General features: G+C 43.4%; 6 protein-coding genes and 1 long non-coding RNA gene across 9 annotated transcripts; 4 read left to right on the top strand and 3 right to left on the bottom strand.

The window, feature by feature from the left end:
* Positions 1-9,165: 9,165 nt before the first annotated feature.
* On the bottom strand, positions 9,166-14,356 carry LOC143517766 (uncharacterized). The gene is made up of 2 exons (XM_077010565.1): positions 12,941-14,356; positions 9,166-9,694 (listed from the first exon to the last, which is right to left on the bottom strand). The coding sequence occupies exons 1-2, from the start codon at positions 14,030-14,032 to the stop codon at positions 9,455-9,457; spliced, it is 1,332 nt and encodes a 443-aa protein (XP_076866680.1). The 5' UTR covers positions 14,033-14,356; the 3' UTR covers positions 9,166-9,454.
* Positions 14,357-26,692: 12,336 nt separating this feature from the next.
* Positions 26,693-28,774, top strand: LOC143516335 (uncharacterized). Its single transcript, XM_077007886.1, has one exon. It carries the CDS (start codon positions 26,693-26,695, stop codon positions 28,760-28,762), a length of 2,070 nt encoding a protein of 689 aa, XP_076864001.1. The 3' UTR covers positions 28,763-28,774.
* A 7,647-nt stretch (positions 28,775-36,421) lies between these two features.
* LOC143517765 (uncharacterized) lies at positions 36,422-38,224 on the top strand. The gene is made up of 4 exons (XM_077010564.1): positions 36,422-36,475; positions 36,755-36,783; positions 36,884-37,368; positions 37,485-38,224. The coding sequence occupies exons 2-4, from the start codon at positions 36,761-36,763 to the stop codon at positions 37,988-37,990; spliced, it is 1,014 nt and encodes a 337-aa protein (XP_076866679.1). The 5' UTR covers positions 36,422-36,475; positions 36,755-36,760; the 3' UTR covers positions 37,991-38,224.
* Positions 38,225-39,605: 1,381 nt separating this feature from the next.
* Positions 39,606-40,943, bottom strand: LOC143517764 (uncharacterized). The gene is made up of 3 exons (XR_013132044.1): positions 40,768-40,943; positions 40,126-40,233; positions 39,606-39,978 (listed from the first exon to the last, which is right to left on the bottom strand). It is a non-coding gene; the product is annotated as an uncharacterized LOC143517764 (long non-coding RNA).
* Positions 40,944-44,936: 3,993 nt separating this feature from the next.
* LOC143517762 (uncharacterized) lies at positions 44,937-66,850 on the bottom strand. Of its 2 annotated transcripts, XM_077010560.1 has the most exons (3): positions 66,713-66,850; positions 66,555-66,620; positions 44,937-55,814 (listed from the first exon to the last, which is right to left on the bottom strand). In XM_077010560.1, exon 3 carries the CDS (start codon positions 55,283-55,285, stop codon positions 53,825-53,827), a length of 1,461 nt encoding a protein of 486 aa, XP_076866675.1. In that variant the 5' UTR covers positions 55,286-55,814; positions 66,555-66,620; positions 66,713-66,850; the 3' UTR covers positions 44,937-53,824. The 2 variants fall into 2 exon arrangements, with proteins under 2 accessions (XP_076866675.1, XP_076866676.1); XM_077010561.1 differs by lacking the exons at positions 66,555-66,620; positions 66,713-66,850 and adding an exon at positions 56,950-59,163.
* LOC143517759 (uncharacterized) lies at positions 61,649-63,951 on the top strand. Of its 2 annotated transcripts, XM_077010556.1 has the most exons (2): positions 61,649-63,344; positions 63,484-63,681. In XM_077010556.1, exons 1-2 carry the CDS (start codon positions 61,737-61,739, stop codon positions 63,535-63,537), a joined length of 1,662 nt encoding a protein of 553 aa, XP_076866671.1. In that variant the 5' UTR covers positions 61,649-61,736; the 3' UTR covers positions 63,538-63,681. The 2 variants fall into 2 exon arrangements, with proteins under 2 accessions (XP_076866671.1, XP_076866670.1); XM_077010555.1 differs by having other exon boundaries at positions 61,649-63,951.
* LOC143517763 (uncharacterized) lies at positions 65,223-67,081 on the top strand. The gene is made up of 4 exons (XM_077010563.1): positions 65,223-65,490; positions 65,830-65,858; positions 65,961-66,445; positions 66,570-67,081. Exons 1-4 carry the CDS (start codon positions 65,458-65,460, stop codon positions 67,079-67,081), a joined length of 1,059 nt encoding a protein of 352 aa, XP_076866678.1. The 5' UTR covers positions 65,223-65,457.
* The last annotated feature ends 4,178 nt before the right edge of the window (positions 67,082-71,259 follow it).

Below are 71,259 nucleotides of genomic sequence, written 5' to 3'. Positions count from 1 at the left end.
GGAAACATAACTTCTCATTGATTTGAAGATTTTACCTCTGTTTTTCAAGTATATTCCTGTTAGACACCTGAATCATAGCAATTTTGATGAAAATAAACATTTCTCTATGTCTGTGTTTGAGGAAGAAGAGGACTGAAACAAAGCAATTGTTGACAGACTGGGTAGTCTCTTTCTTAAATTGGAGAGCATTTCCAATGTCTCTAACATGTGCATGTAGTGGAGCTTCATTTCATTACATCATCAGCGTCTGTCCTAGTTAATAAAGAAATTATCTTGAGCACTTCGCAAAAGCCTAACTGTAGTATCCTTCCATGATGGCTCACATTTCAGAGAAATTGTTTATCTGGGGAACAGTTAAAACTGTCACAAACTCTATATTGGTGATTTCGAAACATGCAACCCTCTTGGAACATCACGCAAGAAACATAAAATCACTTCGGTTTATTGGGTGTTGGCGGACATTCCTGTTACATTACAAACTTCACCGACATCTATTTATCTAGCTATACTTTGTAAGGTAGGTGATGTAAAGGAATATGGATACCTTAAAGTGCTAGGAGCCCCTACTCATAGCTCATACTCATGTATGCTTCTCCACAGTGTTGTGGTGTAGGACTCAGCTGAGGCTTTTATCATTCCTCTGAAGAACGGCATCATCTCCATCACCAGAGTCTATGAGTCCCTCATAGATACAGATGTAGATCCCATTAGTGGACAGTGCTCCAACTACACCTGCATCAGACAGCAGATAGTGGAGACCCAGCAGAGTCTGGAGGAGTCAGAACAGGCAGCCAGTACAGGACTGAGGGGTCTGGATCAACACATTGAGGAACTTACAGCATATGAGGGAAAACATGAACAGGAAATAAGTGATAGAAAATGTACCTTAGATAACTTGAAAACAGAGCAGAAGTCTAATGAAAAGTTACTGAAAACAGCCCAACAACATTTGAAACACACCACATTATGTTTGAATTAATCAAATAAATCACTCCAGACACATGAAGGGGAGAAGAATAAAGCAGATACTGAAATACGAACTGGACTGAAAGTGACTAATTAAGTAAGTAAGTAAACTTTATTTATATAGCACCTTTCACAGATATAGTCACAAAGTGCTTTACATACATGAAAACAATACAAAATGAGTAATAAAAGATTCATTAAAAGCCTGACTGAATAAAAACATTTTAAGATGCTTCTTAAAAGAGTCAATAGAGTCTGAGCAGCGCAAGGATAATGGGAGGGCGTTCCAGAGCCTCGGGGCCAGCACCTGAAATGATCGGTCCCCCCTGGTTTTAAAATGGGTATGCGGAACCACCAACAGCATTTTAGTTGACGACCTCAAACACCTGGATGGGCAAAGAGGATTCAGAAGGTCCCGAATATATTTGGGAGCCTGACCATGAAGTGCTCTATAGGTTAAAACCAAAATTTTAAAGTGACTCCTCAAATGCACAGGGAACCAGTGTAGGGAGGCCAGAACTGGAGTTATATGTGCTCTTCTGTGTGTCTTAGTTATCAGCCTCGCAGCAGCGTTTTGCACAGACTGTAACCGTGTCAAACAAGATTTGTTAACACAACTAAAAAGACTGTTACAGTAATCCAAACGGGATGAAATAAAAGCATGAACAATCATCTCAAGTTCCATCAGAGACACCACAGATCTCAACTTAGAAATGTTTCTTAAATGATAAAAACAGTTTTTTACTAGTGTTTTACAGTGACTGTCAAAAGATAAGGAACTGTCAAAACAACACCTAGATTTCTAAGACTATTTTTAACTGAAGGAGTTAAAAATCCGGCGCAAGAATAAGAGTCTCAGTCTTATTTGCATTTAACTGTAGGTAATTATTGTTTAGCCACATTTTGATTTCTGACAGGCAGCTACTAAGTTCAGACAGTTTGTAAAACTCTGAGACTTTAAAACAACAGTACAACTGGATGTCATCAGCATAGAGATGATAAGACACATTACTGTAACGTTTTAAAATATTCCCTAATGGGTATAAATACAATAAAAAAAGGATTGGGCCCAAAACTGAGCCTTAGGGCACCCCACATGAAAGTTTAGCCTCATCAGAATAAGCATGATTCATAAAAACTGTAAAAGACCTATCAGATAGATATGATGTAAACCAGTTTAACACAGATCCAGAAATGCCAAACAAATCTCTTAACCGATTTATCAAAACAGTGTGATCTACAGTGTCAAAAGCAGAAGTCAAATCCAATGGAACCAATACAGTATAGCACCCAGTCAGCAGCCATCAGCACATCACTGGAAACTTTTAATAATGCTGTTTCTGTGGAGTGTAATTTGCGAAAGCCAGACTGAAAGTTATCAATCAGATCATTTTCTTCTAAAAAACAATTTAGTTGTTTTGATACAACTTTCTCAATAATTTTGGATAAAAATTGTAGCTTTGAGATAGGCCTGTAACTTTCCGGTAGAGAAGGATCCATATTAGGCTCTTTAATCATTGGGCATACACAGTGCCGCCGTTCGGCATACGCAGACCACGCAGCCTGCGTAGGGCCCCAACCATACTGCGGGGCCTCCAATTTACTGAAAAATGTGTTGAAATTATGACACGGTTTTTGTCTTTAAACATTGTATGTGCCCCTACCCCATTACTTAATCGGGGTAAATAAATTAATCGTTTTTTGCCTAATATAAAGCCCCCATGATCCACCCCCGCCCGATTCCCTGAAATGGCACGGTCCTGTCTTTCTCTGTTTCTCCTCCAATAGTATACGGCGCGAGACTGGGAGACTCTCTCACCATGGCTCTCTCATCCTGGCTGCACCGCGCTGGTGAAGTTCCGTTATAGTCTCGCGTAATAGGAATTTCTAAATAAAAGAAATAAATGCAAATTTACCGTTTCTACATAAATAACTACATATACTAGTTATACCTTCACTCTTTGTATTTACGAAACATCCCATATGGCATTATAAGGATGTTTGCAAAGGATTTGAAAACTTCAATGCACATTAAACTTAATGTTTTGCAGATAAAATTCAGGTAGAAATACATGAAAACACAAACAAAATATTTCCATTTAAAACTTTATTTTTGCAAAAGCCGCATGGCTTCCCCTCTTTAAACACTGTTCAATTTACAGTTGATTGGTATTCCCAATTTGTCAAGCATTGTTCATTGTTCCCATGCGAAGTTTACAATGCAGAGAACTTAACGGGCTATTCTTAAATGTTTTCCTCTCCATAAAGTAACTTTATGAACATATACACTGCCAATACAAGACTAGAATGTAAGATTCGTTTGTCTACAAAAACGAGGTATTTTAACTTACACTAAACGCTGGCGTCGGCCATCGTTTTGCACACGAACGAGCATGCGCGAGATCAGGAACGCGTTTGTGCCATGGCCAGGCAGCCACGCACACGCAGCCACGGGGAGGTGGTCTCTTTTCTCGAGCCGTACCCTCCTCGTTCGCTGTGTCATCTAACGCCAAGATTGCCAGATGTGACGATTTCAAGTCCAATAAATGCTCAATTAATGCCTCCAATAAATACATAGAGGTGCTAAATCCAACACAATTTTAACAGATTTTTAAAATATGTGTGGCAATTCTATACAAAAAACTCGCCCAGTGCCAGGGGCGGACTGGCATACATTGCTACCGGGGATTTCCCCGGTGGGCCGATGGGTTAGTGGGCCGGTGGGCCGCCGGTAGTTTAACTCAGCCCGTGGAGGAGCCACTGCCGCGCACTGCGGCCCCGGCCCGTAGTCACGCTGCTGTTTAACGGTGTTATTACCTCCCCCGCTCCAGTCACACTAACCTGCTCAGCGCGGCCGCGGACTGATCCTGTAAACACATGAACGAGTTGGACCGGGCCGCGGACTGAGCCATCTGGTGCGCGCTGACAGTATGCAGCGGAGATCAGAAAAAAACCAACTTGTCCCAGAAAATACGGTCCGAACTACGAAAACATACAGCAGTTTAAATTGTAGATAACATGTTATTTTAAATGTACTGCTGTCGCCTCTGCATCGTCTAAGGCAAATTACCTTAACCTTATACTGCAGATTCGCACGCCCGGTGGCCATTTTTAACATTTTTGACATAGTTCACATTAAAACTAGATATCTCAAGTTGTACATATAGGAAAATTATCATTCATGGCTCAAACTGAAGTAGGCAGTTGGGGGAACATATTAATACACTTCAGTATCATATTCACATAATTTGGTTTATTTTAGAGCCTCTATTGCAGATGCTAATATGCCAGGAATGTCACAAATGCTGACTTGAACTTGAACATGACTGGAATGTATATTCACATAGTTATTCAAATTAGGTATCAGAAATTACAATAAATTTCGCTAGGGTCTTTTCTAACAACACAGAAAAAATGGAGCAAATCCATGCAAGCATTGAAAAGTTATTCAGCTTTATCCAAGGTATGTCAAGTGCACCACACCCATGTCTAAATATGCCACACCCGACACACACCATTAGCCAACTAAGCTAACATGCCAACAAATTCCTTACACGAAACCGAGGAGCTACGACAAACAACAATGCTGCACATATTACAGCAAGACCAGAAAATTCCAATGACTAAATTTCATGTCCAAATATGAACGTTATGATATCATATTTATGTCCAATATAGTCCGACAGCATAAGCTAGGTTACCGTAGCCAACTCCGGTAGCATCCGACACGATACAGAGTGCTGCAGCACTCAAACGCTCTAAAACTGTTTATAATCTAACGCTTAGTTAATGTTTAGTATTAGAATATATATTTTGTACAATATCGCTTATGAAAAATTATCCATTGTTACTCACAGTACGTAGAATCGCGTCGTAGCCGGTGTACCGTCTCACTTCCGGGTTGGCGAAAATTCCGAAAATTGCTCATATATTCCACACAAAGTAATCCGTTTATGTTCAAAAGTATCCACAATCCGCATAAAAACGAACAAAATAATCCATGGCTGCTTCAGTTTCGCCGAACAGTGTGTTCTGGGGAGCTTAGCTTAGGTTAGCAAAGGGTTAGCTTATGTTGCTATGCTAGCGGCCGAAATTGGAAATGAAGCGCCAGTTTCCGAGGGCTCAATTTAAAAATATACTTGACCAATCATGTCATATGAGGGCTGGTTAGCTTCGGAAGGATGTACACTATTGGTTAGAACAGCTTTCAATCACTTCTGAGGCGCCAGCTTGTCTCTGTGGGCTTATTGGTTCACCCTCCCCCCCTCCCCTTCGCACCTCGCCGTGGGAGAGGTTGTAAAACCTGTCACTCAAAGTCACTACCCCACTTTAGACCAATAAAAACCACTCAAATCAAAGCAGAACCGCTGCAGCTTTGTAATGAGGGGTCAAATCAGCGTTAAGAATGCTTCTGTGACGCTTAGGGGGCAGATTTGTCGGAGTGTCTCATTCAGGAAGCGGATTTTGGAAAATTTTGCAGTGAGGTGAGCAAGCTTTTTAACACTAGAAGTCCCAGAGAAGGGTCTTTCAACACTTCTACCATCGGAACCCAGAGAAGGGTCGAGAGAACTGAAGGATTTTAGATAACACCCTATTATCAGCTGCGAGCAGGCACTTTTGTTCTGTAAATAAGGCCATTACTGGCGCACCACAGGAGGGGGCATGCTTCAGCTCACAACTAATTGTTGTTTTTCATTGAGTTTAGCCATTTAGTTAGTTCTATTCAGTTTATTGTATTTTATAATATAAAGGTTATATATATTGTATATAGTTTAGTTTTATCTGAGCAACAAAGCACAAACAATAAATTATTTTTTAATATTTTAAATAGAAAATTAGAAATTTTATAGCCAGGTACATGTGAGTAATGACCAGAAGCATTTGTGTCTAAGTCAGGAGGACTGAAATTTCAGCATGAGAAACATACAAAAGAACAACTGTTATGTTTCCATGCTTTTTTATGTTCCATGCTTTTTATTATTGCCATAAAATTATACAAAAAATACAAGGAATAAAACAATTCCACACATATTTACAATAGGCTGCAGTGCAGGGCTGTGTGTGTGTGTGTGTGTGTGTGTGTGTGTGTGTGTGTGTGTGTGTGTGTGTGTGTGTGTGTGTGTGTGTGTGTGTGTGTGTGTGTGAGTGGTATGTCCTTCTTGTGTGACTAGCACTTCAGCAGTCTGTCAGAACATGCCTGGCACTGCCAGGGTATCTCCCTGGTACATTTGCCACACGTGTATCTGTAGCAGTCGACACATCTCACATTTGCACAATTGTTCATGAGTGTTCTCATCAGAGCATTCACATACAACTATCTACCCAGTCTGCCAGTCCCTCATTTGGGGAGAAAGCTACAGTACTGTGGCTATTCCCACTTTAGTGACCCCATTTTGTTTCTCTTTCACTCAGACAATAAAATATTCCAATACAGTGAGGACATGCACCTAAGACAAAAATTTCAGACCCCTCCATGATTAAAAAATTGTCTGGGGCATAGCCACAATAGTGTAGCTTTCTCCCCAAATGAGGGAGTGGCAGACTGAGTGGATAATTGTATGTGAGTGCTCTGTTGAGAACATTTCAACTTTATTGTATATATTTCTAAACTTACATCATGTCCTCTGTAGCTGCTGCTCACAGCCAGGCCCTCTGACTGCCTCTCTCACCTTATGCATGTCCCCTGCACAACAATGCAGCTGGGGGATGGGCAGACACACTCAGGACCAGCTTACACACTTTTGCATGACCTTTTTTGAGGTGGATCAACACAATTAATTTGGTAATTTTTTTCAAAAATTGTTATTTTGAACCCACTTATCTTTTTTAGAAGAAAAACATTACTAACATTACTACATTTCTACCTGAGCCTGCCAAAAGCCAGTGCTGAGGTATTTTGGATCATGAGGCCATCCTTTGTCATGCAGCCACTTCTAGGTAGACGGGGGGATGGGTGATAGTGTGAGCTATGTTGATCCATTGACTCAGACGGAGAAGAAAATACCCTTTCAGAGAAATCTGAACTTTAGCTATTTTGACCAATAATCATGTCACCTTTTGCAGTGAGAAAAAAATCCAAAATTAGTACAAAGGAGGCAGACTTGAGATGTTTTGGAATTATAGTTCAAATAATGTCTGTGTCAGTTTTATAATAAAGAGAAAGATGACTGTAGCCACCTACATGTGGATGAAAATTCATGTCACCACACATTTCACTTACTCTGTTGACTGAGAAGCAAGGATAGCAAAGGTTTCCAGTACACAGCAGGCTTTGGACATGATCCTGGAGGGGCCGTGGGCGGGTGGGGTTCCCTGGTCTTTCTCTGCCTGCCTCTGGCCTCTGGGGCCTTGCTAATAAGTACATTCTGTACATTTATCCTATGTTGCACTTACATAAACACACACACTCACACACACATACATCAGTCATTTGTGCTGTATGTCTTACTTTCTGCTCTTCATTTAGTAGCAGCAGTTGGTGAATCATTTGAGCTGTTTTTTCTGCTCTTCTGTCTTTTCCCTTTTTACTTTCTCTCCCCCTCTTTTCTCTCCTGTCCTGTATGGTTCACCTAACCCCAATTGTTTTTATCACTATTGTACTGTATTATACAGAATTGTTTTCTTTTGATCCTTACATGAAAACAAAGTTGTCCTCCAAAGGTGAAAGGTTGGAGGTGGGCCAAAAAAAAAGTTTGAAAAGCCCATATGAAGCAATTTTCAAGCCTAGGGTCACAAACGTCACACACAACACATTGTTAGTTTTCAGAGAGTAGTGAAAATCTGTAGTAATGATATCTCTTTTGGTAAGATTTCCTAAATTTCCTATTTTTGTTTGCTGGTTATAGCTGTATTTGGAAGAGACACACTGCAAAATCTTGATCTTGATAAGTTAAAATTGCTCAATAATATTATTCTATTTCAAGTAGCTGAGGGTTTTTTTGTATACATTTATGTAAAAACATTTTTACCTATTAGCAGTTTTTCAAAAGACAAAACTACTTAAAATAAGGTTAAAAATATCAGAGCCATTTTGACTAATCAATATGCCACCTATATGCCATTATAATTCAAATATTATGTTTGTGTCAATTTCACATTATTTCAACCTTTCACAAATCAAATCTCAAACATATGGTTCTGTAGATGAGGAGACTTCTTGCAAGAGATCTTGCACAGTCTCATATGGCAGCCAAGGAGGTGCAAGCTTTCAGCAGGAACCACCCATACCTGACACACGCCTCATTTACATAACACTGGAGGCAAGTTCAGCTCTTCTCCCCCCTGCTGATTCCTCAGGCAATGGGCACTTTTGCAAATGAATGGATGTTAATTGGAGCCACCAGAGGTGTCAGTTTGGACTAAGGTTCTTTGGACCCTCTTTTGGGACTTCAGGGGGGTGGTTGAAATTTCAGGGACTTCTAGTGTTAAGGTACTTAACCACAACGGATCTACGCTGTTAAGGTCTTAAATTAAAGCCTTATTAGTAAACGATTTTTAGGTGACAAAACATTAAGACATTTCACAACATAAATATGTTTTGTAAACGGATATGTCGGGAGACCCCCTCGCGGGGTGCACTTTTGTGGTCAACTTCAAAGCCGGATATCTCGCGATCGGCTGCACGTAGACGGCTGAAACTCGGTAGGCATGTAGATGGGATAGGAAATTTTGATTTAAGCGCTGTTGTTCGGAGATTCATTAATGTTTAATATGTTTTATATCGCCGTAAAGGAGCTGGGCCCGCCGGCGGGCCCACTAGGGGGCGCTTCTGGTTAACACGGACGCAAGTGGCGGTTTTCAAGATTCCAGAGCACTGTGCACTGTTTTTTTTAAAGCTATTGAAATAAATAGGTAAGAGGAAGAAATACCCACGTTAGAGTTGTAGGTTGTTCTTTAGGATGCACTTTGCGTAAAACAACTTTTTTGGTGGTCTTATGATGGACTATTTATGTGGCTTTGTAATCATATTATTGCTGGAATTAATATTGTCCATATGACAATAAACGCCGTCATATACACTAGGTGCCATGTATAGATTCATATACAGTATACACACACACACACACACACACACACACACACACACACACACACATATATTGTGGCGCCGGTGAAGAAGGAGACTCACTCAAGAAGCTCATCTTTGCAAGAAATACTCTTTATTGAACATCAAGAGTAATAACTGCTTTTTCACTTCCTCTCCCTCAGGTGCTTTGGTGGCAGTCATGTCATATCACTGCACACATTTAACCTTGATGGTGATTTTTACTTTCCCCAACAAAACGTCCCCAAAGCATTCCCACATTTCCATAAATGAACTAACACAAAGATGCACAAAGAATTGCCATGTTAAGGAACATTAACAAACATAAATCTCCCACCCTGTACATTTCCCAGCATCCTCCACTAGTCGGTGGCGGAGCTCATAGGTCCATATTCCCAGCGCCGTCACATAGCCCCCCCCTCATAGTCCGCCGTCCCGGCGACCCTAAATAGGAAATCCGGTGACAAAGTCACCCAAGTGACGGGGTGGTCCACGGGTCCTCTGTGGCCTGGAGTGCCGTGCGTGAGACGGGGAAGGTACCTGTAGCGTGGCGGGAGAACCGGGAGGCAGGGGCGCCTCAGCGTCCATTCGTCCATAATCCACAGCGTCGTCCACTCCCGCCACGTCGACGTCACAAGCAGCAGGGACCTCAGTGTCAGATCTGTACATGTCCCGTGGAGCAGGCTGAACAGAGTGCGACATGTCAACATCAGCGTCCCGCCGGCCGACCGGAGCCTTGGGCCTGTACGGTGTCAGCCGGTCTCTGTGTACGACAACATTCTTTCTCCCCCATTTAACCCTATACACAACCTCACTGAGCTGCTTTATCACAGAACACGGCCCCACCCAACTGGACTGTAGCTTCGGGCATAGGCCCCTCGACCGTTTAGGGTTATACAACCACACCTGCTGACCCAGGGACAACGACCCCCCACTACACCGTGCATCATACGCCCTCTTCTGTTTGAGGCTCGCGGCTCCCTGGGCATCCCTCGCGACCTGGTGCGCGTCATGTAACCTATTTAGTAGGTCTTTAACAAACAACGGACCGGGCTCATACGGCGGGCCTGCGTCTGGGGCCGCTCCAAAGGCAAGGTCTATGGGCGTGCGGAGCTCCCTTCCAAACATAAGGCATGCAGGGGTGAAACCAGTCGATTCCTGCACCGCCGATCGACACGCGAGCAGGACTGCGGGCAATCTCACGTCCCAGTCTCTCTGATGCCTGCTAGTGACCATAGCGAGCTGGGTCGCCAGCGTGCGGTTGAATCTCTCCACTAACCCATCCCCCTGCGGGTGCAGTGGTGTAGTCCTAGTTTTGCTGATCCCTAGCAATTTGCAGACTTCACCCATAACCTCAGACTCAAAATTTCGCCCTTGGTCACTGTGCAAAGTCTCTGGGACCCCAAATCGACAGAAAAATTCGTTGACCAATGCGGTCGCCGTCGTGCTCGCGCTCTGGTCCGGCACGGCGTACGCCTCGGGCCACTTTGTAAAGTAGTCCATCGCGACGAGGACGTATTAGTTACCTGCTTCAGTAACGGGGAAGGGACCCATGACGTCCACGGCGACCCTTTCCATTGGCGAACCCGAACGCATAGGGATCAGCGGCGCCCTGGGTCTCGTCGCTGGTCCCTTTTTGGCGGCGCACGTGTCGCAGCAATGGACATATAGTTCGACGTCACGTCTACAGCCTGGCCACCAAAACCTTTGCCTTAGGCGACGCAGCGTCTTAGATACCCCGAAGTGCCCACTACCGAGCGCACCATGCACCGAGCTAAGAACTCTCTCCCTTAATTGTACCGGGACCACGTTTTGCAGTATGCTCTTGTCCGAATTAGGCTCCACCCACTCACGGCACAGCATTCCCTGTTTCACGCGCAGGTTATCCCAATTGGACCTAATCGCCTTTGCCACGGGGCCTAGCGGGCATACATCGTCCCACACCGGTGATGAGGAAGCCTCCAGGTGCCTCAAACCCCACCCGATCTCAGGGTCAGCCAACTGGGCTTCCCTAAATTGTTCAATCGGTACAGCCTCGAGTTCCAGCTGGGGCATCTCATCTACCGGTCTGAGCGCCGCACAGTGTACGAAATCAGGGTCGCTCACCTCAACCTTCACACAGTGTTTGCAGCTCTCACTTTGACACGGTCTGCGCGACAAAGCGTCCGCGTTTCCGTGGATTCTACCCGGTCGGTGCACAATGTCAAACTTGAACTCCTGCAGCCTGGCCAGCCATCTGGCCAGCTGCCCCTCAGGATCACGGAGGTTTAGGAGCCACTGCAGCGATGCGTGATCCGTACGCAGGCGAAAAGGCACGCCATACACGTACGGCCTGAAGTGTTCCAGGCATGCTATCATTGCAAGCAGCTCGCGTCTGGTGACGCAGTAATTGCGTTCCGCCTTGCTCAGGGAGCGACTAAAGTACCCGATCACGCGCTCCGTGCCCTCGTGCACCTGTGAGAGTATGCCACCAACACCATGGTCGCTCGCGTCTGTATCAAGAATAAACTCTGTGTCAAATTTGGGATAGGCCAGTACAGGCGCGCTGCACAGTCTATCCTTTAACTCCCTGAACGCATTCTCACACTCGGGAGACCACACGAATCTCGCCCTGCTGCCAGTAAGGCCATGAAGCGGTGCTGCGACTTCTGCAAACCCCTGAACGAACTTCCTATAATAGGACGCCAGGCCTAGAAAGCTCCTGACCTGCTTAGTGTTCGTCGGGCGAGGCCATCCCCTCACCGCCTCCGTCTTTGCTGGGTCTGTGCTAATCCCCTCGCTGCTAACGACATGGCCCAAGAAATTTAAACGCTGTTGTAGCAGATTGCACTTCGCGGGGTTGAGTTTCAAGTTAGCGCGACGTATCCTATTCAGGACCGTGTCCAGGTTCATTAACGCCGCCTCGAACGAGCATGCGTGCACCAGTACATCGTCAAGGTAAACAAGGCATTTAGAGTTCGGGACCCCTCTCAGGACCTTCTCCATGAGTCGTTCAAACGTCGCAGGAGCGTTACAGAGGCCAAAAGGTAGCACATTGAACTGCCACAGTTCTTTACCTATGGTGAATGCAGAGCGTTCCTTGGCTGACTCGGTGAGGGGAACCTGCCAATAACCGCTGCGCAAATCGAGGGAGCTAAACCATGCAAGCAGCTCGAGAGACTCGTCGATCTTCGGCAGTGGGTATGCATCAAGTTTCGTGACAGCGTTAAGCCGCCTGTAGTCCACACAAAACCTCCAATTCCCGTCCTTCTTTTGTGACAGTACGACCGGTGAGACCCACGGGCTGTTCGAGGGTTCAATTATGCCTGCCTCAGCCATGATATTGATCTGCTCCTCAGCTATTTTGCGTCTCATAAACGGTAGGCGGTGGGGTCTCGAACGGATCGGCCTTGCGTCGCCTGTCACGATGTCGTGCGTAGCTAGACTGGTTCTAGTGCAGTCATTTTCCGACAGCGCGAAAATGTCCATGTAACCCTCTAAAAGTGACCAAACTTTGCCCTTCTGCTCCGCAGTGAGATTGCCCACGCAGCGAGTCCATAGCTCGCGGACGGCCTCAGCGATGTCCGGGCGCCCGTGCCCACCTCGGCCTGCGTCCCCGCGGTCCGAGTCGCCCTCTAGACGTACCACCGACGGCCCACCACTAAATGAAACTCCCCCGGTCTCGCAATTTATAACTGCCTCTGCACGTCTCAAAAAGTCCAGCCCTAATATGCATTCGTCGCAGGTATCGCCGAGCCAAAACTTATGTACGAAGGGCCCCCGCCCGAAGTCTACCCTCGCCAAAGTGTGTTCACCGAGCACAAGCCTCTCACCCGTTACTGTGGTGAGGCTAATTTTTTCACCACCCAATATCCTAGCATTAGACCTAATTGCCCTAGTGTTGTAGTATAACACAGAAACGGCTGACCCGGTGTCGATTAAGGCACTCACCGGCTTGTCATTGACCATCAGGGGGGTGTATAGTCCATTTATGCCCAGTCGGCGTGAAGGTAGCGAGGACCCGAGTGTGCATTCGGATGCCTTGTGATCCGGTAGCCCACATCTCCAGCACGTCATCGTTCGACGTCCCGCTGTGTCTCGCCCCGGTCTCGCAGCAGCCGTCGGACGCGTTGTGGGCCCTCTGGAAAGCACCAGCTCCGCCCTCTCCGCCTCTTCGATCGCCAAATCCAGCGACGCCGGGTCCTTCAGCAGGACGTGTGTTTGTAACTCAAAAGGTTCCAGTGCCTCCACGAACCTGTCTAAGGCCAGCCTCTGTCTGACTTCCTCTGGGAACGTCGGATACGCCTGCCGCACCAGCAGTGTGATGTCAGCTGCCAATAGCGCGAGGCGTTCGCCACGTGCGCGCCGTCTTAGTGACAGTCTCTGCCTCGCCGCGGCGCTCAGCGGCTGCCTGCCAAAGCGCGCCCTCAGAGCGTTGCGCAGCGCGGTTAGATCGTCGTGTTCCTCCTCTCTCAGTTCAATGAGCGTACGCTTAGCGTGGCCTTGCAGTGATAGGCACAAATGTGCCGCCGTTTCGTAGTCCGACCATCCCATTCTGTTCGCTGTGATCTTCAGCTGGGCATCATATTCAGCCCAGTCGGAAAGTCCATCATACCTGGGCAGTTGGAGCGGCGTAATGAGTTTGTTCCGGCCCGAGGCGCATGCCGCTATTTCGCTGCAAGCCGGTGTAGCACGCTCCGCACGTACGCTGTTCTGGCCCGCGTTGTGTCTCCACTCCTCGGCGGCCCCCATCGCCGTCATTGGTTGGGCGTCGTCCGTGCAGGTGGCGCCGCTCCACGTCTCCGGCCAGTACGCTCGGCGCTCTTCCTGCCGATCAGCTTGTAGCCGCTCCGTGGTTTTCGTCTTCGCCACGCTCCGTCCATCTGCATCTCTCCGTAGCTTCATTAGTGCTCTTTCCTCCCGTTGCACCAGTTCGCCCACCTCGTCAATCTCGTCCAACAGTTGACGCAGATTGCCCAGAGGCCCACTTCTTGACACCACTTGTGGCGCCGGTGAAGAAGGAGACTCACTCAAGAAGCTCATCTTTGCAAGAAATACTCTTTATTGAACATCAAGAGTAATAACTGCTTTTTCACTTCCTCTCCCTCAGGTGCTTTGGTGGCAGTCATGTCATATCACTGCACACATTTAACCTTGATGGTGATTTTTACTTTCCCCAACAAAACGTCCCCAAAGCATTCCCACATTTCCATAAATGAACTAACACAAAGATGCACAAAGAATTGCCATGTTAAGGAACATTAACAAACATAAATCTCCCACCCTGTACATTTCCCAGCATCCTCCACTAGTCGGTGGCGGAGCTCATAGGTCCATATTCCCAGCGCCGTCACAATATATATATATATATATATATATATATATATAGTGGGCCAGTCTGTCAGGAAATCCCGGGCCACTTTTTCTCCCCAGTCCGCCCCTGCCCAGTGCCATATTTTTACCTTAAACAAACTAATTGGATGGAAAATGTCCCCAATCTGGCAACCCTGGTCCTAAGTGTAGCAATGCGAGCTCACTTTCGAATTAAATGCCTAAATGACTATGAAGTAAATGACAGTGAAGCGACAGCACGACTCCGGAGCTGAAGAGCGGAGGAAAAAAACATAAAGATGATGCCCGTGACGGTCACAGTTGCATCTGCTGAGCGTAGTTTCTGAAACTGAAATAACTGAAAACTTATTAAAACATATCTACAGGGTTGCCAACTTTTGACGTTCGCTTGGAGTGAGATTTTAACCTGGAGCCGGTGGTTGAGCGGGGGGGGGGGGGGGGGGGTAAAATGGACACAGATTCAGTGTTATATCGCCGGTGGATGGCGCCAGAGCTAGCGAACTAGTAACGTCTATTGCTGCCGTTCAGTTGCAGTTTTTGTACGTCCACTGACATCCAATAAAGGTCCTAGTCAGACGTTCAGATAGAAAACTCGTCATGCACGTCCATAGAGGTCTAGCTGAGGTCCTAGTCAGACTGTCAGATTTTGAACCAGTTTTGAACATCCACCAGACGTGCAAAAATGGGCCTGGACTGACCGACGTGATACAGACATGATTTTAACGTCTGACGTCGCATGTTTGCTGGGCTTCTTTATTTATGAGCAGAATTATTTTTGTTCATCGGCCATTGTTTGTTTGCAGTTGGTTTTATTTATTTATTTTTATTGTAAAGCCGTCTTTATTCATTTGCATAATTATTTGTTCATTGCTCAATTGTTTATTTGGAATCTACAGCATTCTTTTATTTATTTTAATTCTAATTGTAGTGTTAAGAAAGTTATTTATTATTTATACATTATAAGTGGTGCTGCTGTGCTGTTATTTACCATAGCTTATTATAACATTGTAAATGTTGTTACATTGCTACATGTGAATGGTTGTAATGCGGATTATATTAAATAGTAACAGTTTGAGTTTACCTTTTGTGTATATGTGTTTGTATGTGTGTGTGTGTGTGTGTGTTTGTGTCCGGGGTGGGGCTCCCTGACCAGTTATGCTTAGGGCCTCCAAAACCTTAGCAGCGGCCCTGGACATACAATAGATTTTTTAAAGCATTGGGGTACAGAGCCAGTGCCAAGGGAAGAATTAATCAGTTTTACCACACAGGGGCCTATTGAGCTAAAAGTTTCTTTAAAAAGAGATGACGGGAAGATGTCATGGAGGTTAGATGATATTTTCATTTGACCCAACAGCTCTGTAATGTCCCGAAGAGACACTGGGGTGAAAACAGACCATGTTACAGTAGTCAGAGGAGAAAAAGCCAAACAGTGGAAAGGTGAGGGTAAAATATGGGTCCTGATGCTATCAACCTTATCCAAGAAATAGTTTAAAAAACGGTTACACTCTGCTTCTGTAAAAGTACTTTCAGAAATTAAAACAGGTGAAACAATGTTCTTAATAGTATCAAATAAGATTTTCGGATTTCGACCTTTTGACTTGATAAGATTAGCAAAATATTTGATTCTAGCATTTTTAAGCATCTCATTAAGAGAACTAATCAGGTCTTTTAGATAGAGTCTGTGAACCTCCAGTTTAGTGCTCTTCCATTGTCGCTCAACCTTTCTACACATTCTCCTCATACTAAGAATTTCCTTATTAATCCAGGGACAGGCTGTACGCTGAATGGTGTTCTGTTTCATGGGTGCAATTTTGTCTAAAATATCTACACAGAGAGTATTGAAACATGTTGCAAAAGAGTCCACACTTTCATTATTAAAATCTAAAGAGGCCGAATCAAAAAGAGAGCAAAAAGCTTCAGAAATGTGATCATTTATGATACACCTTTTAAACAGACGCATGGGGGGAACTGAATCGGTATTAAAAGACACATTAAAGTAAATGCAGTTGTGGTCACTTAAAAATATATCCTCAACACAAACATCATTCACAATGACGCCAAGACAAAAAACCCAAGTCCAACGTGTGGCCTTTTTTATGGGTGGGGGCACACACATGCTGAATAAAATTAAACGAGTTTGTAACAGATAAAAGATCAGTAGCTGCCTTACAGGAATCATCATCAATGTGGAGATTAACGTCACCCAATATTAACACATTCTCCAGCTTAATAATAGAAGAAAGTAGCTCGATTAATTCAGATAAAAACTCATTGGATGAACCAGGAGGACGATAAATTAAAATACAGTAAAATGTATTAACCGAGCCAACTTTGAGAAAGAGGACGAACTTACAATTCTACATGGATACCGGTCTTTAAACACGGTTGCTAAGCCACCGCCCCAACGTGCTTCGCGGGGCGTTCCCAGCACCGAACAGTTTCCTGGACAGAGTTCCCGTAGATGAACATAATCCAGATCCTGCTGCCATGTTTCAGTTAAAAACATAAAGTCGAGAGACTCCTTAATAAAAATTTCATTTAAAGCAAAAGACTTGTTGCTGACGGAGCGCACATTGAAGAGCGCCATGCGCAGCGATGACAGCTCTGTTCTCTTAGGGCGTACTCACACTAGGCTCTATGATCCGGGCCCGGGCACGGTTGCCTGCCGAAGCACGGTTCGTTTGGCTAGTGTGAGCGCTCCAACCGTGCCCGGGCCCGGATCAGTTAACCGTGCTCGGGCCCGCTTTGAAGAGGTGGGCCAGGGCACGATTCATGTGGACTCGGGCACGGTTCGCTTCTAGTGTGAGCGCTATCCGTGCCCGGGCCCGCTTGGTGCCTCGTCTGATTGGTTCATTTCGCTGGAACTCAAACATGACATCAGTGATGCGACGCTCACGTTAAACAGTCATAGCGGCAAAGCGATTAGCAGACAATCGTTGTGTTAAATTATCGATAAATCTGTGCTTGCACCGTGTTTCTGCACTCCCAAAACGACTCCAAAAATACAATAAAAAGAGAATCGTGAACTCTATAGTGTTGTGCGAGTGCGCTTTTTTTCCAAATAAAGTCACGTTGTGGTGACGTAAGCGTGCTCGGGCCGGGTTGCTGAAGCGAGTGTGAGTGCAGGTCAGCGGGGGAGTGGGGAGGGGGGATAACCGGGCCCCAGCACGGAACGAGCAAACCGTGCCTAGTGTGAGAGTACGCCCTTAGTCTCTATCAGCGGCACGCTGGTTAAATTTCGGACATCAGAAAGATAATTCCGACGAAAAATTCTCTGATGATAAACATAATGTCCTCCAGTGCAGGTTAAATGATCCACAGGTAACCGGGGTGTGGGACCCCATATTTAACCATTGTACGTTTGGATGAAATATTATTGAGCTCTACAAACTGATAGCGATTTGTTAAGTAAGACTGAAACCATGAAAGGGCTGTGCCTGAGACTCCAACCCAGCGTTCTAACCTTTCTAGCAAGATCCTATGATCAATTGTGTCGAAAGCTGCACTAAGATCAAGAAGCACTAACAGTCAGTGGGGAACCGTCAGGGCCCTCTACGCCCTCTCAGAGGGCCTAAAATATTCTTAAAGCATTATATATATAATTATCCAATTTTATTTTATCTACTTACAGTTTGACATTCGACATCTAAACAATTACAAAAATATAAGCAAATAAAATATTCACCCGTGTCTATTCAATCTGTGTTGGAAGGTGAGGGGTTGAGTGGAAGCCTGTGAGCCTGTGTCTCCCCCTATCAGGACTGTGATGCCCGCTGTTCGTTTACAGAGGGCCTGGCAGTTATAATTCAGCGCAATACCAGTTTCAAATGACAGCAAAATTGACCAATCATATCTTCTCTCTTAGTGGGCAGGCTTAACTGTATGATAATTTCCGCCCGCTGTGGCGACGCTAGCTGTCGTTAGCACCATCGCTAGCTAGTTTCGATTCATCCCTTTGACGTCCTCGTGCGCGTTGTTTACATATTCCGCTTCCGAGAACCACGGAGCTGTGAACCTTATTTTGTTTGGAAACTTATTTTGCTTAAGATGTTATCTAGTACAGATATTATTGTTTATTGCGTTTTTAAAGCTGTACTGTCATCTCAGTTTTTCTTTATTTAGTTTATTAAGAAAGGAAAAAAATAATTTCGGGGGGGAGGGGGGGGGGGGGTAGCGGGCCCAGGTTTAAAGGTCACGGTTCGCTACTGCTAACAGTGATACATAGCCTTGATCTGATGCAAGGAGGAGATCATTTGTTACTTTAACTAATGCTGTTTCAGTACTGTGATGGGGCCTAAAACCAGATTGGAACTTTTCAAATATGTTATTCCTATGCAGATATAGGCATAATTGCTGGGCAACAGCTTTTTCTATGATCTTAGATATAAATGATGTGCGAGTGCGCTTTTTTTCCAAATAAAGTCACGTTGTGGTGACGTAAGCGTGCTCGGGCCGGGTTGCTGAAGCGAGTGTGAGTGCAGGTCAGCGGGGGAGTGGGGAGGGGGGATAACCGGGCCCCAGCACGGAACGAGCAAACCGTGCCTAGTGTGAGAGTACGCCCTTAGTCTCCATCAGCGGCACGCTGGTTAAATTTCGGACATCAGAAAGATAATTCCGACGAAAAATTCTCTGATGATAAACATAATGTCCTCCAGTGCAGGTTAAATGATCCACAGGTAACCGGGGTGTGGGACCCCATATTTAACCATTGTACGTTTGGATGAAATATTATTGAGCTCTACAAACTGATAGCGATTTGTTAAGTAAGACTGAAACCATGAAAGGGCTGTGCCTGAGACTCCAACCCAGCGTTCTAACCTTTCTAGCAAGATCCTATGATCAATTGTGTCGAAAGCTGCACTAAGATCAAGAAGCACTAACAGTGATACATAGCCTTGATCTGATGCAAGGAGGAGATCATTTGTTACTTTAACTAATGCTGTTTCAGTACTGTGATGGGGCCTAAAACCAGATTGGAACTTTTCAAATATGTTATTCCTATGCAGATATAGGCATAATTGCTGGGCAACAGCTTTTTCTATGATCTTAGATATAAATGATGTGTTTGAAATGTGTCTATAATTAGATAGCACAGTCGGATCAAGATTTGGTTTCTTGATCAGAGGTTTGATAATTGCTAACTTACATGATTTGGGCATGTGACCTATTGTAATGGATGAGTTAACTATAGTTAGAGTGTAGTTTGAATGTGAAATGTTGTAATGATACAAGGAACACTCAAACTTTATTAAAATGTATTAAGATATTAGTGTTTATACTGTGAACAGCAGTTACATTCTTTTTTTAATATCAATTAATGCACACTCTTCCACATAGCTCCTTTACCAGAAAAGGCATTGAAAGCGGTTTTGAACAGCCTTTTAAAGTGCAAATTAAGTTGTTTTTTTTTTTACATGTAACAAAAACATTTATGAACATACTTCTGAATATTGTAAACATTAAGGTCCACAAACTAATATTTATTCATGACTGCTTTCTGACATCTTGGAGATTGTCAAATTTTTCTGCAAGAAAAGGAGCTGATCAACATGTTGAGGAGTGAGACAGCTCCTTTGTGCAGTAACAATATTGATCAACATGTTGAGGAGTGAGACAGCTCTTTTGTGCAGTAACAATATTGATCAACATGTTGAGGAGTGAGACAGCTCCTTTGTGCAGTAACAATATTGATCAACATGTTGAGGAGTGAGACAGCTCCTTTGTGCAGTAACAATATTGATCAACATGTTGAGGAGTGAGACAGCTCCTTTGGGCAGTAACAATATTGATCAACATGTTGAGGAGTGAGACAGCTCTTTTTGCAGTAACAACATTGCCAACTGTTGAGAAAACTTCACAGCTTTATTTGACGCGTCACGACCGGTGTGAGGGTCCGCGCGCCGAAAACGACATAATCACGTGCACCTCTCGAATTTTGTAACTCCACGCGCGCCGCGCTTCAGCGCAATGAACAAAGTCATGCTTGCTGGGTTCAAACACTTTTAAAAGGTGGAATTCAAGCACTTCTGTTATTTTTTTGGCACGGGGAGAACTTGTAGATAGTTTAATCGCAATATTTCACCTCCATGTTGCACAGTTTACACACGGCTGTGCTTTTATCCAACTCTTCCCTACCATCATGGTTTCTGAATCCAAAATGTAACCATACATCTACAGGGTTGCCAACTTTTCAAGATCGCTTGGAGTGAGATTTGAACCTGGAGGGGGTGGCGGTGTAAAATGGACACAAATTAAGTATTATATCACGATCGATCGCTCACCAGTGGTTGGCGCCACAGCGAACTAGTAGCTCATTGAATCATAGATATGGATCAGACGTACATTTTTTTACTCTTGCTGTAGCCATGCTTAACTGATCACCCCAGCCAAGTGGCGGTGCTCGAGAAAAAAGGATGATCTTGTGAGATAAAACGCGAGACGTTAAAACGGTACGCAAATGCGGGGAAAATTGGCTAATTCTAAACATCGGTCTGAGGTGTAACGCAGCATGAGCTGCAGAGCGAGGGGACGGACACAAACGCTGAGAAGAGCGAGATTTATTACAGGGCATTCCATAATCGAAGTCGTAGTCACGGGCAGGGGTCAAAACAGGTGAGCCGTCCAGGTTTGACAGGTACAGGGGCATGATCAGGACAGACACGAAACAGAGCAGGGATACACAGAACAAAGAGCTGATCACGGAGAATCAAAACACAACCGAACACAGAACCACCAGGTAACATCCACGGGAGAACGATCAAACAATCAAACATCCAAAACAACAGACGAAGGACAAGGGAGACTCAGGTGCTAATATACACTGAACTAAACTAGGACCAGGTGCTAACAATGACGACAGGGGCGTGGCAGACAATAGGGAATTATCTAAACAAACGAGCAGGGCGGGACAAACGGGCAAGGAACACAGACACAAGGGAACCCGGAGTGACAGCCAAGTGAGGGGGGCGTAGCCCTACGTGACATGAGGTTTCATAAGTCGATATCGAATCATTCAAATGAAGATAGATTTGAATCGAAAGATCGATTTTTTAAACACACCCCTAATAATAAGGTGGAGCAGATCCATGAAGAGATGAAGGAGCTGGTGGAGCAGAAAGAGGATGTAGCTGAGTTACAAAATAAAGTGAGAAGAGTCGTCCAACTCCTGAGTGGCCTGAGTGGGAAGACCAGAGTGGTTGAGGGTCACACTGGCTGGTTCATCCTCCAGGAACGAGTGATGTAGATGATGGAGGAAGTGATGAAGGCAGCAGAACAAATAGCAGGGAATGAGCTCCTGTGTACTGAAGACATTCAACTCATCAGTACCATGAGGGAGACTCACCAAAGACTGTTGGCTCTCTGTACCTCACACAGTGACACTGAAGACATACCACAACTCCTTGATACCATAAGAGAAAACCACCCAACACAGGAAGATCTCTGTACCTCACACAGTAACACTGAAGACATACCACAAGTCATCAGTACCATGAGGGAGAACGACTCAACACTGGCAGGTTGCTCAATTCAGCTGCAGGACATTCTCAAGCTGACAGTTCTTTTACTTCTTCTTTTCTTCTGTGTCTCTCCCTTCTCTTGGATATTTGGTAAAATGTTTATATTGATTGGTTTGGGGCAGTTTTATTTTTTTTATATTCACATTGAAGAAGAATATGCTTTTTTGTAAAGTCAGAGTTTCCATTCTGCAATTATTGAAATCTTGGTAAATTACTGAAACACATTTGTTAAAACAAATTTGAATACAGTTTAAAAATCATGTAGATGAATGTTTCATATAATAAAAACATCCATCACTTTACCTAATTAGTTGTATATCCTCCATCATTTTGTATCAGAAGCTACATAAAAGCTGTCTGAGGTCTATTAACTTTACGAGTGCGTCCTGGACTACCTAGTGTTCACTGAACAACTCCACTCAGCAGTGTCCATACTTCACTGTATATTGGCTACCCAGAATTGGCAGGTAGTGTTGGGGATATTCACGTTGAGACAGAAGATGAGTCCAGAAGTGCACAGGCTCTCTGTCCAGCGCTGGTGTCTTCTTTAGGATTAGACAGATTTGGAGGGTGTTTGACAGGGGGTGTATTGTGATGGGGATGGCGATGCCTTTGTTAAGTCTGATGTGCCATTGGAAGGTGACTGGTTGTGTGTGTGTGTGTTTGTTGAGTGCCGATTGGTTGTGACAGCTGGCAGTTCAGTTTTGTTTGTTTTCTGAGCCCTTCTTTACACTTTTGTGAGAATCGTACTCATGTCACATATCAGATCAGGATGAAATAAATCACTCTGCCAGTCAGTGGAACTATCTAGAATCATATGACCATATGAAACTGATGTTTACCTCTGTATGGAAACATTCACTGTACATAATCATGGCCATGTGAACTACGTGCCAGTTTTACTTAAATAACATGAAATGTTGACCTGTGACCTGTAATAAAGAGCTGGGACTGCTGATTATTGAAATACTGGATATGCTGGGTTATCATCAGATGTTAAGGAGGAGCTGATGTTAACTCAGTGATATCCCGACAGAGTCGACTGTTTCACTTTCATTTAGGGCTCTGCTGACACAACCTGAAAGTAGTTTTATTGTACATGCACAACACAAATTGACTCACATTGCTTTGTCTGATAAAACCATTCTTAAGGTCCAGGGACAAGACGCGTCAATTATTGAGGTATTGAATAGGAAAAGTAAGTGGACAACCCAAAGAATCTGTGACCTGCCAATCATAGATGTGTAGATATGCATGTTTTATTTAAACACAAACACAACCCGGCTATTTATCAGAATCAGAATATTTTGTTGATACCCGAGGGGAAATTGTAGATGTTACAGTTGCCCGATTGCCTGATACTTGCTATGTATGTATAAATATATCTATATATACCAGAGGTGGGACCAAGTCAGTGTTTTGCAAGTCTCAAGTAAGTCCAAGTCTTTATCCTCAAGTCCCGAGTCAAGTCTCAAGCAAAGACAGTCAACTCAAGTCAAGTCTCGAGTCAAGACAGGCAACCGTCAAGTCAAGTCCCAAGTCTGAAACTTGGAATTTCAAGTCCCTTCGAGTCTTTTATTTTTATTTTAACCAATGTTGCAGGTATATTTTAAATGTAAATAATAGACATGTGTTCTTTTTAAAATCTGTATTCTCCTCAAATCTTGATAAAACATATGCAACTGAAAACACGAAGTATAAAAAAATTAAAATTACACCTCTTTATTGCACAGTTCAATTTTTTAAACTTAGCTGCAAAAATATTCATACTTTAAACTACAATTTTCCAGAAATAAATATTCTGTGAAAGTCATAAGTAGAACTCCATGTTCAAATAAAAAGTGCTGATATTTTCACAGTACAATACAAAGAACCATAACAGCATTTTTCCCTCTCTTCTCTTATCTGGTTTCTTGGAGAACATGTGTGAGTGACACAAGACAAACAAATATAAGAACTGAACAATTAACAGGAATCTGCAACTTTAGACATTTCAGTAAACTATTCTGCATTGCATTTGCAAAAGACCAAACTGGCCAAAAGTCTGTATGTCATTTGTGCACGATGAGGCCGTAGAATGATGTCCCCATAGCTGAAAACTCGCTCCACTTTTGTCAATATGTTTTTTTCTCGATTTCAAAATCACAATCCATGCTGAGATAGAACTGGATATTATGATGGTGACAGAGAGAGGCTCTCTTACCTGAGTTCAGATACAGAATCCAGGGTTGCCAACCCTCACGCATTGAGCATGAGACACACGCATTTGATCGTCTTCACACGCTCTCACGCCACACATACGATTTCTCACGCCGAAAAAAAAAATCTAGTTTATTTACCTCTGATCCACATCTATGATTCAATGAGTTACTAGTTTGCTCTGGCGCCAACCACTGGCAATCGATCGATCGCGATATAATGCTTAATTTGCGTCCATTTTACACCCCGCCCGGTAAAAATTCACGTTCGCTGACCACCCCATTTGATTGGTTGTGCTGCAGCTCATGCACACACACACACACACACACGCACACACACACACACACACACACACACACACACACACACAACGTACAGAGTGTGGAAAAGCAGAGGACCGGTCTGCGGCAGAAGGACGGAAATGAAATTAATGGGGCGCACTTTATAAATATTAATATGCGTTTTAAAATTTAGATTTGGGGTTAAAAAATCAAGTCTTTGCAAGTAAACAGGTTCAAGTCCAATTCAAGTCCCAAGTTATTGGTGTAAAAGTCCAAGTCAAGTCTAAGTCTCTGAATATTTTTTCAAGTCAAGTCAAAAGTCTTAATATTAATGACTCGAGTCTGACTCGAGTCCAAGTCATGTGACTCGAGTCCCCACCTCTGATATATACACATGTATATACATATAATAAGAATAAAGTAAAAGTGGCAAAGTAAGAGTAAAGTGGCAAAGAATAAGACACTATTAAATTAGAAAATTAAAGTGGCAATCTTTATCTAGCAAATGCCTGAAACATGTCCTCACAGCCAGACTGCTATGTGTCTGTCCTCAGCTGCGGGTAGTGTTGACTAGAGTCAGCACTCCATATCGTTTACATTTTAGTTCAATGACATTGCATCAGAAAGGATGTGTAGCAGTATAAATTCAGAACAGCATCTTGAGTTAAAAAATTAGGATATAGATACTTCCCACTATATTAAAGAGACTCAGCATTTGATGAGGGTGACCTGTCTATAACTATTACAACTAATAATTTACAGGATTTGAATGTGTAAAATACAGATTCTGATGTTGACTGCTTTATTCTTATTTTTGACATGCCTGCACCAACGTACAACATATAACATATATTAAACACAACACAACAGTTACAATGGACAGTGAGGGCAGGTTGCCGAGATCAAAGCAACGTAACAATGTTTTATCAGTGGTTTTAGCAAAATATCGCTAGACCCAAAATGGACAAATTAATGCACGGACACAAATCAACAAGGCAGACTGATGTCACAACTGGTGTCATAGACAAGACACATGCTTAAATACACATACAACAGAAAACTTATTGTGTCTAAAACTATAATCAGAATAAAGTAAACACAAGCATTTCAGAATGTGATACACATAATTTTAATCTCAGCTCCATTTTGGGAGAACCAGTTTAAAACTCCTCTTGCTTATGGCCAACTGTAGGTCAACCTGTTCACTGTGTGATGAGGGAGGGGTAGTCAGGAGGAGGGACTGTGAAAGTCATAAAGTGAAAGTTATAAAGTGACTTATCTAACACAACCTTCACCCACTGGCTTCTACTGAGAAGAACCAGACCAAGACCTTTACTGCAAATAATCTGCAATAACAAGGTAGGAAAACAATTATTATTATTAATATTAATATTAATAATAATAATAATGAATATTTAATATTCCATATTCCTGGACACATGAGATTAATGCTTTACTGTGATCTGACAAAATAAACACAAGTTAAAAAACCAAATCTAAACAGTCTAATCAATGACGTAGAATTGTTAATCAGACAGACACATGGTGTCCCACTGCAGGGCTTGGGTGGCGTTTTGGCTTGGAGAGTCATGAACACCAAATATTTTTGGACATTTTTCTGAGAGCTATGTATTAATACAACTTAATGTGTATTTTAATAGTATACCTGCATTTTCACAAATATATTTGGGTATTAACTGAATTACACTGTATTAAATTAAAGTATTTCTGTCACAGTACAGGTTAACCAATAATAAACTGAACACTTCATGCTTGGTGTGACTTATAATGCAGTAGGTTCTGAATCAGCTCATCTTTGGGTTGATGTAGTTGCATCTCTGTATACTCGTGTTCAGTTATTAGTTCTGCTCTGAGGTTCAAATGTATGCAACTCCACATTCATTGATCTTACCCATCCATATGTCCGACACCTTCACATCAGCAACGTTCATATTAAAACCCCAGTGGAGACTCCAGGGATGTCTGTTAGGTCGGCTTCATCCACTACAGTCATGTGAATTGGAAGGAACTTGGAAAGAATAGTGTGTTCACAGCTGCCAGACGACCAACAAAGCGAGCAGAGGTCCCTCCTACTTCCCCGGCCTATACACATTTACAGTCGACCCATTTACAGTCAATGAAAAAGCAACATCTTGAGTTAACAAGATACACAAGCTACAGATTCTCAACCCTTAGTCTAAAGGAAGATGTGGAACTAACAGCAGAAAATGCAACTACTGTAACACAAAACTAGGACTACATGTACTTTTTTAACTTTTTTGTTTTTTAAATCTGCCATTAAAATATCCTAATAATTGTTTTTTTCTTCTTGGTTTTGTAGTAACTCATGGAAAATGGATTCCCAAATTGCGAAGATCAGTCAAAGCCTCACCACAGCTGAGCAGATGAGAAACCAAACCAAGCTTATAATGCAGCCCTATGCCAACTGGGAGAGGTACCTGACTCCTGCACCACTCTCCATAGCCATCATGGGAGAACTGGTCTTCATCTCTTCACAAACTGATTTCTCCATCAACAAAAACCCACCCAAGGATGGCTACCAGTACATCAAGTACCCAGAGTCCTTTCGCGCCTGCCTCATGCAGGTGTGTAACTCTGGCTGGTGGGCGTTCAACGAAGCCCATAAGAACATGGATCAGATTCGACTCCACACCCTCACTGTCCCAGATTACATGAAGAGTGCTGTGAATATTTTGTTCCAAGGTGATGATGAGGTTGTTAAAGCTCTCCTGCCTCACCAGCTGGAGAACATTCGCGTCATTGCAGATGAGTGCTTTACTCTGGCTTCTGCAACAGAACAGAAGTTCAGTGAGGTCATCAACATAATCCAAGAGCTGCTGGAAGCATGTGTCAATGCTGAGCACTTTTATGGAGAGGATCTGGAAGAAATAAAAAAGAAACTGGAAGAGAACAAAATGAGGAAAGAGTCATCAGAAGAAGCTTTAAAGCACTCTGAAAAAGCAGTGAAAGCCCTAAAAGAGCAACTGAATGAAGCACACGAGAGTTATAAAAGTGCAATGGATTCACTTCCCAGTGGATGGGAGATGATCGGGATGGATTTTGTTTCAGGTCTGACTGAGTGTACCACCAATCTAATTACTGGACTGGCATCAACCCTAATTAACCCTGTATCCGTGATTCCTAATGTTTCAAAAGTAATAACTCAAATAATAAGTCACGCAAAAGGCCAGAACAAAACTTCAGATGGAATTGATGAAATAAATATCTACAGCAAGTCTGCAGAAATCCTGAAATGTGCAGAGTTGATTCAGCAGTTTGTGCAGGAGGAGAACATACAGTGGACCAACCTGTATGATCAGAAGAATAAATGTCCAAAATCAAAGTTTGCATTGGAACAATTGAAAAGAATCAGTGATAGTTTAGAAAAATCCCCACAATGTGAAGCAAAGAATCGTGCCCAAACTATATGTGAACAGGGCATCAACATCTGTAACGAACTGGCAAAATATGCACCAGATAGAAAATGTGAGGAAGCCAAAACAAAGGAGCTGATTGAAGAAATACGAAAACTGATTGAATCAGCACGTGCATTTGACAGCAAAAGTAAAGCTGTCACAGGTTCTCCTGCCCTGGTCTCAAAACCACCCATGATGAATAAAGAAGGAAGTAAATATGAGATGCAGACTGCCTCACAGAGAGCTGCAGACAATGCTCGTTTCCGCATAGAGCAGAGCAGAGCTCAACTAGACAAGACCAGAGTGATGCATGAGAAGAGTGTGGAGAACATGGAGAAGAACCAAAAGGAACTGACTGAAATCCTGATCACCATGAGGAACTGTGAAGCCAAAGAGATCGACTTTAACACCACCATCAAGATGCTGGTGAAAGGTATGGATGCCATGGGCAGAGTGAAGGAGCAGTGGGAGAAGATGGTCCACTTCTTTCAGATGGTGTCCAACATTGTAAATATCAGCCTGACCGTAAGTCTCAAAAGATTTGTCTCTATACCTGAGTGCACCCCATCACCTTCCTATAATGGAAAGCTCTTTGTGAAAGATCAACTTTACAATCAAGCATTTCAAGCCACTAACATTGCTAATTTGGTCCACATGATCTCAGCAACCTACACTGAAGTGTCTGAAAAGCACCTCATGGATCGGATCAGCTCACTGGGGAAACTTATGGTCATGGACAAGGAAAAGCCAGAGTTCAGACAGGAACGTCTGCAGTTACAGTACGGCTGTGATGCAGCTCAAAAAGACATTTTACATCTAGTTCAAAACAACAAGGCTGAGTTTGAAAGGAAGACAGACTCAAGACTGGAGAAGATTGATAAAGAGCTGCTTGCAATTTTGCCCTCTGCTGCCCCTGAAGAGATGAAGAGGATTCAAGCAGCTGTTAAAAGTGGATTCACGGAGGAAGAGGAAGGAGACTACATCTGAACAGAGGAACAAAAATTTGATTCATGTCCAATTACATCAAATTACACCATGTTTTCCCTCCAGCTAATGTGCTTTTAAACTTGGTTTCTAATTCATTGTTTGTGCTGCTTTCATTCATATTATAAGAAAATATATACAGCACCGTCTGCTCTCCATCTACCCCCTCCCCTCTCCCACCCCTCTAGTCGGCAGTTGAAATTAACAGGGGAAAATGTATCACGATTTACCTGAGAAACTACAGTTTAATGTAATATAATTCATATGGTTTTATCTGCAATAGTATAAGTACTAAACAAGATATAGTCTTGATTCAGAAATTTACTTTTTCACCTCAAAATCAGTTTTTTTCTCTATGGAATCTGCATGTGCCTGTTTCCAGCCTTGATATTCACCATGTGGGATCAGGGAGGAATTAGGTAAATACTGGAATGATCATATGACTCCTATCTTATCCGTGATGGGTTTAACTGATGGTGTTACAACTCTGGTTCAATTTATCCTATTGACCTTTGTTTCTTCACTGTGCGTTCACACCGAAAGCGATAAAATCGCTCTCCGTCACAGAGTCGCCAGCATCGCGTCGCGTGGGGGCGTGTTCAACATCACGCCGGCATGCATCACGTGACAGATATGCAAATCACGTTTTAAAGCAGGACGCAGTATTTATTTTGATCTATTGATTACAGGACACACGATTATAAAGGAGTGCGTGTATAAAACACATATAGTATATAAACCTAAAATGTTTATGTAATTTTTTTACTTTTTACCCCAGACCCGAAGATCAAACAGGAATTTTAAAAATCATAACCAATAATAGGGTATATGCTAATTTATTGCAGATGTTTTTTTAACAAATGAACAGTATTTCCTCTAAAAGGAAACATTTTTGGGAGGGAAACTGTCCTGTATAAATTCTAAACACCCCTGAGATGTGTTATTTCACTATGGATTTGAGAAAGGACAAATCGGGACATCCAGAGTCAGCCACTATCAATCTCTCCTCCATTTCGCAATCGGAACAAATAATCAGTAGGAACCAAAGTCAGAGGTGCGATTTCGGAGGAGGGTGCAAACATACTTTCTGATTGGTAGTCGCCACCGCGTGTCACTGCTCATTTGCATAAAGTTGAGCCAAGCTCAACTTGTTCGCGTCGCTCGGTTCGCTCACTTCGCGCCACTCACGGCCGCGTCGCGTCGCTGGGTGTCGCTCACTCTCATTGAAAATGAATGACTTCCGGTCGCCGTGTCGCTCTCGTCGCTTTCGGTATGAACGCACAGTTATACGGTATCAGAGAAAACGTTTTAAAGAACAAGTCAGTCTGTGCTATTTTTGCTCTTTTCTGTTTACATTTTAATAGCACAGCTGTGAGTATTTTGTTATGTGGGGAAAGTTCATTTGAGGATCATTAATATTTAATATGCAAATAGTTTACTTTTGAGTGGTTTCTAATGTATATTTATAGGCGAATGTTAATAAAAGTGTCTGTGTGCCATTGAGGACATGAATCTTTGACTTTGAAGTGCCTTTTTGTTATTACCTTATGGGAAGAAAACAACTATATATAGCCTATATCGCATTTCAGTTAGAAAGTATTGAAATTCTGTTTGGTTAATTTCGCCCAGTCCTATACTCCATACCGATGAATGACACAAGTGATTTTATTCAATCAATAATACAGGGCCACCAGAGCATGGGCGCAGATGGAAATTCTGAAGTGAGGGGGACCAAGCTGTTCAATATATACGTTTATGTTTGTAGATGCTAGATTTCGGATGGGGTCAATATAAATCTGGAGGGGACATGTCCCCCCCGTCCCCAGTGCCATCTGAGTTGTATATCGCGATCGGTCGCCGGTGGAGCTCACAATGCGTTAGACTTGAGAACACTGACACTAAACGACAAACTCGTCCTAAGGCGGGGCCCACCTGTGTTCGGGGCCCCCCCCGCAGTGCGTGCCTTGCGTGCCCCTCCCCTACGCCAGTGGTTCCTAGATCCACACAACGGTGAAGTGACACATTAGTTTGTTTTTTCAATTGGTAACACAGAAATTGATACCTTTTTTCTTGACATTTTCTTTTCCCAGCATATTTTCTCAAAAACCCCTTTGGCAAAATGTAAGACTATATGGTATATAAACTGAACTAAATAAGACTACAAACACAAAATGTAAGACTATATGGTATATAAACTGAACTAAATAAGACTACAAACACAAAATGTAAGACTATATGATATATAAACTGAACACTTTTTGCATAAATAAGACTACAAACACAAAACGAATCTCATATGTAATTACATTACATGAATAAAATGCTGTACAAGTGTAGTGACTTTAGCATTTGAATAAATAAATTATGATTGACGTGATTTATTGTGGTACCACTTTGATTAACGGGGAAATGAATTCATTTAATTAATTTGCGAATGATCATTCATTATTTATTGTGTTGATTCCACTAATTCTACCTGCACTAATTAGAAAATCCAGCAAGCTTGTGTAAAATCCTGGGAAGGAGTTTTACTTTTTGAAGCTGGAATGTCCACCTCTGAAATACAATAATATCCCGAGTCCCGACATTTTGTGCTTCTGAATCTGCTGCTTCACGAATTCGCATATTTTTAGTGTACAATTCCCTATCTTCAGTGTCTCATAGAAAACGTGCCCACAAGAGTGGAGTTTACCCTAATTTTATCGTATGCGAAGAAATTATAGCATAGCATTCAGTGTCTCTAATGCGCTCAAGAGTTCAACGTCTCAAAAAAAAATGCAGGCATGCTCAAGATGGCAGTAGACGTAGGTCTACATGTAATTACAGAATGTACAGTATTTACTTTATACTACATTACTGTATATGTTTATGTTTACCTGTACAATTTTTAAGGGTTATGTAAATTATTCAATCAACGCATAAAAGCGAATTTTCCCTGTGACAAAGTCCTTTTGTATGAATGACGAAAGACGACAAAAAAATTAATGTGCAGTAAATAAATTATATACTTGTTTTTGTAAAATTTTATTTACTGGGCTTGTGACATTGATGTGGCTAGTGAACTGGGTGAAGTTGATGGTGGTAAATGTTCTTTGATAGACGGACAAAACGTTGGTCAGGTTTGTCATGATTTTGGTGTTTGCTGCTTTATTAAGCATCTTAAATCTGAGTAAGCCTACTAACCTTAGATGTGGAAATTGCGTGTGCCAAGTAAATGCTTCCGGATGTTTTATCAAAAGAGTTCTGGTAATTGAAGAAAAGGCTGGAAGACAAAAGGTGGAATGGTGTGTTAAGGAAGAACTTGTGTGATTAAAACAGACTCTCACTCTTCATTCTGCATAGTATGGACCTTCAGAGCACTGCAAACTATACACTGCAATGATTTAATATTTCACAAAATAAGATGTAATTATTATCTTTTATGTGCCAGCATGCCATACCAAGTAGTGTCTGACTCGAGCTGTTTGAAGGTCAGAGGCAAAAAAATGAAAAGGGGTTTTCTACCGCACAACACCCACTTTGGGAAAGTTTGTCCTAAAGGACGTGGTGGAGGAGCAACTATAGGGCACTGGATCCCCGTCCTGGGATATGTTTCTCTCTATTGCAAAATCACTTAATTTTTTTTTAAATAAGCACCTCTAAGGAGTGTACTTCTTCTGAGGGCACAGATATAGTACCAAATCACATGATCTTTTCTGTAGGGGCATCCATCATGAGCACACATAGAACTTTGCTAGACAATACTGTGTCCTATTTCCTCTACTGGAGGGGCCCTGTAGAGCTCCTGTTGTTCTGTGGTGAAGAGTAGCCAGTAGGACACTTGCTCTCATACTCTACAAGAATTTTATACTGTAAATGATAGTGTTTTCTTACTGATACAGTTGGGTAAAATGTAGTTTGAGATTTGATTGTGGTTACACAAAAAGAGATTCGAGATCAATAATTTGCTTGTATTTGGTGAACACTGCCTGGTGTTTTTACATGAAGAAAAACGTTTTTTCTTTAATTGTGGATCTGGGTGGATTTGCTCTTTGTAGAAACGCGATGCTGCCCTCTCCTGGCTAGCGTTAAACGTTAATTTAAACGTTTTCTTTATCTTTCGTTATAAATTCAGCAACAAGTCAGAAGACTCGATTCTCTGTGTTTATTGTATTGTGCATGTAACCAATCTGTGGACAACAATTATAATAATGACGAATAACTCCGTTGATCATTACGTGAAGGAATTTAATGTTGGGTTTGGTAGCAATGTACTACCTGTACCTGATAACCTTGTTATCGGGCTGGAGCGTACCTCACAAGTTGTAGTCACTCAACAATTTTAACAATTAAACAGTATGACTAAACACCCTTGCAATTGCATCAGTTATTAATATACAGCACAATATTCAAAACCACATAACAATACATCTCAACTATCAGATGGGAATGTCCAAAGTACATGTACAAAGTACAAGTGTCCTTGGATAATTACGCCAACATTTCTGTTGATGTCGAGTTGTCAGATTTGTAATAAAAATAAAAAAATAAAATAATGGATGTGTGCGTGTGTGTACTTGTAGAATATCCAGAACACTGAGGAGCGTTGAAGCCTGCTCTTTGCTCAATCCTCTCTTATCCGATGTCTCACTCCAAACACAGTCAGTCACAGCAATAACCTTACAGCAGGCTAACAGGAGGGTGAAAGAGCACAACAACGCCGTGATGATCTTTCTCATTTCGCGCCGAAAGTAATCTGACAGGCGCGCTTTGTAGCACACTTACAAAAAATAATCACAATAACAAAATACCACAAAATTAACTCAACTACAGTTTTTCAACTTGGAGGGAGTTATAGTGAGAACTCAGTCTGCTCGGCCAATGAGTTCTCACTATAACTCCCTCCAAGTTGAAAAACGGACACAAGGCGTTCCTGATTTACTGGCATTTAATCGGACACAGGTGTAACCAACGATGCCGTGAGAACTGTACAAACATAAAATAATACAGTTTCATACAGTAAGGGATTCTCATAGATAGAGATTAGACAATAAGAATATGATTCAACAACATAAAATATTCACAAATCAGTAGATTGGCTTACAAACAACATCAGTAAAATCGGAATAGTCCTTGAGACTACATAACTAACAGAAACTTAGCAATCCTTCATAGATAAACATCTTATTTCCCATACACAAATTAAAATACAAATTGCATACCTCATTGGCCGCATTACTTGAAACTTGAAAGGGTTAACAAAACCACATCTCGGAATGTCTTCTTTAACCAAGTTAAAAACGAACCAGATTTCAGGGTTGCCAACTTTTGATGTTCGCTTGGAGTCAGATTCAGTGTTATATCGCCGGTGGATGGCGCCAGAGCTACCGAACTAGTAACGTATTGAATCATATATGTGGATCTGAGGTAAATAAACTGGATATTTTTTTCGGCGTGAGATATCGGAAGTGTGGCGTGAGAGCGTGTGAAAACGGTCAAATGCGTGTGTCTCACGCTCAATGCTTGAGAGTTGGCAACCCTGAGATTTCTTCTCCAGAACTCTAGCGTACGGGGTAAGAATCGCCTCTGCCCGTCCACCTACCGGACGGTTATTTCCGTTATCGACACCGTCGTGTAGAGAGCGGCGCGCGACCAAAAATATCGCTCCATCTCAAACAATACACATCACAATAAGATCCAACAAACAAACCACTTCACCTCATAAACTGTCACTTCAACCACGAGAACAACAAACTGCGTGACCGCCACCGACGGCAGCCACAACTTGGAATAGTTAAACATGTTCGTTATCATAGTGCTATTCCTTAGCTAGTTCGCTGCTATGACAAGATTAAAACTGAATAATTCTTACTCCTTTGCACAAAGTAATTCATTTAACAAGCAAATATAACACCAGCTCAACCAATTTCTTACCTTGTCCATCTACAAATTGAAGCGCAAACCTACACACTTACTCTGTCACTCCTTAGTTCGCTCTGACCGTTTACGTTTTACGAGTTTCGCGCTCTTAGAACACTCATTTCTAAATTCAAAGTAAAAGTCTCTTTCGTTACAAAAGGGATAACTTCATAAAAATAAAATGAACAAAATTATATCTTTGTCTTTTAACGTGTGGGATCAAAATAAATCTCCTTTAGGGGGTTACTTACACTGTCTCCAAGTCTCATTAACAATGTTAGGACTTTTGAAAATGTAGTACAGTAGAATCTGCCCATTATTTGCACTGGTGGTAGGCACAGGCTACCACTCTGGGTGGCTGTAGAATTGTTTTGGCATTATGGGAAAATTCAGAGAAATAGTGAACCATACTGTTACGTTCCCCAGTCCAGGCACTGGGGGAGAAACATGATAATAAATAACGGTAAAAGAAAAAGGATAGTGGAATGAATAAAAGAGCGAGATTTATTGCAACACATACAGCAACTGGGGTTGTGACGTTGGAGATCGGCAGCTCCAAAAGAACAACAACAAAACCGTCCTATCAACGCAAAATACCTTTCCCTACACACACATACAAAAAAATTACATGAAACTTACCCAACTACCTACCAAAAACAAACCACAAAGATCAACAAAATTCCCCATCCTCCTAATACACTCTATACATAGATGGATATAAATATAGGTGTTTATCTAATTATATCTGGGACAGCCAACACAAGATTAAGTACAGACTCCCAGTCCCAGCACAAATCAGGTCTGCAAGGTGGCAGTGTAAGCGCTGTGGCTGTCTTTATACACGTATAGTCAATCCGAAACAACGTGCAGCCAATCCGTACAACACAGGTGGACCACGGGGCGGAGCCAAACCTGCAAAACACCACACAAACCACAAACGACCACGCAGTGTCATAACACATACTTATTCAGTACTTATCTGAACTGGCATGTAAATATACAAATACAATATAGATTTATTAAAACTGGTGTAGTAGAATATTTTCAGACATTATCTGGTGATGGCCAAGTGCCACCGCTCAGTTGATAGTGGATCTGTTCGGCCACGGAGTATCTCCCATCCTGCACATCTGCGGGACCCTGAGACATATTAAAACCACTTTGCACAATGTCGATCATGCTATTTAAACATATTACTAAGTGTGTTTAATGTAATGATGCAAGTAAACTAGTTAAATCAATTAATAGTTAATGTAGTTAAAGTGCGTGTCTACACCAAATCTCTTTTCTTTTTGCGTAGGCAGCGTTCGTTTGCGATAAACAGTGAAATACCATGAAACCAAGCATATAGGAGCGTTTGGCTTTAAAGTGTTAATATCTTGATTGTAGTGTCACTCAGAATAATCTCGTGAATGCATCCACATCAAAGCATTCGTGAGATTTGCAGAGAAGTATTTTATTTTACACACACACACACACACACACACACACACACACACACACACACACACACACACACACACACACACACGCACACACACACACACACACACAAACTATATATATATATATTGCATATATATTACATTTACTTCATTAGACATCATCAACACTACCTTGAAATAAAGATGAACGATTACACTATACGAATATAATATACCATTACTACTTCTGAAACCTAAAACTGAAAGTGTCATCATGAGCGTAAGCACCCTCCCATCTGACTGTCACACAAGCGAGTTACTGTAAAAGGACTAAAGAAGCCAGTCTCACTTAATCATCATTATTTGTCGACCCAGCAGAAGACGAATCACCCAGGCAAGTGCAGTGAGATTACATTTATTTACAATAATTAATGTTTGTAATGTTGCAATGAGCTCCAGTATGTAATATGTAAAATCCTGTTTTTGTTAAAGTTTTTACATTGGCAAACTTTTTTCATATTTTATTCATACATTAAAAACATTAGAAGATTGTTACCTTCTCACAGCGTTTCCATGTGAATTACACCGACATATTAAATTTTGTGAATTAATGAAAAGAAAGAGAAAGAAATATACAACATTCTTGAAAAAGAAACATTTCTTCTTTTATCAGGTTAAGATGACCCACATCCCTTCATCTGTGTAAGCAGGCAACTTAACATCTCATTCAAGCATTTACACAGAAATAATAATCAAAATAGAAATCTGATCTATTAATCTATTCTTGTCTGCTTCTCCACAGGGTTTTGCTGAAGGATTCAACTGAGGCTGTTATCATTCCTCTGAAGAACGGCATCATTTCCATCACTAGAGTCTACGAGTCCCTCATAGATGCAGATGTAGATCCCATTAGTGGACAGTGCTCTAACTACACCTCCATCAGACAGCAGATAGTGGAGACCCAGCAGAGTCTGGAGGAGTCAGAACAGGCAGCTAGTACAGGACTGAGGGGTCTGGATCAACACCTTGAGAAACTTACAGAAGTTGAAGGGAAATGTAAACAGCAAATAAGAGATACAGAATCTACCTTAAGCAACTTGAGAAGAGAGCAGGAGTCTAATGAAGAGTTACTGAATTACTGTTATGTTGCTTTAGAGAATGCCAGACACAATCTGAGTTTGGCTGAAGAAAGTAAACGCAATCAGGAGAAGAGGAAACATGATGCTGAGATAGTAACAGGAGTTGGGGGGGGACTGTTACTAATTCCAATTGTTGGATGGATTGCTGGTAGGATATATTGTAATTATAAACTATATAGCATGAAGATGAGATTTTTTTTTACAATATTACACTTTATATGTGTGCATTATATTTAGATATTTAATTCACTCCTCTCTGTGCAGGGGCTGTCATGATGACTGCTGGTGGAGTAGAAATGTCTCAAGCATCAGATGCTATCAGAATGGCAGAAGAGGAGGTGAGAAACTCTGAGTCCCAAATGGAAACGTACCAAAGTAAAGTGTCTCACTACAGAGGTGAGATTGACCAGTTGGAGCTCAGCATCAGACAGAAACATAATAAGGTGGAGCAGATTCGTGGAGAAATCCAGCAGGTGAAGGAGAAGAATGAGGGTGTAGCTGAGTTCCAGAGGAAAGTGCGAAGAGTCGTCCACCTCCTGAGTGACCTGAGTGGGAAGACCAGAGTAGTTGAGTGTCAAACTCGCAGATTCATCCTTGAGGAACCAGTGATGAAGATGATGGAGGAAGTGATGAAGGCAGCAGGACAAGTCACAGGGAATGAGCTCCTGTGTACTGAAGACATACCACAACTCATCAGTACCATGAGGGAGACTCACCAAAGACTGTTAGCTCTCTGTACCTCACACAGTAACACCGAAGACTATTACTGACAGATATGCAACATAGTAACTGATTTATAAAGAGCTCATGTGAATAACTTTGCTATGTTATACATCTCACATGAGCCCAGTTCAGTTAGTTCAAAGTCAGATATGCTTAGCAGGTTTTCTATTACTATTGCTGATGATACATAATGCATTTTAAATACTGGCTCGCACTGTTTATCAACACATACTAATAAATAAATACTTTAATTTTCCCACTTTTTTGGCTGTAAGGTGAAACTCATTAAAAGCTATGATGATTGATAAACCACTGATGACATATTCATAATGGACAGACCATAAAATACATTTGTGTGAATATAAATATCACAATATCAGTGTTAACAGTATATGTAGCAGTCTTTTACTTTTCTCCTTATTAATTTGATTAAGATAGACAGTTCACTGCTGTCTGATGGAGCTGTAGTTGGAGCACCACCCACTATTGAGACTCTGAGAAGGAAATATGGTGGGACTTTATTCAGTGTGGTCTGGGGCCACAGCACAGAGTTCAGCACCTTTGGAATGAAATAGTGTAGGACCTCATTTATAGTGGTCTGGGACCACAAGGCAAGGCAACTTTATTTCTAAAGCAGTTGTCTGAGTGTGTGTGCATGAATGTGTGTGTGTTTGTATGCCCAGTGGTGGATGGTGCTCTGCCACTAGGGTCTGTCCTCTCTCCCCTTCCTGCACCCCATTCAGTCCCCTTTCATACACACTGGCAATTGAAAGTGCTTTACATCAGGAAAGAAGCAGCTTATTACCTTGGGAAGGTCATTGCCAAATAGTATAATAAATAAAAAAAAACAAAGATTTAAAATAAAAACAAGATTTTAAAGGAATACAATTGAAAATAATGAATAACGAAGTTAAATAAACCAAATCAAGGGTTTAACACAATAAAACCATAAATTAAGAGAAATTTCTAATCAAATTTAGTAATAATGAAAGTAAGTAAAAAGTAAGTAAAAGATAAATAAAGCTGGAAAAAATGCCACATTTTAAGATTTTTCAGTACCTACAAAACAATATCTAACCAAAAGCCAGGCCAAATAAGTAAGCTTTTGTACGGCAGGCCGGTCCCAGGGCTCAGGGTCGACACCCCGCTCCCGCCAATCACGTCACACAGCCACGCCCTCACTTCCATGGTTACAGTCATAGACATATATACATAGACGCCTCATCGAGCGGGGCAGCCCGCTGCTGCGATACGTAACAGCGTCCGCCATATTGGTGAGGGCATATGTGCCAGTAAGGCTAATGCAAGTGAATGGAGCGAACTTCAGAAAGTGCTCTTCTACAAAGTATTTTTAGCTAATGTTCGTCATCGACCCACTCACATATAAACGTTAATATATTTGGAAATTAAACAATCACCAAAGACAACATTTATGACTTTTCATTATATTTTAATTGTAATTTCTGAATAAAAAAATGTCAACCTATGATACAATTGATTCCGTTTTTATATTTACAGTAATTAACATTTATGAACATATGTACACACACATCATCAATATATGAAATAATAAATAAAATATCTATTTATATATGTACACATTAATATCTATATATATATATATATATATATATATATATATATATATATATATATATAGTTTATTCTTAGTTTCCTTTATATTTTTTGCATCACTTAGAGTTTATTGGTAAATTAATATTTGTTGATTTTATTTATTCGTTTTTTTACTTATTCTTAAACACAACTACAAAATCAATCAATATCTAAAACAGTTAAAAATCCAGAAAAAAATTTTGTTTATACCTGAGTATATATCGAGCTGCTCTTTCAAATCTTCATTAATCAGTTTCTTCATCCTGAGATCCTCCAAAAGACCACTCACAGTGTTCTTTGCCCTCTTCTCTCTGTCCTTTGCATTCCTCCTCTCCCTTTCCAGACTCTCCACCCTAGCCAAGGCTTCCCTGAGTCTGGCCCTCAGATCCTCATTGGATGAAGGCAGAGCATAGGAGTGATCCTACAACAGAGATGTGAATATTGTTAATATCTGTGTGTGTTTGAAGAATGCTGCATAATGACTTATGTTCATAATGCTTCAGCGTTTGTTCATGGCTGTCATAATGCTAACAGCTGCTTAAGACAAAGTTATCATGTATTGACTCACATGTTTGCCCACAGACACTGGCTCAGCCTCCTGAACAGGTTGGGAGCAGTCTAGTGACGGGGTCTCCTGAGCCTTCTTTGAGCTCTTAGATGTCCTGGTAGACACGTGCTAAAACCAATGATAAAAGATAAAAAATTATCTAACAAGCAGATCCAAAAAGGGAAAATACGTTTTCCAGGATGGTGTGGCTCTGAATCTTGGCTTTCTAGAAGCACCGACCTTTTGGAGGTGAGCTGGGAAACAGAAGACTGAAGGAACAGCTCCAGTTCTGATCCTGACTGCCTGACCTGTCCTGTCAAAATCCTCTGGCCTGAAATGCTCACTGCAGAGCATGGAGGACAAGCTAGCAGAAAACCCTTCTCGTCTGACAGCTGTTTCCCATCTCTTTCTGAGATCTCTATCTTTTGGAAACCTACATAGTATGACAAACGTTTGCTAAACAAATCACAATAATCAGAGTACCTACTTCGGTCGAATTTAGTAAAAATATACTTTCTTTGTTTGTTCTGAGACTGGTTTCACCGCGGGAAATCACAGTATTACGTCCGTGATGAACAGTATTGAACACAAAATCAGGAAAATCTGTACGTAAAATGACTCCGTAATGGACAAATAGAAGCATTAATACATTTACATTCTTACCTGTGAAAGGTTATGCCAATTGATCTTGTTTCAGTTGAAAAGCGGTTGGTGCAGTTATACGCAGAGCATGAGCGAGGCATCTTTCGCTGCTTCTCCGATCGCTCTTCTGCCCTCACCAATATGGCGGACGCATTTACGTACGACTCAGCGTTCCATGAGGCGTCTATGTATATATGTCTATGGTTACAGTCACCTGATTATTGACATTCATCACCTGCACCTGTTCCTAATTTACTCACTGCCTATTTTAGGCCTGCAGGTCCCACCATTCAGTGCTGTGTATTCCTTGAACCACGAGTGAGAGAGACCAAGGTCCTCCACCCTGAATTGGTGCACATTGGTGTTTGTCAGTGCTTAATTTGTAAATCAACCGATGCCAGAACACAAACAGTGGCATGAGACAAGGGGTCACTGAGGCCAATAATGTTACCGGACTGCACACAAAACGCAATGCTTAGGCACACAAATGTCAAAATAACATGCCAATTTGTTTATATAAATTACTTTTAAATTATTAACGTGTGCTTTAAGTGCAGAATCGTTTCTTACCTTATTAGTTGTTTAGTATATAGCTTGGGACTCAACCACACTCACACCTGCCCCAATAACATCTCCACAGTGCTGCCTTCATTTGGGACTCAACCACACTCACACCTGCCCCAATAGCATCTCCACTGTGCTGATTCATTTGGGACTCAACCACACTCACACCTGCCCCAATAACATCTCCACTGTGCTGCCTTCATTTGGGACTCAACCACACTCACACCTGCCCCAATAACATCTCCACTGTGCTGATTCATTTGGGACTCAACCACACTCGCACCTGCCCCAATAACATCTCCACTGCCTCTGCTTTCATTTGCTTCAACTCTCGGTTGTTTAGTAGTACAATCAGATGCTTTTTTTTTTTTGTAAAAAAGGAAAGCAAGTTTGACTGTCTTTTCGACATATTGATCTAAATTGGTGCCTTTGTCTGATATCTACGTAACACAAAATATTTCCCATCAACCATTTCTATTTTTTATTCTAAAATGTAATAAAATAATTTTTTTATTAATGACCCACATAAACCGTAAAACTGATTTGCAATTTATTTGTGTTGTTTTATTATATTTTTGTGTATAATAATAAAAATGCCCATGACTTTGGATTAGGGCCGTGTGAGGGTTGGGCGGATGCTTTATGGGGGCGACGCGGAAAGGCATCGCTAAAAGCGAGAGCTCTTAAGTGATTTAGGAAGCCTGAATGTGGATCTTGTGTTTAAAAAAAAATCTTTTATAGAATTATTTGTTCAATTAATTGGTTCAATGCAGACAGATTTCTTCATAACTTATAATTAGTAGGCTTGAAAGTTACCGGATCGAGGCAGACAGTTCCCGGAACGCACCCTTCAAAATGAAAGAGTTCCCGGATCCTGTTCCGGCAGGATCCAGCTCAAATTAAGCCCTGGTGTTTGTCAAGCATGACTGTGTTTGCACCCTTATGGTGCCCCAGACATTATTGTAGCACTTCTTGCCCCTCCCTCATTTTTGCCTGGTGGGAGCTGTTTTATGCTTGCTTGTGGCAATGGACATTAAAACCTTTACCGCTCCAACCACGCCTTCTGCTGCTTCCTCAACATCACAGTTTTTATCTCAGATTTACAAACATCTAGCGTTTCTCATATCCTCTGACAGCTGGTTCTCTTTAGAAACAGCATAATAGCTCAATGCAGCCTGTTCATGATTAGTTATTGGGTAGTCTATTAGTACTCCTGTTCATGATTAGTTCTTGGGTAGTCTATTAGTACTCCTAGGTTATGAGCAAGCTCTTCAGAGTTTAGAGTTTAAGTTAGTAGCCTGTCTGTACCTTTCATTGCTATTATCTTTATTCAACTGTAGAAAGTGTTGACCCATCCAGTTGGTGATGTGCTCAAGGCACTTGCAGAGACAGTTATAGGGACCATAGTTGTCTGGTGAAAGGACTAAGTAGATCTAAGGATACAGATCTTGTATGATCTGTCCAAGATGAAGCATGTATAAATTAAATAGGAGTGGCCTGAGAATTTAAACTTGTGGATCACCACAAGTCACTGCCACTTTTTCAGAAGTCTTTTTTATTTCAACATAATAGAAACACAGTACAGAGTTTGTAACTCTGGGTGAGAAATGAGTCTGTGAGAAGACTGAATGTGATAAAAACAAAAACTATTCCACGCACACGTTAAAATAGGTACTAATACAAAAATGCAAAATTGCCTACGTAATTATCTAGTGTAGATTGTTATTGTGTAGGATGTTATTGTTGTTTTGGTTGCTGTGTTAAAGAAGAGTTCTAGGGTGATGCTACTGGAGATGTTTTTTTGGAAGTCTGAAATTTTAAATTATTTGACAAAGTGGAGACAGAGTTTGGGTAGACTAAGGAAGGTGTGCTTGACTAAAATCTAAAGACAAAAGGCCAATAAACCCTGCTGTAATGGCTCTCGCCATCTGTGCCTGATCCACACATCTTGTTAATCGACCTTGGGTCTGACTGTTCTCTCTTTTCTGATATATTGCTAATGCATCCTGATTCTCAGCTCTGTTTCATATTTACCCGTAATAGGTAAAAGTACACCTATATAAGATTACCCTGTGAATACTGGGAGTTTCTGAGCTCTTTCTCACAATGCCAGAATGAAAATCTGGCCAAATTTACACCATCTCGGGGCTCTCAGTTGCTTCTCTATGTTGGTGACATTTTGCTTGTCTCTCCAACAGAAACTGATTGCAGAACCAGTACTCACTTTTGTCTTTTCTGTTCTCGCAGGGTCACAAGGTCATGAAGGAGAAGTCGCACCTCTGGAAACCACAGGATAAATGCTTAGGCCACATCATCTCCCACGAGGGGCGGCAAATCAAAAGTACAAGAGTGAGAGCTTTTCTTGAAACCTCTCACAAATGTCATCTTTGGGCATGACCATGGATTTGCAACTACTCTGAACTAACAGACCCCTTACAAAACATGATTTACGACACACTCCTTGCTGCCTGGGACCACCTGGACCCCTGAGGGAGAGCACGTCCTCTCATTAGTAAAACAAACTCTAGCATGTAGCTCACTACATGCTTTACCTGATTACTCTGAACTGCTGACACAACCACATGGGATCCAATCGAGGCCTGTGGCCTACAATTCATGCAAACTTGCCCTGTGTCCAGTCCCCTCTCCCTGTGTACATGTTGTTTTTCTGGCTTCACTTGTGGTATCGTCCTCATCGTTGTTTTGTTTCACCCACTGACACTCAAAGTTCCTCATTCAGTCTCTGTCATACTTCTACAAAGTTCAATCTCCTTCCTCTCCAGATATCTGTCATGCTGTCTGTTCTGCTCTCACAATCTCTAGTATGGGTCCTGTTTCCACTGGAAACCGCTGTGCAGGGTGAGAGGACGGCTGCATTATCATCTGACTTCTACATTTCTTCTACACTTCCTGTTTCTATCTCATTCTCCTAGACCTGGATGTCCTCAGAGACGTGCAGATGTACACTTCGCAGAGCAAAATAAGATTTGTGGTTTCGCAAAGGAGAAACTCTCTCCACAGAGCGACTCTGTATATGACCTAAGAGGAAACAGATCGTACTAAAATCCTTATATAGTTATGTGTGAGCCATGGCTTAAGCTTGAAGAGGGATGGTGTTCCTAATTTCAAAACATTTTATGGCTATGGTTTTAATACATTTGCAAAAAGGCAGGTGAGTATTAGAGAGAGGAAAAGGTAAACTAAGTGGATGCCAAGGTGACCCTCTAACAATACTCTCTGTAGACTATTAGGCGATCAATTACCCTGTACACATGGTGCATTAGACAGAGATGCACAACCCTTCTTCCCAGACCAGGATGGATGAACAAAGAAAAATTCAGGCCAAGATAAGCAACAATAGAGTGCATTAGGGAAACACATGTATAGCCCAAATAGACCTCTGCCAGATTGTAGAGTGGAAAAAGAGGAAAAGAGAAAAAAGAGGAAAAGAAAAGAGGCAGCGTGGAGTGGTTTTCAAACATATATGTGTGCAACTCCAGGACAGTGCAACATATATAGAGGTCATAGAAACGCACCTGAGACCTGCGATTACAGCAACTATGTGTGACCGGTGTGTTTCTGCGTTGTGTAAAAAATTATCCGCCACATGCAATCTTTGTAGGCGATCTTCTTTTATTGGATCAGCCACTGTTGATACATAACGAGTGCATTGAACAATGCTGACAAACTCACTCCAGCACTCTCTCCCACGATATTAAAATGAAAAGGGCCCCGCGCGCGCAACGCGCATGCCTTGCTGCACATACCTGTTGATACATAACAAGTGCATTGAACAATGCTGACAAACTCACTCCAGCACTCTAAAAACATAATAGAAGAAAAGTGAGTGAAGCACAAATAACAGATTTGTAAAACATTTCCCCATCACCACCATAACTGAAATAAAATGGGTGGATATCAAATAGTGACATACCTCTCCCACGATATTAAAATGAAAAGGGGGGAGTTAAGATGGGTGGTCGCTATTTATACTTGGGGGGAAACACCACAAAAGAAGAAAACAGAAAGGGGAGGAGTCTGGATCCCACATATTCACAACTAGATAAACAGATAAACAAATACAGTACATTTTGTGTAATTATACAAGTGACAGATCAACCTGGTTACATTCACCCCCCAGAATTACACAAAATCACAAGACGCACAAAAACACTCAGCAATATTACATGAACCAGTAAGAAAACGGTGACATATGTCAGCAAAACGCTACCCAAATGAAGGGCTAGGAGACCTGAGGACCGCCTGGCGCCCGGCAAGGCCCCAGGATACCCCATAGACACCAAGAGGTGCCATTTACACCTCAAAATGCACGTCACATACAATTACTGGGAAATCCTAGGAGGAGCTGTCCTCCAATAAAGTGGAAATAAAAACACATGAGAAAAAAAAATAAACAAGCAAACAACTATCCATCAAACAGCAGGGGGGTATTCCACAAAGCGGGGTTAACAAACTCTAAACTTAACTCTGAACTCTGAGTTGTCTTAACCCGATCTGACATACTCAGAGTTTTCGGTTCCAAAACGGCTGATCGGAGTTAAAGTAATCAGGGTCGCTTAACTCTGAGTAGGTTGACCCAGACAGAAGCACGTTCACACGTAACTATGAAAGACATTCTTAATGGAGTGCAGATAAATAGGATTTATCATGGACTTAAAGCCGAGCATCGTATTTCACACCACTGTAGCTTGAAGTATTAATGACTGCGTATGCAGAATATTTAGATGTTATTAAACGTAAATGTAATACTGCGGTAGCTGCTAGAGAAAGGCAGTCAGCATGTCAAAAAATTGCCAACAGAGTTAATGCGTGAGTGAAAATGATATTTTTATATTTAGCAGAAGGGTGCGATTATATTATTATATTCTCCACATTTATAATACTGTATTGAGTTTTTAAATATTTTTTTATTGAACACTTACTAATTCCAGATCTAATCGGAGTGGTGTGAAACACACATGGCATCAGATAAAAAGTATAAGAATATAGTGAAGTATAAGAATATAGTACAAAGTGGTATGGCTGTATATAACTATATCTTATTCTTAAAAAATATTATAAAATATATTTATTTACAAGAAAAATGAAATAATGAAACATAACAGTGAATTTGACTGTAATGTATATTAAAAGGTTACAGGGTGGATGGTGGGGTGGGGTGGGTGGTGGTGCATGATTTAATGTGGAAAGCAGTGATTGCAGATGGAGTCTCTGACAACTCCACCATCTCTGTTGTCACCCACATGCATGTAAGGTTCCTCATCTGTGGGCATGTCAAAGATCGTAGGCTGTTGCTCTTCCTGGATGGTTGCAATGTTGTGTAATACCACATATGCCATTATTATGTGGCACACCCTATCAGGGGTTACTCTGAGCCCCTTCAGGCACTGGAACCTGGCCTCGAGGATTCCTAGGGTCATTTAAATTCTTGCCCTGGTTTTGCTGTGGGCCTGATTGTAGCGGGACTGTGGTCCAGGTGCAGGATATGAATAGGGAGTCATAAGGTAGGCCTATAGGACAGGCAGGGATACCCTCTGTCTCCATGAAGGAGGCCGTCATAGTGTCCTATAATCACACTAGGGTTTGCAATGATTTAACTATTACACTGCATTACACTGATTTAACTATTACACTGCACTACCTCAGGCCTACTCTATTCAGATTTGTTGTACAGTGTGGAATCATACACGGATCCTGGCCATCTGGCTTCAACATTTGTGATGAGGTGGGAAGCATCACATATGATCTTGATGGGGAGAACGATCAGTTCAATTCAATTCAACTTTATTATCATTATGCTGAAACAGGGTTGTACAGCACAATGAAACACTTTTAGGCTAGGCCTCAGTGCAATTACATACTACAAAATATCACAGCAGCAATTACATACAACATAGTGCAGGACAACATAGTGCAAGACGGTCATGGTGCAAGCCAGGCAATAGACATTAAATAAGCAAGGTAAAAAAATGTAAAATAGATAACAGTATAATGAAATATAAAAATATAAGTACAGTATGTACAGTGTGTGTAAGGTAGGTAAATGGGACAGGGATAAAGTGCATGGTGCATGGTGCCAAAGGGCTGGTGGACTGGTCTCTGGACTGGTGGCAAATCTGAGATATAGTCAGGGGGAGGTAAGTCTATATATGTCCAGTTTGAGGGAAAGTGGCTGGTGACAATAGCTACGTTATTTTTGTTACCATTAAAGATAAGTACATTATTCATTAAGTATTATAAAGGTTAGTACCTGTACATTAATGCTATGGATGGATTTTCTGTTTATGTAATCGCCTTCATGTTCTAATGGTGCTGGAATAGGTAGCATATGTAGGTTCCATCAATGCAGCCAACCACTCTAGGAAATTCTTAAAATGTAAATGGAATTAAGTTTGTTATATACTGCTTCTCCTTTGCTTAATTTCTTTATTGTCCGTGTGAATTAAAGACAAACCAACGATGCTGTGGAATTCCTCTTTGATGTCCATAATTGGCTTATGCCCAGGAAACACCACAAAACTGGGCACTAGTCAATTTAATGCCAGACATAGTTTTCGGACAGACCGACATACAGTAGCTTTGCTGACAGATCCCGCATCTTCTACACTATAAAAAAAACTTCCACTAGCAAAAAACGAAGAGCGATGTATAACAATCTGGAAAGAATTTAGGGCTGATCCGCGATGTGTAATATTTGAAATGTGACGCTTAATAATTTTATTGATGTAAGTATTGGATTGTGCTGAAAAACGATAATGTTCATTAAAAAATAATCCGAAAATGATAGTAGGCCTATGTCTATTCGGGGTTTTATAAGGCGTTCCCGACGAAGAACTCGGCGAATAAACTGAGTTTCAATATCCACATGATATTCGAGGAAAGGACACGTCATGATGACGTGTTTGTAACTCTGGGTCAGGTCCAAGTTAACCTGCCAGCGAGCAGGTTAGCTTCAGAGCATAAGTTGCTATAGTAACTGACTCAGGTTCTCTCAAAGCTCGGTTTCTGGAACGGAAAACCTCAAGTTTCTGTGAACTCTGAGTTAACTTACCCGGGTTTTCTCGCTTAACCCGCTTCTTGGAACACCCCCCAGGTGGAGAAAAGAGTATATATAATAATAATAATAATAATAATATATATAAAAATTCACACATTCATCAAAGGTGAGTGAACATTCTCAGTGTCAATTAGCGACTCTCTCTGAGTCATAGACTCTATCAAACGGCAAACAGGTCTGAGCACCCTACCAAAACGTGAGGTGAACTTACTACTCAAGTCGGTGCTGTGCTCGTCAGAAGGACGAATGAAGCGGAGAACAGGCAGGTGATCTACAGTAGCATCTGAATCAACTGGCCCTTCAGGGACAGAGGACCAGGACTCAGGACAGGAATCTGATTCCACAGTATAGCTCGACACAGCAGAAGGTTGCTGTTGAACCCATGATGCTGTGCGGTCATCATTACTGCACCAAGAGGGAGAAGAGGGAGAAGATGCAGCAGTGGCTGCTCCAGTGTCCACAACAGTCACTTCAGTCTCACGTGCATCAGAGCCAGTTACATCACTAGCAAAATCACCAGCAGGGTGAAAGTCACAACCGCCCGTGTCTGTAGTGACAGGCAAGAAGCTCACATCAAGAAGTAGGTTGCGGTGCACCACACGCTCATTTCCCTCTCGGTCCCTGATCTTGTAAACGTGCAGATCAGGCTTTGAGGCTACCACTGTGTAAAGAACTGGCTCCCACTTATCAGAAAGCTTCCGTTTCCCCTTAACCCCTTTGTTAGCTACCAGTACTTGATCCCCAAGAGAGAGAGGAAGACCCTTGGTCTTTTTGCTGTACTGGTCAGACTGCCGTTTCTGTTCTTTCATGCTGTTACGCTGCGCTAAAAGCATGGCAGAACGCAAATTATCCACCAGAGATGTAACATAGGCGTTATAATCACAGACGTCACTATCATGAAGGACATTTTAAAACATGAGGTCAACCGGTAACCTGGAAACCCTACCGAACATCAAATAGAATGGTGCAAATCCAGTGGTCTCATGGGCAGTGCAGTTGTATGCAAACGTCATCGACTGAATCATCTGCGGCCATTTCTGTTTAGATCCTGGAAGTAAAGACCGCAACATGTTACTGAGAGAACGGTTAAACCTCTCCGTTTGTCCATTGCCCATGGGGTGGTAAGGAGTCATGTGAGATTTCTGAACACCACACAAATTAAGGAGCTCCGCGATTAGCTCACTCTCAAAGTTTGCTCCCTGGTCGGAGTGAATGCGCTGAGGGAAACCGTAAACACAAAAAAATTCGTCCTAAAGCTTCTTTGCAACGGTCCGTGCAGTTTGGTCTTGACATCGAAACGCATGTGCCAATTTAGTGAAATGATCAGAGATCACCAAAATATCTACAGATTTGTTGTTGCTGTCCTCAGCTGACCAAAAATCAATGCATACAAGTTCCAATGGAGCGCAGGTCTTAATACTCTCCAAAGGGGCTCTTGCTGCAGGCTCTAAAGTTTTACTGAGAACACATCTGTGACAGTTTCTTACATGGTCACGAATATCCCTCTCCATATCATACCAGAAGAAGCGCTGGCGAGCTAAAGAAAGTGTGCGTGGTTGACCTTGGTGACCCGTGTTGTCATGAACACCAGACAGGACCAGCGATTTCAGGGAGTTAGGTACAACAAACTGGAACCTCTTGTGTTTAGTCATAGGGTTTCTCGTGACTCGGTAGAGTATGCCATTCAAAAATGTGAGTTTATCCCACTGTTTAAGAATCCTAAGGGTCTGCACACATTCACCACAACGCTCACACCTTGAAGGCCGGCGTCTCCTTCCAACATAGAAAGCTACCCTGGAAACAACAGGATCTGACTCCTGATGGGAAAGGAGATCAGTCAAAGGCAACTCAGAGAAAATGTCCTGACTAGGTGGGGCCACTGATGACAGGTGATCAACCAGAGACGCAGCACGCTGTGAGGGACCTGCATCCCAGTCTCTAACAGAAGACATTAAGGCAGAGGTTTCACCTTCTGACATGGTGACTTCATCAGCATTCGAGTCAGGTGGATTTTCCAGGGATTGAGGCTGACAGGTTAAATGAAACGCACTCTGCACATTCTCGTCTCCCACCTCACAGACCTGATCAAGCAACACAGAATACGGTTCTGACAGGAGGCGTTGGGACAGAGGCTTCACAAAAGGAACTCTACTCAGTGCAACCACATTGTGTCTGCCAGGGACGTATTTGATATCAAAACAGTACGGGGCGAGTTTGGAAACCCACCGTTGCTCACAGGCGTCCAGTTTTGGCTTGGTCAAAATATAAGTTAAGGGGTTATTATCGGTCCACACAGTAAATTTGTGGCCCTTAAGCCAGTGGCTGAATTTTTCGCACACAGCCCATTTCAAGGCCAAAAATTCGAGCCTATGTGCTGGGTATTTTGTTTGGCTGCGACTGAGAGACTTGCTGGCGAAGGCAACAGGCCTCGTCTCCACCAGGTGGAACCTGCGACAAAACAGCGCCCAACCCCTGCAGCGAAGCATCAGTTGAAAGAATGAAAGGCCTCCCAAAATCAGGGTGAGCCAGGACCACGCAGTTCAAAAGCGCAGACTTAAGCTCCTCAAATGCTCTTTCGCACTCCGGAGTCCAGTCATGAGGACACAACACCCGATATGTACCAGCCTTACCGCCTCCATATCCTTTAATTCTCCTCTTCTGACCCGCTGTCAGTGCATACAGTGGTTTGGCAATCCGAGAACACCCCGGGATGAAGTGCTGGTAAAATAACACCATGCCAAGGAAGGAGCGCACTTTCCGCTGTGATGGGGTGCAGCCATCTGAATTAGGGATGCACCGAAATGAAAATTCTTAGCCGAAACCGAAAACCGAAAATGAGGAAACCAAGGCCGAAAGCCAAAAACCGAAACACCGAAATACATTATGCCAATTATTAGTAACATTGGATTTTTGGCTAACCTCACTAAAATCAAGGCATTGCTTTTCAAAGAATAAATCAACTACAAAATTTGATTTGAAAATATTTATTTAGCACTGATATTACAGTAATGCATATTATAAAATAAAATTAGTGGTGCGCCGTTAACGGCGATAACACTGACAAGGGCCGACCACTAATTAAATTTAACTCGCTTGCAGACCGTTTTTATCTGAGAGGATAAATATATGTATTTTATACGAGTTAAATTTAATTATAACTTACTGGCCTGAAAGATAAATATAAATTCTCTCATAAAAACGTGACGCGAGTTGCAACAACATTAAACAGCTCAGGTAAACACGCTTCTGAGAAATGTCATCTGCCCTGCAAAACATAACGGGGCTCAATGTGCTCTATTAGCCTACGAAATCCCACATCCTCTACGACAGAGAACGGCTGATCGTCTAAGGCAACGAATTCCATAATTTTTGGTGTAATGTCCTTTGCCTCGGCGCCATCACTGGAAAACTTTTTTGCTAGCCTTTATCCAAATAAGCGCGTGCAGGTGGCGATTTTTGTTTGTGTCATCACAACACATTGTTTCGGCCGTGTTGTTTCGGTGATGAAAGTATTTTCGGCCGAAAACCGAAAATGCAAATTTAAGCCATTTCGGCCGAAAATTATCGGGGGCCGAATTTTCGGTGCATCCCTAATCTGAATCCATGAGATCTTCCCTTCGGAAGTTGGAAATGACCTCAATTTTCCTTTGATCAACAGAGACCCCACTCGCATCCACCACATGACCCAAAAACTGCACCGACCGTCTGAGGAAGTGACATTTTTTCTGCGCCAATTTTAAATTATTGGCTCTCAAACGGCGGAAAACTATTTCCAGCCTTTCCAGGGCCTCCCCTTCGGAGGGTGCAAACACCAACAACATCAACATCAAGGTAGCATAGCAGACTGGAAAAATTTAGATCACCAAAGATGCTGAGCATCATTCTCATAAATGACGCTGGGCTGTTACACAAACCTTGTGGGAGACGGTTATATTCGTACAGACCCAAAGGCGTGGTGAAAGCTGTGTAATGCCTGTCAGATCTATGAAGGGAGATGTTGTAAAACCCCGACGTTAAATCCATAGAACAAAAGAATGCATTACCACCAAGTGATGCCAAGCAGTCAGCTTGATGTGGCAGAGAGTGGGCATCCTTAACTGTTTTTGCATTAAGCCGGCGGAAGTCTGTGCATATCCTCATGTCACCAGACTTCTTCCACACCATGACTAGAGGCGAAGCATATTCACTGATGGACTTACTGATAATGCCCTTCATCTCCATGTCACTCAACACTTCCCTCAAGTGTTCATAATGTGCTGGGGGCACACGGCGGTACGGTAGCCGGAAGGGTTGTTCATCAGTGAGATGAATGCGGTGCACAAAGTCCTTCGCTTCACCACAGTCCAGCTTGCCTCTGGAGAATATGTCCTGATAAGACAGTACTAGGTCAGCTAGTCTCTTCCGCCACTCATCTGATACCTCACAACCCCTGATGTCAATATCAGATAGCCCAGTCCTCAAGTTGTCGCACATAATCAGACAAAGAGCCCGATGGTTCAAGTGGCGTCTCTGACTGAACACAACGAGTTTCACATAGGCCCTGAAAAAGAGGCAAGTCCTCCAATGCAGTACATGCAAAGACGTCAGCAATTTTTGTATTGCGTTTCAACAACACAGGCACATGCGTGGGATTTAAGATTTTCACTGGGATCCACCGGTCTCCCTACATAGGTGTCACAACCCGCCCAACCAATATGTTCCTCGGAGAGGAATGGGTGGAAGAGGGTTCAACGATAACCGTGCTGCCCGGGGACATAGGGGATGAGGGTGGCAGCTTGCCCCACACTATGTGTTCATGACGAGGCAGCAGGGTGACCGCTTGCCTCAACTTCACTGTGCCAATCTTGTCTGGGTCCTCTGAACCCTGCCATTGGGAAACACAGCTCAGGAGCTGGAGGAACTGTTCACACTCTGGGTCCGTACTCTTCGAGGACACTAACTCCCAGTATTTCGGATCAGATTTCATCATTTGGAGAATAGGGCGGAGTACATTACTGCCCACAATCAACTCATCCCACTGCCCTGATACTAGAAATGTTGGCACTGTAAATTTGCCACCACAGACTTCAATGTCCAGCTCATAGATACAATCTGGTTGCGTAAGGAGGCCACCACAGCCAACAAACACTACTCTCTCTGGGACAGGCTGAGGATTCAACACTATACCAGCGGCCCTTATTTTGTTCAGCGCTTCAGTACTCATAGTGCACGACATGCTCCCAGAATCAAGCATCCCTCTCAGATTTACCTGACCATTTACTAAAACTGGAGTATAGAACAATTCACTAGCTCCCCCAAGCTTCTGCGAGCCCTCAAAAATGACTTTATCATTAGGAAAGCTTTCACAACAGTTCATATAAATGGAGAATGGGTCCAGCACTTCAGTGAGGGTGTCCCTAATGCCGTCCATGTTTACCCTCTCATCACATGGGCTAGCTAGTTTAAATCAGCCTCAGATGGGGGAGACACGGGTCTGGGTGACTGCTGAGCTACCAACGGGCAATCGCGTTTCACGTGGCCAGATTTGAAACAGGTAAGACACAACCTAAACAACTTGCAGTGTGCATGTGTTGTGTGCTCTGCTGATTTACAGACTCTGCATGCAGCATGCTGCCAACCTCGCCGGCCCTGGGATCGGTCAAACCGCTCACAAACACGCAGGTCACTGCCAACAGATGAAGTGCACAAAGACAAAACTCTGTCAAATACACCCACCAACTGCTGGGTAGCATGCTCGGCCGCAGACGGTGCTGGAGTAGCACATGACGTTTGCATAACGGGAGTGCTGGGCCAAAGATGGCTCTGCTGACCTACTACAGGCTGAACCTGACCCTGATCACTAACAGGACCGGATGGGGAACTGAAATGATCCACTGGCCCACCAACCGCTACAGGGCAATCACGTGTGTATTGGCAGGTGGGGATAATTTGGGTCTGGGCAGAGCAGACTATGCTCATAGTTTGCTGGGACTGAACCATCAAACCTCTAGACTGTCCAACATGGTTGTCCAGACGTCTCTGTACCTCGGCCGCAGTCCATTCCTCTGGTGGCTTTAGTTGAAATGTTAGAAAGAGGTTGGGATCAGGACAGTGAGTGACGAACATCATGGCAACCTCAGCACCTGCATCCTCAACTAGTTTACCCCTCCTGCGGAGACACTCGTTAGCTGCATCAATAGATTTGTTCAAGCGAATCCAGTAATCCATAGCACACTCACCGGGCTGTGGCAAAGTGTTATAAAAATCCTTCATGGGTAGACTAGAGTAGGCCAGTTTGCTAAAGTTGCACCTGAGAATATCAAACACTGCAGCCGGTAGGTCAGCATCACCTAGCTCCGGTCGGCAATGAAGGGACACTCTCACTATGTCTCTAGCCTTGCCTGACAATCTGGACATAGTCAGATCAAACCTCTCTGCATGTGTCTCACAATTGGACCTAGATAAGCAACATTTCATCATATCCTCCCATTCTTGGATACAGAATGCATCCGTGCCATCACCGCTAAAGTATGGCGGTGCTTTAGTTTCTGATTGGACCACAATTTTCAACTGTGATGGATCGGCAGGCCCTGACTGGCTACCCGCAGTCCTCTGTGTGGGAGGGCTGGGGAGGCCTATGGCGGCAAGACTCGCAGCCACATTCTCGCCAATTTCCTTAGCCAAATCTGTGATCATACTGCTAAACGCCTCAGTCGAAATAACCTGGGTGGGCCGAGTCTGTGTATTAACAATAGGGGTGGAGCTAGCCACTGGGTCCGACGTCGGTATAACCGAATGGTGAATATCATGTTCATATTCGCTATCGGCTACTGGTCTGCCCCTACCAAAAGAAAATAGTTTCCTACCCCTCCCCAAACCAGATGCATCTGAAGGCTCCTTAAAATTATGTTCAGCCATAGTAACGGCAGTCGTTCTCTTAACAGCGAGCAAAACGGGCTAACTCAAAATGGCGCTAAAATGAAGTGAAGCATTCACGCGCAAATATAGCATGCGACACACGAAGAAAAAAAAAAATAAAAATCTAAATCAAACGTAAAACTTTCGTCAGACCAACGATCATCAATATACATATACAGGGACATATATAGCCTACATAAAAAAATTACGAATAATCACTCGCTTGCGATATCAGCAACAAACCGCACGATCGCTAACTTTGACAAAAGAAAAGAGAAAGAAAAATAAAACCTGATGAATGCAACACTGTCCAAAGGCACGGCTAGCAGCAGCTAGAGCAGCAGGGAAGATCCAGAAGTGCGGCCCGCGATGACAGGTGGGGTGCAGCAGTCCGCGCCAACTGATGAACGCAGGTCTGCGAAGTGGAGGGTCGAACGGCACCAAGTGTGACCGGTGTGTTTCTGCGTTGTGTAAAAATTATCCGCCACATGCAATCTTTGTAGGCGATCTTCTTTTATTGGATCAGCCACTGTTGATACATAACAAGTGCATTGAACAATGATACAAACTCACTCCAGCACTCTAAAAGCGTAATAGAAGAAAAGTGAGTGAAGCACAAATAACAGATTTGTAAAACATTTCCCCATCACCACCATAACTGAAATAAAATGAGTGGATAACAAATAGTGACATACCTCTCCCACGATATTAAAATGAAAAGGGGGGAGTTAAGATGGGTGGTCGCTATTTATACTTGGGGGGAAACACCACAAAAGAAGAAAACAGAAAGGGGAGGAGTCTGGATCCCACATATTCACAACTAGATAAACAGATAAACAAATACAGTACATTTTGTGTAATTATACACAACTGACAGATCAACCTGGTTACATTTGTAGTAGTTGGATCAGCTGCTACTGATCCACAGTTGATGGGAATATATTTACATTTATGGAATTTGGCTGATGCTCTTATCCAGAGCGACTTACATTTTTATCTCATTTTTTATACAAGTGAGCAATTGAGGGTTAAGGGCCTTGCTCAGGGGCACCTCAGTCATGGCCTCAGGTCGGGGGAATCGAACCCGGGACCCTCCGGTCACAAGACCAGTTCCCTACCACCAGGCCATGACTGCCCCATATATATGATCTATGATATATATATGATCATAATCCAGGCCAAAACCTAAATAAACTTTTGACCATCCAGAGACAAGCATCCTCTGGAATTACCAGGTGCAAGAAAAACTGTAGCCATCATTACATTGAACAATGAGAATGATGGTGACACACATGCAGTGATGTCAGTAATGCGTTACTCTAATCTAACCACTGTTTTTCAGTAACAAGTGTAATCTAACAAATTACTATTTCAAATCCAGTAATCAGCTTAAAATTACTTATCCAAGTAACTGTGAGTTACTGTATTTGTCATTTTCAGAAACACCAGAAATACCAAAACAAACCAACAGAGTGAGTGCTAACCTGGAGACATGACCAAGACAGACAGGAGGTTAATAATGGAAGTGTAGTGTGAGCATAAAATGATATTAGTCCGAGCACTAGCTACCATGCAGAGAAAGTGTCTATGTTACAGAAAGACATTCTCCTGGTAGGAAATCCTAACAGTGCCAGCACTCCGCACTGTAGTTTAATTATACCTACACGTCAAGCCGCTGCCTTATGCTTCTGTGTTTTATCGGATTTTGTCAAGCCTTTTGTATTCCATTTCTGTAATTCTCACTACATATTTTATTATTGCTTATTTTTGCCATGCCTGTAACATGCCTGTTGAATAAAAAAAAATGCAATCATAATCAAGTAAACACAAGCTTATGCCTAGGTGAAATATGTCATGTTACCCTCAGCTCCATTTTATGAAAGCTAGTTCAAACTTCCCTTGCTCACACAAACTACCGGTTCCAGTGTTCCTTGCCTGGTGTGCTAGGCAGAGGCAGTCAGGAGGAGGGGCTGTGAGGAGGAGGAGGGGCTGTCAAGAGGTGGGGCTGTGAGGAGCAGGGACTGTCAAGAGGAGGGGCTGAGAAGAGGAGGGGCTGTGAGGAGGAGTAGCTGTATGGAGGAGTAGCTGTATGGAGGAGGGGCTGTTAGGAGGAGGAGGGGCTGTGAAGAGGAGGAGGGGCTGTGAAGAGGAGGGACTGTGAGGAGGAGGGGCTGTGAGGAGGAGGAGGAGCTGTTAGGAGGAGGAGGGGCTGTGAAGAGGAGGGGCTGTGAGGAGGAGGGGCTGTGAGGAGGAGGGACTGTGAGGAGGAGGAAGGACTGTGAGGAGGAGGGGCTGTGAAGAGGAGGGACTGTGAGCAGGAGGAGGGACTGTGAGGAGGAGGGGCTGTCAGGAGGAGGGACTGAGAGGAGGAGGAGGGACTGTGAGGGGGAGGGGCTGTTAGGAGGAGGGACTGAGAGGAGGAGAGGCTGTTAGGAGGAGGGGCTGTGAAGAGGAGGGGTTGTGAGGAGAAGGAGGAGGGACTGTGAGAAGGAGGGGCAGTCAGGAGGAGGGGCTGTGAGGGGGAGGGGCTGTTAGGAGGAGGGACTGAGAGGAGGAGAGGCTGTTAGGAGGAGGAAGGACTGTGAGGAGGAGGGGCTGTTAGGAGGAGGAGGAGCTGTGAAGAGGAGGGGCTGTGAGGAGGAGGGACTGTGAGGAGGAGTAAGGACTGTGAGGAGGATGGGCTGTTAGGAGAAGGGACTGTGAGGAGGAGGAAGGACTATGAGGAGGAGGGGCTGTTAGGAGGAGGGACTGAGAAGAGGAGAAGCTGTTAGGAGGAGGGGCTGTCAGGAGGAGGGACTGTTAGGAGGAGGAGGGGCTGTGAGGAGGAGTAGCTGTATGGAGGAGGGGCTGTTAGGAGGAGGTGGGGCTGTGAAGAGGAGGAGGGGCTGTGAAGAGGATGAGGGGCTGTGAAGAGGAAGGGTTGTGAAGAGGAGGGGCTGTGAGGAAGAGGGGCTGTGAAGAGGAGGGACTGTGAGGAGGAGGGGCTGTGAGGAGGAGGGGCTGTGAGGAAGAGGAGGGACTGTGAGGAGGAGGAGGGACTGTGAGGAGGAGGGGCTGTTAGGAGGAGGAGGGACTGTGAAGAGGAGGGACTGTGAGGAGGAGGGGCTGTTAGGAGGAGGAGGGACTGTGAAGAGGAGGGACTGTGAGGAGGAGGAGGGACTGTGAAGAGGAGGGGCTGTCAGGAGGAGGGACTGAGAGGAGGAGGAGGGACTGTGAGGGGGAGGAGCTGTTAGGAGGAGGGACTGAGAGGAGGAGAGGCTGTTAGGAGGAGGGGTTGTGAAGAGGAGGGGTTGTGAGGAGGAGGAGGGGGGACTGTGAGAAGGAGGGGCAGTCAGGAGGAGGGGCTGTGAGGGGGAAGGGCTGTTAGGAGGAGGGACTGAGAGGAGGAGAGGCTGTTAGGAGGAGGAGCTGTGAAGAGGAGGGGTTGTGAGGAAGAGGAGGGACTGTGAGGAGGAGGGGCAGTCAGGAGGAGGGGTGCTGAGGGGGAGAGGCTGTTAGGAGGAGGGGCTATCAGGAGGAGGTGCTGTGAGGAGAAGGGGCTGAGTCAACAGCAGAGCCTCTATAAAGTGTGTTGTCTTCCACAGCCTTCACCCACTGGCTTCTACTGAGAAGAACACGAACAAGATTAAGGAAATAATAACCAGCAGTCAACTGGTACAAAGACAAGACGTATATAGACGAACAAACGACCCTCAGGTGAGACGGATCACGGGTCCCGCCCACCTGAGGGACGAACATCACGTGACCAAAAACAGGACCGCTGCCGCTGTAACCGGGGGCGACCGGTAGGGGGCCCCCCCACAACGTGACAGACCCCCCCACCAAAGCCGCACTCCCCTCCGGATGTGCGGCTTACAGCGGCAGCACACAAAACACAACAAAGGGGCGGGAGGGAGGGGACAAGACAGGGACCCGTTCCCTGCCGTCCTGAGCTGAAACACAAAACACAAGCTCCTCGTCACAGGACGCAGACCAGGCAGGGACCCGTTCCCTGCAGTCCTGGAGCTGAAAACATAAAACACATAGGTTAGCTCGCCTCCTGGGCGGGACCCTGGACCGACTGGGCCGTCAACAAGACGATAACCACGCCCCGGTCGGTCACAGGGCCCTCGCGCCCTAACCGGCCTTAGGCCGGTTAAGCCCCACCGCTGTGTGCAGACCGGGAGCACATGGCCCAACAAACGTCATAGGTGTGGATGTGTGCAGGCCGCCACACTGGGGTGCGGCCACGGCTTCTACCGACCACCTCCCGAACCTACCTCCTCGCTCGGAGCTGACCCCTGCCCTTTCGCTAGGGGTCACCCCAGACTCCTGGGGAGTGAACCCCTCCCCGGGGCCCCTCATCTCAAGGTGGACTCCTCCACCCAACCCAGGAGCGCCAGAGACCAGGGCCCTGGCAATCCGCAACAGGGACACGCTGGTCACCCCGAGCTCGAAGGAGAGGGTCTCCTCCTGGAGACCCCACTAGGTCCGGGAGTACCGCAGTCCACCACCAGGAGCGACCTGCAACACATCACACACACACGCACACAGACAACACATAACACAAAATGCGCACTGCTCCGACCACTGACCCCCCTTTTACACAGGGGGGAAGGGACCCCTTCTTGGCATGAGGAGACACCCTGTCCTTACACCCCAGGCATCCTCCGCCTACAAAGGGGTACAGGGGCTCCTCCTTGCTCAGGGGTCCCTCCCAACCGGTCAGGTCTCCTGATGGAGCAGTGCCATCTGAGCCACATGTCGTGGCTCAGTAACCCCATAGTTCCCCCAAAAACATATTTAGGGGGGGCCCCTCTGGGGAATAACAAAACAAAAAACACAGACACAACATTTAACATACGCACCTAAGGGCACGGGACCTCTAATGGGCCCCTCCCCACACACAGTGAAGAGGGGTGCAAGAGAGGAATTACATAAAACAAAGCACGCTACACTCTAGGACAAAACGAACACGCAAAGACAGAACACAAACAAACGGACAGGACCCACCGACGCGCGCGCTCTGTGGAGCGCGACGCGCCTACTCCAGCTCTCTCTCTCTCACCGTTCTCCCAACGGGATCCGCAGATCTTTGGAGAGAGAGAGAGCTATACGCGAGCGGCTTACGCGTCACGCCCACAGCGACGCGTCTCTCGGGCTCGCAGTCGCTCACCCCCGTCACCACGGGATATCGGGTGAGCGAGGCAAAAGGCACCGAGAGACCCTCGCGTCTAACGCGGTCTAGCGTGCGGCATGCACCGGTGGACCCGACTACATACACACACGAACACCACCAGCGAAACACACACCACGGCACACTCACACACTCGCTCACGTCCGCGTCGTTATTAAAACAAAACACTACAACGTACATACACACACACACACAGACGATAACGGACAATGGACGTGCGCAATGTGAGGCACCGGTAGTTTCGCTGGGCGAGAGCGGAGTCTACTGGTCCCCAGCTCTAGTCACCGCTGTGTGATTTTACGGGTTTAAACACAAACAACATTTAAACACGGCGGGACGAGTGGGGACAGACTCAACACACTCTCGGACAATACACGACAAACACACAGCACGTAGACAAACACTTACCACGAGACATGACCACGAACGAAGGAGAAAGTAAAGGAGACTGGCGGCTTCCGAAAGGTGGCTGGTTATTCTGTGACGGGCAGGTGTGAGCAACTAAAAAGGAAGCGATCACGCCAAGTCTCAGGGAAAGAGGATGGTTTAATAGAAAGTGTGCAAACCAAAAACCCGTGCATGGTTCCAGATTAAGGAAATAATAACCAGCAGTCAACTGGTACAAAGACAAGACGTATATAAACATCATTTGCATCACAGCCAGCACACAGAGCTGTTGCCTGTATTTTCTCATGGAGATCTTGCCATACTTTCCTCCTACTCTTGCCATCTAGATATGATGCAGTAAACTGTATATTTGACATAGACAGACATAGATCCAGCTCTCCTCTCTACACTTGGCTTGGCTTGAACTGCCCTAAGCCCTAATGGTAGGATTAAAACAGGTTGGTTACTGTAACTGCCAAAAAGGAGGGAGATTTGTCATTTTGTTCAAAGCTGACCTAAAAGAAGAATGTGCAAACCTGTGCAAACGGTATATTTAGCTAAGACTGCACAATATGCAAATAACATTTTATGCTATGTTACCATAGCAGCATATGGAATTCACATAGAAGAAAGTATCTCAAATGGCAGAATGTGCAAATTACAGAAAAATATGCAACTAACGTAGCTGAAACTGATATAGCATATATTATTCAACAGTAGCACTGGTGGATATCCAATACAGAAAAAAGTAAGCTACAGAGAGACAGGTAGTATAATTACTTTGTTTAAATGATTTGGTGGCAATAATGTCCATTCTAATTAAATTTACCTTTTAAAAAACTGCTACTCATTGTCATTTATTTTTGTTTTTGTAGAAACTACTGAAAAATGGCTTCCCAAATTGCGAAGATCAATCAAAGCCTCACCACAGCTGAGGAAATGAGAAACCAAACCAAGCTTATAATGCAGCCCTATGTCAACTGGGAGGGGTACCTGACTCCTGCACCACTCTCCATAGCCATCATGGGAGAGCTGGTCTTCATCTCTTCACAAACTGATTTCTCCATCAACAAAAACCCACCCAAGGGAGGCTACCAGTACATCAAATACCCAGAGTCCTTTCGCGCCTGCCTCATGCAGGTGTGTAACTCTGGCTGGTGGGCGTTCAACGAAGCCCATAAGAACATGGATCAGATTCGACTCCACACCCTCACTGTCCCAGATTACATGAAGAGTTCTGTGAAGATTCTGTTCCAAGGTGATGATGAGGTTGTTAAAAATTTTCTGCCTCACCAGCTGGAGAACATTCGTGTCATTGCAGATGACTGCCTTACTCTGGCTTCTGCAACAGAAAAGGGATTCAGTGATGTCATCAACATAATCCAAGAGTTGCTGGAAGCATGTGTAAATGCTAAGCATGTTTATGGAGAGGAGTTAGATGAAATAAAGAAGAAACTAGAAGAGAACAAAATGAGGAAAGAGTCATCAGAAGAAGCTTTGAAACGCTCTGAAAAAGCAGTGAAAGCCCTAGAAGAGCAACTGAATGAAGCACACGAGAGTTACAAAAGTGCAATGGATTCACTTCCCAGTGGGTGGGAGATGATCGGGATGGACTTTGTTTCAAGTCTGACTGAGTGTACTACCAATTTAATTACTGGACTGGCATCAACCCTAAGTAACCCTGTATCAAAAATGTCTAATGTTTCAAAAGTAATAACTCAAATAGTAAGTCACACAAAAGGCCAGGACAAAACTTCAGATGGAATCGATGAAATAAACATCTACAGCAAGTCTGCAGAAATCCTGAAATGTGCAGAGTTGATTCAGCAGTTTGTGCAGGAGGAGAACATACAGTGGACTGAGCTGTATGATCAGAAGAATAAATGTCCAAAATCAAAGTTTGCATTAGATCAATTGAAAAGAATCAATAAGAGTTTAGAAAAATCCCCACAATGTGAAGCAAAGAATTATGCTCAAATGATATGTGAACAGGGCATCAACATCTGTAATCAACTGACAAAATATTCACCAGATAGAAAATGTGAGGAAGCCAAAACAAAGGAGCTGATTGAAGAATTCAGAAAACTGATTGAATCAGCACGTGCATTTGACAGCAAAAGTAAAGCTGTCACACATTCTCCTGCAATGGTGCCAAAACCACCCATGATGAATAAAGAAGGAAGTAAATCTGAGATGCAGACTGCCTCACAGAGAGCTGCAGACAATGCTCGTTTCCGCATAGAGCAGAGCAGAGCTCAACTAGACAAGACCAGAGTGATGCATGAGAAGAGTGTGGAGAACATGGAGAAGAACCATAAGGAACTAACTGAAATCTTGATCAGCATGAGGAACTGTGAAGCCAAAGAGATTGACTTTAACACCACCATCAAGATGTTGGTGAAAGGTATGGATGCCATGGGCAGAGTGAAGGAGCAGTGGGAGAAGATGGTGCGCTTCTTTCAGATGGTGTCCAACATTGTGAAAACCAGCCTGACCGTAAGTCTCAAAAGATTTGTCTCTATACCCGAGTGCACCCCATCACTTTCCTATAATGGAAAGCTCTTTGCCAAAGACCAACTTTACAATCAAGCATTTCAAGCCACTAACATTGCTAATTTGGTCCACATGATCTCAGGAACCTACACTGAAGTGTCTGACAAGCACCTCATGGATCGGATCAGCTCACTAGGAAAACTTATGGTCATGGACAAAGAAAAGCCAGAGTTCAGACAGCAACGTCTGCAGTTACAGAACGGCTGTGATGCAGCTCAAAAAGCCATTTTGCAACTTGTGCAAAACAACAAGGCTGAGTTTGAAAGGAAGACACACTCAAGACTGGAGAAGATTGATAAAGAGCTGCTGGCAATTCTGCCCTCTGCTGCCCCTGAAGAGATGAAGAGCATTCAAGCAGCTGTTAAAAGTGGATTCACAGAGGAAGAGGAAGGAGACTACATCTGAACATACAGCACCACCTCTCCATCTACCCCCTCCCCTCTCATCCACCCCTCTCCTTTCCTTCTCCTGTCTCTCTTTCTCTTAAATTTGCATTGGACTAAATACCCAATGTTTAAAAAATCCAAGTTTCTGTATGCACAAATAAACAGTGATAAGTTGAGGATCAACACAGATTCCTGACTCTTAATGGCTGAATGTCTAACAATTATGCCCTGTTAGTATTAAGACATTTGAAATCCTTGAACGGGCTGTACACACCCAGTGTATATGGAATATTTTGGACAAATAACAAATGCCTATAAAGACCATATTGTCATATGTTAAACCCTTAATATGTCCCCAAACCACTTCAAGTTAATTAAAAAAAATGTTATAATTTACATTACCCTTTAAAATTGTACAGGTAAAAGAAAACATATAGTAATGTAGTATAAAGTAAATACTGTACATTCTGTAAGTACATGTACATCTAATGTCCGCCATCTTGAGCCTGCCCGCGTCTTCTCTGAGACGCTGAACTCTTGTGAGCGCATTTTCTATGAGACACTGCTATACTATCATTTTCTTTGCAACATAAACACACAAAGAACGTATTTTTTCGCACACCTAACAGCGCCCTTTATCATGAGCACATGTGGAACTTCACTACACAACAGTGTCCTATTTCCTCTACGGGAGTTGGGGCTATAGAGCCCGTTATGAGATTTGTGTTTGTGGTTATGCAGAAAGAGCTTAGAGATCAACAAATTGCGTATATTTGGTGAACGCTTCCTGGTGTTTTTACATGAAGAAAACGTTTTTAAAATGTGGATCTGGGTGGATTTGCTCTTTGTAGCAACACTATGCTGCCCCCTGCTGGCTCGTGTTAATACGTTGATTTAAACGTTGTTTTATCTTTCGTTATAAATTCGGCAATGACAAGTCAGAAGACTCGATTCTCGGTGTTTATTTGTGCACATGAAAAAATGTCTTTTTTTCTTAGCCGGAAAGAGAGTGCTCGTCTAACATCAGGCAGCAATAACGTCCGTGTGTAAGAGGGGCAGGCAATAAATGATGAATGTATGTAAAGCATACATTTTTTTAATTAAAAAATAAAAGAAATGTTCCGCTGGTTGCTTCGAGAATTCCCACCAGCCCCACCAGTAAATTCGCTGTCCCATTTTTCAAGATATTTTACACGAAGTCTTTACTTTTTTGGTAGGAACGCCTTCTGTCTCGTTACATTCATTCATCTCTGATGATTTGATTGTCGGGTTTGTTGTTCCCGCTGTCAGCACTAATCTCGCGAGAACTGACACTCGAGCTACTGCAGGTTGACACTCTCGCGAGACTAGCGACACAATTCATTTTGGAGAGGCAAAAAAAGGAATGCTTTTTTAAAAAATATTATATTATAATACGGGAAATTTACTGGAAAATATTTATACGTGATGACGACAGGAAAGAGGGGTAAAATGGGAGACTTAACAGGTATGAGGTAAAGTGCGTGTCTACACCAAATTTCTCAAGTTTATCGTTGCTTAGACAGCGTTAGTGTGTGATGAGCAGCGAAATAAAACCGATCATGACGAGCGTACGCACCCTCCCATCTGACACGGACACAAGCGAGTCACTATTAAAAGGCTAGAGGATCCAGCCTCACGTATGCGTCGTTATGTGGGGACACAGAAGAAGACGAATCACCCAGGCAAGTGCAGTGAGATTAAATGTATTAACTTTGATAAATTTGTAATGTTTTGAGTTATTTCGTGTTGCGTGCTGTACAGTATGTAATAAGTAAGATCCTGTTCAGCATAGGTTATTTTAAAGGTATTTACATTGACGAACATTTATATTTTTGGTATTTCGTATATTGTATTTTCGAACATTAAAACATTAGAAGACCGCTATAGATAATTTCATCTTCTCATGGCGTTTCCATGTAAACTACACTGACAATACGAGTAGAATAAAAGTAAACTAATCAAATAAAGATAAATAAATATCCAACATTCTTGAATAAGAAACACGTTTCTTATTCTGTCAGGTTAACATGAACCAGATCTCATCAAATGGGTAAGCAGGCTACTTAATGACTGTTCAAACTTTACACAGAATTAATAATAAAAAATAAGATATTTTAATATAGTTTGACATGTCTTGTCTGCTTCTCCACAGGGTTTTGCTGAAGGATTCAGCCGAGGCTGTTATTATTCCTCTGAAGAACGGCATCATCTCCATCACCAGAGTCTACGAGTCCCTCATAGATGCAGATGTAAATCCCATTAGTGGACAGTGCTCCAACTACACCTCCATCAGACAGCAGATAGTGGAGACCCAGCAGAGTCTGGAGGAGTCAGAACAGGCAGCCAGTACAGGACTGAAGGGTCTTGATCAACACCTTGAGGAGCTTACAGAAGTTGAAGGAAAATGTGAACAGCAAATTAGAGATAGACAGCATAACTTAGATAACTTGAGGACAGAGCAGATGTCTAATGAAAAGATACTGAATGACTCTATAAGTGCTTTAGAGCAGGCCAGACACAATCTGGGCTCAGCTGAAGAAACTAAACGCAATCAGGAGAAGAGAAGACATGATGCTGAGATAGTAACAGGAGTTGGAGCAGGATTGTTTGTTATACCAATTGTTGGATGGATTGCTGGTAGGAAATACAGTAATTATTAAATAGACTATAACACATGAAGATGAAGTAAAAAAAATTACAAGACAATACTTAATTTGTAAGCTTTAGGTTCAAATATTAAATTTACCCTCTCTCTGTTTAGGCGCTGCCATGGTGAGTGCTGGTGCAGTAGAAATGTCTCAAGCGTCAGATGCTATCAGTGAGGCAGAAGAGGAGGTGAGAGAATCTGAGTCCCAAGTGGAAACGTACCAAAGTAAAGTGTCTGACTACGAATTCAAGATTTACCAGTTGGAGCTCAGCATCAGAAGGAAACATGACGAGGTGGAGCAGATCCATGGAGAAATCCAGCAGGTGAAGGAGAAGAGAGAGAGTGTAGCTGAGTTCCAGGAGAAAGTGAGAAGAGTCGTCCACATCCTGAGTGACCTGAGTGGGAAGACCAGAGTGGTTAAAGTTCAAACTCGCAGATTCATCCTCCAGGAACCAGTGATGAAGATGATGGAGGATGTGATGAAGGCAGCAGGACAAGTCACAGGGAATGAGCTCCTGTGTACTGAAGACAAACCACAACTCATCAGTACCATGAGGGAGAACCACCAAACACTGTTGGCTCTCTGTACCTCACACAGTAACACTGAAGAGGATGACTACTACTGATAGATATGCAGTATGGCATGTGATCTGTAAAGAGCTCATGTGAATAACATTGCTATGTTATAAAGTACACGTGAGCCCAGTTCAGTTAGTTCAAAGTCAGATATGCTTAGCAGGTTTTCTATTACTTTGGCTAATTGTACATAATGCTGTTTAAATACTGGGACACACTGTTTATCAACACATCCTAATAAATAAATTCTATCATGTTCTACCTTTTTTGGCTATGTGAGTGATAATAGAGCTTTATTATAGAGCTCTACACCTCCATTATTATAGAGCTCTACACTTCCATTATTATAGAGCTCTACACCTCCATTATTATAGAGCTCTACATCTCCATTAGAGTGGTGGGGGTTATGTAGGGTACTAGACGTGTCTTGTTGCTTCTACGTCCCAGATTCACATGATAATTAAACATGATAATAAAATTTTTTGTATTGCATTTTTGCATTCTTATACCATATAGGACATCAAAATGAGGTCATAAGGGGTTAGAGGTCCCATTTTCATGCCTCAACAAGAGGAGGCTGTATGTGCTTAGGTTGTTTTGAATGTGCAGAGTAAGTTTTCCCAGTCAGTTGTCTGTCTTTTCTGAATTTCAATCAGATTTGTTTTTGTCAACAAATTGCAATGCGAACAATACAGTCAAACAATATTGCTGTACAAATTTGATTCCAGTCCAATTTCTTTCAATCAGTCTCTCACATATAGTGATGTGTAACTTTGTGTTCTGTGTAAGTTTGTATTTTGTGTGTAACATGTATTGTTTCATTTGATATACCACAGAATGTGCAGTGTTCTTGAAATCAAAAACTTAGCTAGCTTCCATGAGAATATACTTTTTTGAGAAATACAGTTTAGAGAAATGCAGTTGTGATGCCAATGTAAACCATGATGTGAGAAATGTACCAAATTGACTGAGAAAAACTGTAATGTGCGATATGGAATATTTAATTCTACTTTCTTGTCTATTAGAATTGCAAGGAATTTTACATTTCGGCATTTATGTTATCTAGAGGTAGCTAGCTAGCTAGTTCTAGTTTATAAGTATTACAACCAATAATGAGCGAGAGAACAGGTGTTACGGTGACAGCTCCGGACCCTTCCCTGTGGGCGTGCCGCTACGTGGTCTGCGTGTCGTTATGTCCATCTATGTAGTTCCGTGGGTGTGGGTTGTTCGTGAGCGTGTTCGTAGTCGCACCTGTGCCTTGTCTCGAGATCACGAGGGTCTGTGTTAATCACCTATTTAATGTGCGTTCGCGCAGTGTCTTGTGCTCGTCTTTGTCTAAAGTTTTATGCCAGTGTGAGTGTATCTGTGTTTTGCTCACTCTCCGCTTGAAGCTTACACGTCTGTTCAGTGTAAATAAATGTTCTGTGTTACACCGTCATACAGAGCCGGAGTGGCTAATCGGGAGATTCGGGAGGATTCCCGATGGGCCGGCTCATGTCAATCTCTAGTTTGGGCCGATTGGAAGGGAAAAATAATTTTGGGCTGGATTTGGGCATGAAACTCCCGGGCTGAAAAAGTGTCCCACTCCGGCCCTGCCGTCATTTCTCGTCGTGCCTCCTCCCTCGGGTGTGACAGAAAGACGAGCCGCAAAGATGCCAGGGTACACCTCCACGAGGAAGAAGGGGAAGAAAAGGGCCGTCACGTCTCTTCCCCTGCGCGTCGCCCCAAGGTGCAGGAACCAGACATGCAGCGGGATCCGGTATGTGCAAGCCTGCTGCGCCAAGCCCAGGCGGCCAGGAACGAGGAAAAGGCGGAATGCTTCCGCCTGGCCGCCGCAAGGGTCTGGAGCGAGAGTCCCCACGCTCCAACCCTGGCTCTCCCCGAGGAGGAATACGGGGAACCCATAACGGTGGGGGTGGCCACCTTTGCCCTTTCTCCCCCTGAGGTCGAGTTCGGGAGTGAGGACTCCGGAGAGGAGGAGAGTCTCCCCTCCTCCGGGTGCTCGGACGAAGAGGAGACCAGCTACTGCCCCTCCGGGTCGGTAGCTCCCGAAACGCCTGAGGAAGAGGAGGGCAGCCCCATCCCATCCGTTCACCCAGTGCACACCGAGCGCCCCAGTGAAGAGGAGGAGGAGGAGGAGATTAGCCCTTCCCCTTCCGTATACTCGGCTCCGACCGAGTATTATGGGGAGGGAGGGGAGGAGGCCAGTCCACCTCCATCCGTCTACTCGGAGCCCGGCGAACATCACGGTGCGGAGGAAGACGTCAGTCCTCCCCCTTCCATCTACTCGGCACCTACAGTGTATTACGGGGAGGAAGAGGAGGTCAGCCGCCCTCCGTCCGTTTGCTCCTCGCCCTCGGAGCGTGACGAGAGCGAGGAGGGAGAAAGCGCCTCTGGGTGTTCGGGGGGCACCGCCTACTCGGGGAAGGAAGCCCCTCAGTCCCCATCGGCAGGGAGCAGCATGGACTGTTCCCGCTGCCCAATCGCTGAGGAGCCGATGTCCCTGAGCCGGAGTGTCTCTGTGGAGGAAGAAGCGATGGACACCTCGAGGGGTGAAGCACCGGTCACCCCAGGAGCGCAAAAGGGATTCGGCGCAGCCTGCGGCCCGAGGTGGGGATTCGGCGCGCCGTTGGAGACGTTGCGGATACCTGCCAGCGCGCGGCGCCGAGTTCCAACTCCGGTGGCGCCCAAGAAGGTGGCCGAGGCTCCTCGCAGGTGGCCACCGGGCGCTAGGTCCACGGGAGCACCGACACGCTGTTCAAAGTTTCATGCCAGTGTGAGTGTATCTGTGTTTTGCTCACTCTCCGCTTGGAGCTTACACGTCTGTTCAGTGTAAATAAACGTTCTGTGTTACACCGTCATATCTCGTCGTGCCTCCTCCCTCGGGTGTGACAACAGGTGGTATTTTGATGAGCAGGAACAGCGCGCACCGATCTGCCGAATATTCTTAAAACATAAATATATATAATTTATCCAATTTTATTTTATCTGCTTACAGTTTGACAATCGACATCTAAACAATTACAAAAATATAAGCAAATAAATTATTCACCCGTGTCTATTCAATCTGTGTTGGAAGGTGAGGGGTTAAGTGGAAGCGCCTGTGTTTCCCCCTATCAGGACTGTGATGCCCGCTGTTCGTTTACAGAGGGCCTGGCAGTTATAATTCAGCGCAATAACAGTTTCAAATGACAGCAAAATTGACCAATCATATCTTCCCTCTTAATGGGCGGGCTTAACTGTATGATAATATCTGCCCGCTGTGGCGATGCTAGCTGTCGTTAGCGTACCACCGCTAGCTAGTTTCGATTCATTCTCAATTTTATATATTTTTTAAATTGCAGTTAATTAGGAGAGGAAACAATTTTTTTTCGGGGGGGATGGTAGCGGGCCCAGGTATAATGGTCACGGTTCGCTACTGATGTCTATACTTATTATTTAACAGATTAAATAATAAGTTGGTCGATAATCTTTGAGAAAAGCTGCAACTTGTGTGACTTGATACCTTGATGTGATGAGGAATGATAAGTGCCCTTGATGACTTCTTCATCTCAACACTGTAACATTGTTGAGAACACTAATGTTTGTTTAACACGGCAAAACTACATGTGTTATTTCATTTTTCACACCTTCACACAAGTGTCTATTGAGCTGCACATTTTGTATTCTCAGTTCTGTCACCACAAAAATTACTTAGTCATAAAAGTGTTGATGGCCTGAATTCACAGAAAGTATTCAGTGTATTCTGTGTACTGCTCTACTGCTGGTCATCTATATCTTGTGAAAATAAAAACGTTGATGCAATGTCAAGGTTATTTTGAAGATATCCATGAGAACATCTGGCATCTCATCTTCACATCCTCTGACCACTTGGCCAGGTCTTTCTTGCCACTACTTTGTTCTGTGTGATACACCATGCATAGAATTCATAATAGAATTCATTCAGCACGTTTGGATGGGAGGCATCACTGTCAGAGGCAGGAGATTTTGTCCTGTAATTAGTGATGTCAAAGGGGATAGATATTGTCCTCTTTTAGGGGTGTTACGGCCTGTCTAGGCGTGAGGACCGTAACAGTGGTGTATGTGAACAGCAGTGCGAATGTTAGTGATGATGGGACAACAGGAGTGGGTGGTTAAAGGTGTATTATACAGAAATTGTAATTTACAAGATATATACATACACGTAACTGGTCTCAGCTTCAGGAGTGGCCCAGGCCAACATAACAAA

The sequence above is a fragment of the Brachyhypopomus gauderio genome, chromosome 6 (assembly GCF_052324685.1).
Source record: "Brachyhypopomus gauderio isolate BG-103 chromosome 6, BGAUD_0.2, whole genome shotgun sequence".
NCBI classification, from domain to species: Eukaryota; Metazoa; Chordata; class Actinopteri; order Gymnotiformes; family Hypopomidae; genus Brachyhypopomus; species Brachyhypopomus gauderio.
Note: the sequence above shows the minus strand (reverse complement) of the source record. Positions and strands in the feature narration are given on the sequence as shown.

Coding starts and splice junctions, on each gene's coding strand:
- LOC143517759 (XM_077010555.1), top strand. CDS start 61,737: ATGGCTTCCCAAATTGCGAAGATCAATCAAAGCCTCACCACAGCTGAG.
- LOC143516335 (XM_077007886.1), top strand. CDS start 26,693: ATGGATTCCCAAATTGCGAAGATCAGTCAAAGCCTCACCACAGCTGAG.
- LOC143517765 (XM_077010564.1), top strand. CDS start 36,761: ATGACCCACATCCCTTCATCTGT. Junction 36,784..36,883: donor ACCCACATCCCTTCATCTGT/GTAAGCAGGCAA, acceptor GCTTCTCCACAG/GGTTTTGCTGAAGGATTCAA. Junction 37,369..37,484: donor AATTGTTGGATGGATTGCTG/GTAGGATATATT, acceptor CTCTCTGTGCAG/GGGCTGTCATGATGACTGCT.
- LOC143517763 (XM_077010563.1), top strand. CDS start 65,458: ATGTGGGGACACAGAAGAAGACGAATCACCCAG. Junction 65,491..65,829: donor GAAGAAGACGAATCACCCAG/GCAAGTGCAGTG, acceptor TTATTCTGTCAG/GTTAACATGAACCAGATCTC. Junction 65,859..65,960: donor AACCAGATCTCATCAAATGG/GTAAGCAGGCTA, acceptor GCTTCTCCACAG/GGTTTTGCTGAAGGATTCAG.
- LOC143517766 (XM_077010565.1), bottom strand. CDS start 14,032: ATGAGCTTCTTGAGTGAGTCTCCTTCTTCACCGGCGCCACAAGTGGTG. Junction 9,695..12,940: donor TGATGGTCAATGACAAGCCG/GTGAGTGCCTTA, acceptor CACTCTGTTCAG/CCTGCTCCACGGGACATGTA.
- LOC143517762 (XM_077010560.1), bottom strand. CDS start 55,285: ATGGCTGAACATAATTTTAAGGAGCCTTCAGATGCATCTGGTTTGGGG.